We start from the raw sequence: 67558 nt of genomic DNA, 5'->3' as shown, positions 1-67558 counted from the left end.
AGCAAGGATGGAGCTTGTATTCAGGGCTCTGCAATTTGGTGCCAGGGCTCTGAAGCTGCTCTCTGCAAATATTGATTGTAACAATTTTAGACACAGGGACCAAAAGTGGGAAAAGTGCAAAATCAAGACAATTCTCATAGTTTCTTTCTCAGAATTACAGCATACTGTATGTGTACTGTGAGCTATTCAGAAAAATTCTAAATCATTTACAAAGCACATAGATATCAATGTAGACATCACATGATCCTGGTATGGGCATTCATGTAAACACCTTCTATTTGCCCACTATTCATTTGGCGCAAATTAATTTGTTGGAGGCACGAGGAATCCAGTAACTGATGAATGTTACTCCGATATAATGGGCTTAATCACTATACTGAAAGCTAAATCCTTGCTGCAACCCAAACCTGATTGGATATTATGGTTTAGTGTGTTGGTGCAAAAAAGCCCTTGTGAGTTTGAACGGCTCAGTGTTAAAAGAACAGTACACAAAACAGCTATGATGATAGGTAAGGCTTACTTCCCTTTGGATTTTTTTAAATTTTCAGTTTGAATTTGATTGACTTGCAAAGTGCCCCATAGAAGAAAGGCAAAAGGCAACAGCTGCTTGAATTCCTCAGTGTGCTGAACCAGAAGTCAGCTTTGCACCGATGACCTAAAGCACCTAAGCTTCCAATGGTAAGCAAGCCTTATCTATTATTACAGCTGTTTTAAGGGGAATTATTTTAAAAAATGGGGGTCAATGTTCCTTTAAGCTGCAAAGAAGTTCCATCTGGACTTTATCACCTAGCAGTGTGGAACCTCCTACTCATGCGTTTCAGGGGTACTTAATAACATTATAATGCCTCCGACAAGTTCAAATTCATACATATTTATATATACAGTGCAAAATGTACATGTTATCTCAAAGCAAGAATGGTGAACTAATAGCATACACCATAGTGTGCGTTTCAGATGTGATGTACTATACTCACTTTATTTGTATAAGACCTTTTTTTAAACAGGGAAGATATAACAATAAAAATCATCACATGATATGTACCAAACACCATCATAAGCAATTCCATTGGTTATGATTGATAGCAAACACTGGATAAACACACGCCAGCTGGCCATCACCATATGGTATAATGTACCATGCACACATGTTATTACATATAAGGAAAGCAGACTGTTCCTGATGTTGGTGGCAAAAGTTCATGCTCAGCAGAATGTAGTGAAACATAAAGTTAATTTCTGCATCATTTCAAAAAAGCCTGATATTTTTATTTTAAAATGCCTGGAATTTTCTTTGGCTAGCCTTTTAAGGACAGCATGATATGTATTATCTTAGGCCAGTGGCACAGGTTGCACCTTACCCGCAAATGTCCTGTGTGGGTGTCTCTTACTGTGCAGTGGCAGGCTCATCTCATTCATTCCTGTAACTGCACACAAAGGGCAGGATTGGCTTCTTCTTAATGGGCAAAAAACATGATGTGTGCCTCAGGCCTATGGTCCATTAAATTCAGTAGATTTTAAAGGGGCAAGATACATGTCCCTTAGTGATTATATAAACAAGAACTTGTGCCCAGAGCCTGGCCTGACTCTGCTCCTACTAGCAGGGCTCTGTTGTTGCCTGCACCCCCCAGCACACCCTAATCTGAACGATGCACAAATGAAGTGACGTTTAGGAGCAACGTCTATGTAGGATGTTGTGCTGTATTCATAGGGCACAAGGAGGTCTCTGCACTTCAAAAAGGTCAGTGCAGGGCTAAAGTATGAAAAACATGGTGGTTTGTGCCCTCTTTTTGCACTCTGCAACCAGACCTGTGCTCTGTACATGATTTCTTTGGTGTGGCTTTGTTTAGACAACAGATAAATGATGGAGGAACACAGCAGAACTATTAACAAATATACTGTAATAATACCAATGTTACTTCTTCAAAGAAGCCATTTTTGTGTGTACAGATAAGATGTTAATAGTATTTACTTTCTTATCCATTTCACAAGGCTAACGTGCCTGTATTTCTAGCCTGACCTTTTAATACAAAGATACACAGTTTCCCATAAATATGAAGTAATTAGGAAAAATGTTACAAACCCAGGCCATTTGCTAAAACAGCATAATATCCTGTTTTCATATAGGACGTTATTATATATTGTAATATATGCAAAATAAAAAATGTTTTCATATAGTTAGTCTGGCAAAAATGCATTTTAAAAAAGTTGGAGTGAGTGGATCACTACGAAGGGCATTCTCTTCTGTATGGATTTATCTTTCTGTTTGTTGATGCTGTCAAGGTCATATGGCAAAGTGGCTTTTGCACAACTGTCAACCAACAGGGTGCCATTTCAAAACTTTGTTATTATGAAATTTGTCATTATGAAATAATAATTATAGCCTTGAAAATCACATTGTAAATCTTTAACTTCACTAACTAATCAGGGGTTAATCTATTGATTGGCCCACAGAAAGTGAAAAACTGTGATCTCATCATCCACAGATGGTGCCTCCAGCCACAGGTACATTCTTGAGATACTTCTTAACTCTGTTCCAGGCAAAACTACAGAAATATTCCATAAATAAATCTTGATGTTACTTAGTTTTAAAATTATGAAAATAGCCAAGCAATAAGGAATGCAAAAGCACATATAAATAGTTTAGTATCAGAAAGGCGTGACTGTCAAACATTTTAGTTAAAGTCCAACTTTTTGACCAGAATCTGCCTTGAAGGTCCAACCTTTGGTCAGGGCTCCCCTTACCTCATGAAATAAGTACAGATAAAGGTAATTATCATTGTCATTTAAGGTGGCCATACATGTAGCAATAACGATCTTTCGTGTGACCATTGGTCGAACAAAAGATCGACCCTACCTTCCACTGATGTTCAGGGCTGAATCATCAGATATGGAGGCAGAAACAATAGAAATTCTACCACCACCTGCTGATTTAGCCCTGAATGTAGATTTTGCTCAGATGACTTTAATGGCGCACGATCAAAATCTTTTAACCTGGCCAATTGACAAGATGACAGATATCCGCAGCCTTTTGCGATATCGGTTGCCTCTGCACCTTTTTTTTGAGCCTGTGTATGGGCACTAACGACGGGCGGATTGGGGACTGCATCGGCTCGTTGGTCCCCGAACCGATGGACGCCTGTACCCGTCATTCTAATTCGATCGTTTGGCCCCAGGGCTGAATTAGCCCAATATCACCCACCCGTAGGCAGGGATATCGGGAGAAGATCCGCTCGCTTGGCGACCTCGTCAAGTGAGTGGACCTTAGCGTGTATGGCCACCTTTAGTGATTATATAAACGAGAACTTGTGCCTGGTGCCTGGCCTGACTCTGCTCCTAGTTGCAGAGCTCTGTTGTTGTCAGAGCACCAGCCAGCACACCCTAATCTGAACGATGCACAAATGAAGTGACGTTTAGGAGCAACGCCTATGGAGGATGTTGTGCTGTATTCATACCAATGGTCACACGAAAGATCGTTATTGCTACATGTATGGCCACCTTAAATGACAATCGTCAAGATGACAGATAACCGCAGCCTTTTGCAATATCGGTTGGCAAATGGACACCCTCTTCTTAATGAGGGTAACAAAAAGGGACACATGAGCAAATATCTATATATATATTTGAAGGGGAATTAAGTTGCTCTTGTTCACATTGATTAGTCATCCAAAGTTTGCGAAGTGCTTTGATTAAGATATTGTCCAGGTAAGGAATCACCCAGCGATAGTGGGAAGAACTATCACCAGAGAAAGGATTATGGTCAACACCTGCCGTGGTCAGCCCAAATGGGAGTGCTCTGAACTGAGATGGTTTGTATTTCACTGCTAACCTCAGGTATTTCTGGTGGTCCTGGTGTATAGGGATATATATAGGCCTCCTGGAGATTTGCTAGTTCTAAAAAGTTCTAAAACTGTAATCGACATGGTTAATCAGAAAGGAATGCAGTCTTACTATGTTCCTGATCAGCAGTGCATTACTGCTTGGTGATAAGAGTGCCCATTAAATTGCCTTTTATTTTCTGCTGAGGCAGTGAAGTTAAGAGCCAGGTCGCACTACTCGCCAGACTTGGATCCATGCTTATAAGTCTCCTGTAAGTGCTAAAGTGCGCAGTAAAGTAGAGGGCTCCTGCCAAACCAAAAGTTCCTCCTGCCCCTGGAAACAGGTCTGAGTCACTAGACTAGAATGCAAGGAAGAGCGCCTAATATTTAAGCTCCAATTTTAAGGTGCCAAAATGGCGTTGTAAACCAGCTCCTGCAGTACGGTTATGCAGGGTCTCCTCCCTGACCACCAGTTGGTCAAACCCCTCCATTCCATAAAATCAACCTGCTTTAAGAGTTATGATCAAAATCCGTCCTCAAATACGGTATTGCTTTATGGTTACAACTGTTAGTGTTTGGATTATATTTCAATAAATTGTTTCATAAGTACAAAAGTTTCATACACTGTCTGATTTTTTGGGTTTACTCCAAGCATAGTAGACCAGGTTTATAATATTAATATATTACCTATAAGATACTTTCATTGGTAAATTAAAATTCCTGAGCTAGATGAAATAAATTCCATATGTTCACAGCATATATAAGGTTCCCAAACCCATCAAGGCACGGCAGGTCTAATGAACATTAGTGGCGTAACCTTTTTTACGCTACTAATGAACGTTTTATAGCGTTTGCGACTCTCTATAAGCTAAATGATGTTTTTTGTGTGACCTAAGCTTAAATATTTGCTGTGCTATAACTAACATGTAATCTTTATTTACCTAGTGCAGGCATTTTATGACGAAATTAAAATGTTTTTTGGACCTTTCCTCCCCTTGTAAAGTTTGCTTTACATGTCCTAAAATACCCCCTCCACGATTTATTGTTCTAGGGCCCCCATTAGCACCTGGGGCACCATGAGTCTGGTGTATTACTGAACTCTACCCCCCACACCAGATTAAAAATTGGGTACAGGGTGCAAAGTGCAGACTTCATATGTCATTAGAGTCCTCCAGACTTGCCTTTGGTATATGCTGCAAACTAGAAATATCTCTTTGAATACAACTTGTTCCCTCAATCTTCTTTGAGGCTAGGGCACAGTGAGCAGTTACATCTGCATCCAAAGGTTCCCTTGTAGATAAAAATAATAAGCAAATACTGTACAGGAGGATAACAGTTGATACTTGGTTGCCACCCTCCAGTTGTTGCGGAGCTACAACTTCTAATAAGTATGGTGGCAGTTTGGTCATCACTTATTTATGTAATGTATTCCCCATCAGATGGAGTCCCAGCATGCCTGCATTGCCTGGACCCCCCTCTTCACAAACTTTGGCCCTATTATGCAATATAATGCATAAATATAATCACAATTGAGAATACTGGGAGAATATTGGGAATGAATGGTATTTCTTGTGAGGGAGTCTAATCAGGAAGCCTGAACCACACACACCCTGTTTTATTTCCGTTTTTTAAATATACTCTCTAACTTTGCAGTCACTCTCATTATTATGCAGCTGTTTATTGCTAAATGTAATTAGTGGATAGGGACAGCTCTCTACCTGTTCTTAAACGTTTTTGAAGGGAAGAACAGAGCACTATAGGGCCCCAGTCAAAAAAATAGGTTGGCCCCATATCTGGCAGAAGGTAAATGGCAAATTAATACATATTCCCATATTTAGAGAAATATTCCCTCTTTTGCCACGCCTTTTCCCTTTGGCAGAAAAGAGCACCAACTGCGATATTTAATTCTAGTCCATTCAGCTTCAGTTTTCCTTGGCTGATTAACTGACCTACCACACGTTAATGGGACAATTTATAACAAAATAATTGTTTTATACAAATAATACCGCCTCTATGTAGAAATATCATAGGAGTTTACCTAAAATAAATTGATCCCTGAGGTGGTGCTAATAGTAACACTAACCTGCTGCAATAGATAAGCTAGTGCACTCTATGCCATCATTTTATAAAGTCTGACAGCTTATCCACACACACCCACTAACTTACACACAACCACATGTAGTCCAAAGAAGGTCTACCTACCATCCTGCAGAATATCCACACCTCACCCTGCAGAAGATCTGCAAATTTCCCTGCAGACGATCCACACATTACCCTGCAGCAGAACCTTGCCTTGGGCACCACAGAGTGTTAGTTACCAGGGGTGGAAAAAAGCCACCTCTGGTAACATTAAGAGCCGAATTTCTGTTTTTTTTAAATGGAGATTTGGCTCTTCTAGTGCAGAGAGCGCAATAGCCTATTTAATGTACATTTCATGTTTGAATTATGAAAAATCTATACTGAGGCTATTCCATGTTTGGTCATTGTCAGGTGTATAATTAGATTCCTGGTGCAAGATAATCTCCCTGCATAATGTTTTTTTTACTAACAAAACAGTCACAACAAAGGAGGAAGGGAGGGGGTGTATACTGGTTGGTTAATTATCTACCTAACAAGGACCTAGCACTTAGAAGGTTTAGTGTCCCTGTATGCCTTGTTAAGCTCAAGAATCCACAAAAATGATAGATTTTTCGTAATTAAAACACTAGGCAATAAGAATGTTCAGCACAAGCCCTATTCTTTGTACTCATGTTGAACAATGGGTATAAATTAAATAGCATAAATTGTATGGTCAGACAATAGGAATCATGCCATGCTAATCACTAAAGAGGACAGTCTCAGTCACTCTGGGCTAGCATCAGTAATTGTGGGGCCCCATTCTATGAAGTTAGAAAGGCCCCAGTTATTTGCCCACTTGTCACCCGGGTTCCCTGGTTAGTGGGCTCTGCAACAAATAAAATGGGGCCCCCAAGAATAAAATACCTTGTACATTCATGGTCACACATCTGATCTGCACTGTCATGCCCATTGTTACTTTTTATAAATTATTATTCTATTCAGGTCCTCTTCTGTTCAAATTCCTGTCTCTCATTCAAACCACTACCTGGTTGCTAAGGTAATTTGGATCCTAGCAACCAGGTAAGTGCTGAAACTACTTCAAACTGGAAAATGGCTGAACAAACACTGATGCTGAATTTGTACTGCTGGCATAAACTGAACAGAGGAAGCCAAAGGGGAAGCTAAGCATATTGCAGTTTTGTGAATTATTACTGAAGGCCCTGCTGCTGTGCCCAGGTTTAATAAAATGTTCCCTCCAGTCTATATAGGGCACACCCCTACCTCTTCCTACCCCAGCACACCACACCTTTAAATGCTATTGCATTTTTCATTAAATACAGTAATTGTTTAATTAAAAAATATGTTTTGACTGGGAAGGAGATCTTAACCATACCTTCCCAGAAAAGGAATGGAAAACTGCTTCGCTTTAACACATACAATGGTAACAGCCTGCAAAGTGTAGGAAATGAACTACAAAATTCTTTCTAGATGTATAAATGCCTGGCCACCTTATGTACCATGTTTCCAAATGTGACAGACAAGTGCTGGTGATGTAACACTCAAAGGGGCGATATGAAACACATATGGTGGGAGTGCCCCAACTTACAACCATTCTGGTCTATGGTATTTCAAACCATCTCCAAAGTGCTATGCCTTGATCTCCAACCTGACCCAGCCCTAGCACTACTTTCTATACCCCCAGCCAACATGCAAATCTCTATTAAGCAAAAGGGGCTCCTAGCCTTCTCACTAATGGCAGCCAGAACAGTCATACCCAGACTCTGGAAAAACACTAGGCCCCCAACAATTGGAGACTGGGCGATTGAGCTCAACTAAATAATGCGAATGGAAGAAATGCTGGCACATACCACTAAATCACTTGAAAATTTTACCAAAGTATGGACAACGTGGATTCTGTATAAAGAATCCCCAGAATACAGTCAATTATTAGCAACCAGCAGCCCAATTCAGACTCAGGCCTGATCTCCTGAAAAGATAATGTAAACACAAAACAGTCCATATTTTGATATGTCATAATACAATATATTGTATGCACTTTTGCCAGAATATAATGTTGAACTAAACTTATAGGAACCAACCATCACTGATCTGCTCTGTTCTACCGAACTTCCTTATCCTTTCCCCTTTTATGTGTATAAGTATAACATTCAATATATTATTACTTATTAGTGTACATGGTCTTAACTGCAGTAAATCAGCAAAATAATGTGCAATGTTGTAACTATATCAACCGTGATAACTGTAACAGACCATTAATATCCCTGTCCCTCTTTCCCCTTATGTGTACTATCCTGTTTATGTGTTACTATTTGAAAATCAAAAATAAAGAATATATAAAAAAAATATATATATGTTTTGTACAGTCTCATTGATTAGCAGAGATAACTCTGAGATTCCCTCCAAGAGCAACAACAATTTTGAGAGAAAACACATCATTTTTCACTTGGACCAAACTCACAGACATTGCACACAAAAGATTATTTTTGCACTCTTGACCAAAAAGAAACTAGAGGGATATAATTAGGCAGTGATAATTAATGGGGGAAGGGAAAGTAGAAGTATAGAGGAAGGAAGTGCAGGGATGGGTTGAGAGAGGAAATGGAGAGCAAGCGGAGGGGGCTGGCCAGTAATAATATATGGCTAGTAGGGCTAGTAATTGTCATGAAAAGCTGCTGACCTGAGCCCGTGGAATTTGCGGATATCAGAGCCTGTGGGCGTTTCACTTTTGCAATTATTATTATCCAAATATGAGGTAGAAGAGATAGGCAGAAACATAGAGAAACAGTATACTAATAAAATGTGGGGGTCTTACAACTGAGTCACAGAAACCCGTTTCGCCCACACCCTGTACTTGTGAATTAGTGCCCTCAGCAATGAATGGGCTCCTCCTTAGAATTGTTTCCCTACACCCCCCACACCCAGTCACCCCGTACTAGCCAATTAGCTGGCAAAAAGCAACTTGAAGTCGTGGAGGGGTTTCCCTAAAGTAAAAACTACAAGTGACCCGGACCGCCCTCCGTCTTTTCTATTGGCACTGCCTCTAGCCCAGAGCAAGCAGCACCCTGCCCACTGCCCATACAGCACCCTGCCCATACAGCCCTCACAGCACCCTGCCCACTGCCCATACAGCCCTCACAGCACCCTGCCCACTGCCCACACAGCCCTCACAGCACCCTGCCCACTGCCCATACAGCACCCTGCCCATACAGCCCTCACAGCACCCTGCCCACTGCCCATACAGCCCTCACAGCACCCTTCCCACTGCCCACACAGCCCTCACACCACCCTGCCCACTGCCCATACAGCACCCTGCCCATACAGCCCTCACACCACCCTGCCCACTGCCCATACAGCACCCTGCCCATACAGCCCTCACAGCACCCTGCCCATACAGCCCTCACAGCACCCTGCCCACTGCCCATACAGCACCCTGCTCATACAGCCCTCACAGCACCCTGCCCACTGCCCATACAGCACCCTGCCCATACAGCCCTCACAGCACCCTGCCCACTGCCCATACAGCACCCTGCTCATACAGCCCTCACAGCACCCTGCCCACTGCCCACACAGCCCTCACCAACTGTACAGACACTGATAAGAGCTCTCTCTCAGGCAGCCACTGCTCTACTCCGAATGTGGCACCGACATACGCAGCTCCATTGCCTTATCTACTTGTACAGACACAGCAGAAAGTAAAAGACCCCCTCCCCTTTTACATATACAAACAGTACTGTGTGAAGTGGCAGACAATGTAAAACTCCCTTTGCACTTTGTCACCGCGATATCCTGTGAGATACAGCCGGGTATGAGGCAAAGTCCCTCAGAGACACATCGCTATAGAGATGAGACTCACCGTAGGCTGAGCGGGGCGGCGCCGGTACCACAAGATTGGGAGAATGGAATGTGTCCCCTGTGTGAGGAATGTGCGCTTTAGAGCCCTGCAGAAAGCCTTGCTCTGCCTCTGCTTCATCACCTTCCTCCTATTGTTCGTTATTAACAGGGAGCAGATCTTACAGAGGGTCGCTCACAGCTTCCCCGCAATCAACCCCAGGTAAGGCTTTACTATTGAGCAACAGGGCAGTGCCACTGAGCCCAGTACCCAGCCAGAGCATAACACTTATTCTTTTCTAAAAAGAACAGAAAAAGTTCTGGTAAGTTATAGTATAATTCGTTTTATCAGTAAAATTCATGTGTCCCTACTCTCTTGGGGAGGAGAAATAGATAATGCAGTGAAATGGTCTGGTATATTCCTGATAAACTAACTCTCCTTGAGTTAAGACATTACACTTAGGTATTCTATTTATATTCCATCAAGTGTATTACCTTTAATTCAACACAACCTTCCAATATACATTACAGGAAAAGGAAATAGTTGATTATGGGGGTGTTCATTTGCTTGTGCCCCCTCCCCCAGTGATTATAATTGCTAACCTATAGCTGCCCATACACCCGCCAATATGCATTTCTTAGGGTTTCTTTGGTTTTCAGATTGCGCTTGGTCTCAGAATTACCACCATAATAAATTTCATACCATGGCGATCGGTCGTTTAGTCAATCGGGCAGGTTAGAAAACTTCTGGCGGATAACAATAAAATCTGCGCGTGTATTGTGTATCTTACCATATACTTGGGGGACCCACAATGCATTTCCAGCAAGTCGCATTTGTACGATTGGTGTCTGCCAACTATTTCGTTTCAGTCTGAATGTTAGTTTGTAAATGTACAATCAATATCCCAACAATCGTATGAAAATCGCCAGGTTCAAAAACATTGCCTATGCAATGACCATATCAGCAGCGCAGCAATAGAATAGTGCAATTATAATCACTGATGGGTGCCAAAGAAACTGGCACATACCAGTAATTAACCCTTTACACATGCTTTAATTAAACATTTTTATGATTTTACAATTATTTGTAAATGTAAAAGCTGCTGAGAGCAATATCGGGTTTTTGTTCTGAGCCCCACAAGTTCAGTGGAAAACTGAAACAATATAGCAGAATCCAGACGGTAAGCCAAAATGTGAGAAAAAAAACTTCCGTGTCAGTGTAAATTGCAAGCAGTAATCATGTCAGTGCCAGATAATGCAGAAAAAGGCAACATATACGGCTTACACGATTCAGATGTTTTCCTGGATGTGACTTGCATTGACACCAATTCATTTCTGATGTTTTGTCGCCTGTGCTTGATCAACTCCAGCGTCAGCACAAAACATTATTAGATACCTTTAGAGAGCTATCATTGTAAATTGCCACCAATACAATATTTGAATTGTACAGGTTCCATCTAAATAATCAGAAAAGATTTCTTACAGTGAGAGCTGGGAAGTTGTGGAATTCCCTCCCTGAATCAGTCGTACTGGCTGATACATTAGATAGTTTCAAGAAGGCGTTGGATGGCTTTTTAGCAAGTGAGGGAATACAGGGTTATGGGTGTTAGCTCCTAGTACAAGTTGATCCAGGGACTGGTCCGAGTGCCCTCTGCGGCAAATTAGAGGGGCTTCAGATGGGTTTTTTGCTTTCTCTGGATAAACTAGCAGTTAGGCAAGTTATATATAGGCACTAAGGTTGAACTTGATGGATGTGTGTCTTTTTTCAACATAACTTACTATGTTACTATATTACAAGCACTGACAAAATGTACTATGAACCATTGCTGCCATAAAGGGAACTTTATTGCCTGGTGAGAAATCACCTCTCCCATGGGAATGAAACACCTGACAATACCTGCCCACTTACTTCCAATAGAATCTCCAAATGTTAAACACATGTTGTGACAGGATCGGACTGGGTGGTGCAGGGCCCATCAGGGCTTCGGCCTCAGGGGCTCCTGCACCCCCCAATGGCCCCTGCTTCGGCCTTCACACGCCTCCCCGAGGGTCCCCCCACCCGTCCGATCCCCTCCCCTGAGCACACGTAATTGAAACTTACCTGCAGCGCATTGGGGAGGGAGATTGGAGAATCGGTAGCGTACCCTGCAGGGATTAGGTCTGGGCCACTGGGGCCCACCAGAGCCGGGGCCCACCTAGTTTTTTCCCGGTGCCCCTGCAGCCCAGTTTGACCCAGTGTGGTAATCCCTGGTAACTGCCAAAATGCAGAAGGAGTCATTTTTGAGTCATTACCCAGGGCCACTGCATGTAATGTGTTTTACATGCAGTGATTTAAACACAAGTGAAGGGGCAGGCATTGACAGGCGCTTCATCACCTGCAGAAATGGAGATTTCTCACCGAGCAATGAAGCGCCGCGTCTGACATCGCTGTGGAGCCCTGGAGGAGAACTGATTTCTGCTACTTTGTTTAACAATCAGACCAAGTACAAACATGATTTAACAAATACTGCTTTCTGGTTGAGTTATAACTATTATAAAGCCTGTTGACATTTTTTAGTTAATATATAACAGAATGTTTTTTTCCTTGTGCAAAAAAAATAAATTTATGACTGTAGATTGTAAGTGTCTCATTGGGCCCCCTATACCGCCTGGGATTCCTTTTCCTAGCATTTTCCCAGGAACTGGAATTTTATCAGCACTTTCCTGACTAACTGGAATATTTTTTAGCAGAACGTTTTCCTGGTCAAATCAGACAGACTCCATTGTTTTCTATGAACAGAAATCTATAAAGGAACCTCTTTGTAAAGTCACTAAATTGATGGGGCAAATTGGTAAAATATTTTCCATATTATTTGGAACTGTCTTTATTTAATTATTTTTCCAGTTATTAAAGCATCTGAGTTTATTAGGCTCATTGAAAATTAAGAATTTTCAAAGAGGCTAGCAAAACACACCGGACAGCCAGGAAGTCCCGTAAAACTTAGTCTTTATTCATGTTAATAAAACCTTTTCGCCTGACGCGTTTCGTGCATGCGCATTTAATCATAGGCTATGATTAAGTGCACATGCACGAAACGCGTCAGGCAAAAAGGTTTTAAGAACATGAATAAAGACTAAGTTTTTGCTAGCCTCTTTGAAAATTCTTGATTGATCTCCTCAGGCTACGGGTTCGGGGCACTGAGCACCCGGACCACACAGTGACAGCGGTGAGTTATACTTCACTGTTTGACCATTCATTAGAAGCTGCAGCTAGATGCACTCAGCGATAGACCCGGGGTATTTACACCCGGGTCGATATAACTTCTAGGTATTGCATTGTGGCTAATACATTAATTAATTAATTATGTGTTTAACCATTTGATTAGTATCTAGGTGCAGTGTATGTACACTCTAGCTTGATATGCTTGTTTGTTTATCTACTTATTTATTTACTTTTTTATTCATTCGTTATGATTTAGTTTGTTTTGGTATTTATCATTGAAAATTAAACAAAACAATGTTATTCTCACCAGCGAGCAAATTTGTAGAAAAGTTGCACGAGTTATGTTGCAATTTTTTTTACATCTGAATTTTTTTTCACAAACTCGAATTTTGATAAATCTGCCCCCTATGTCACCTGCGATAGATCTCTACTACTGTGGGCTAATATCTTTGAAATGTCTTTCCACTGGCAACAAAGAGAATCGCCGGCGGAAAGGCCTATGCTTCGGTTTTCTGGAGCCGAATGAAGTTTCCTCCTGCAGGCAACTTTGGAAAGCCAAAGCAATGAGTAAGCCTTTTCACTGGTGATTCCCTTTGTTGCCGGTGGAAAGACATTTCGGAGAGATTAGTCACCTGCATTAGCAGAGATAAAAAGTAACAAAAACAACAGAATTGTAACTTCACAAAGCTATTTAAAAGCTGGAAATAGTCAGACGAGGAAAGCAAATGATTTTAAAACAATAAAAAAGTAAAACGTGAAGACCATTTGAAAAGTTCATGAGTTCAGGACATACTATAACATACTAAAACATACTAACATACTTAAGTACCTTTTTAAAGTGCAATAAGAAGGTACAATATGGAGATTTACTGACCAGTGTATAATTTTGTTGCCATAATTGTGCTATATTTTGTTTGACATAAGTTTATAACAATGTGTCTGATTAAGGGACCATTTTTTAAACTGAACTATTGTCTGGCAATTACAGTAAAGCTTGCACATAAGATCTATTAATTATCTATTAATCTATAAATTTGATTGCTTTCTATGATGAGGTTAGTAAGAAGATGGACAGTGGGGGTGCAGTAGATGTGATCTATTTGGATTTTGCCAAAGTATTTGATACTGTGCCCCACAAACTACTGCTTTCTTAACTAACGTTTGCACATGGATAGGGAACTGGCTACAGGATCAGGTACAGGGGGTGGTTGTTAATGGTACATTCTCTACTTGGAATAAGGTTCTCAGTGGGGTCCCTCAGGGTTCTGTACTGGCTCCACTTTTGTTTAATTTGTTCATTAATGACTTAGGGTTGGGGAATGTATTGTATCAGTGTTTGCAGATGACACAAAACTCTGCAGCCCAGTCAATTCCATCCAGGATGTGGCATCCTTGCAGCAGGATCTTGGCAAACTGGCAATCTGGGCGGCTAAGTGGCACATGAGATTTAAGTTTTATGTTTAATTTGAAAAAACTTTTATTATGCAGATTTTTATCTTAGAGATCTTAGGATTTGGTAAAGTGTAGGTCTAACTTACTTTTGTTGATATATATATATATATATATACTGTATATACTCGAGTATAAGCCTAGTTTTTCAGCACCCAAAATGTGCTGAAAAAGTCACCCTCGGCTTATACTCGAGTCGGGTGCCATGGGTCCCTCTAGAATAGCACCCTCTCTCCTTTGTGTGCAAATTAGGCCCCCCGCAACAAGACCCTCCAGTACCCTGGCCTAGGCTCCCACTAGCAATACTTATTTCCCCTTACATTCCTCCGGGACTGGGTCTGCTGCCAGTTTGCCAATGTGCAATGAGTGTGGGGTAGTACTCATATTGTTTTTGTTGACCCTCTTCTGCGCTTTATTGTTTTAAAGGCGTTTATTGTTTTAAAACATGAAGAAATAAACTTTGGATTTTAGCAGTCTTCACGTGTCCGGAGTGCTTTACGTTCCATATGCTAACTTTGGAGATTTTCCCCTTCAGCTGCGGGTTCGGGGCCTTGAGCACCCGGACCACTATCGGCATGTGGTGAGCTATTTTCTGATTCCTCAGTTTTTACACTGTTTGAGCGATGCATATTGTGTGATTCTCTGAACCACAGTGTCAGGCTCGGGGTTTTAAACACCCGGGCCCAACCCGATATTGGGTATATTATATATTTGCTTATTATACATAAATTTATGTCTGGGAATCCTTTTGGGGTTTGTTTTGCTTTACATTCCTCTCTTTTTTAACCTCTTCTGCGCTTACAGAGCTAGTTTACTGTTTTTCTTTGAAATAAATATTGAAAAACATATACCCCACTGATGCCTCAATTAATGTAATTTTATTGGTATTTATTTTTATTATTAAAACTTAGCAGTAGCTGCTGCATTTCCCACCCTAGGCTTATACTCGAGTCAATAAGTTTTTCCAGATTTCTTAGGTAAAATTAGGTACCTCGGCTTATATTCGGATCGGCTTATACTCGAGTATATACGGTATACAGATTTGTCCAGAAAGGTCAAATCCTAGGGTTTTCTGGATAAAGGGTCTTACCATAAGTTGGCCCACCATGCCTTAAGTCTACTACATTAAATAAACCAAATCAGATTGTTTTGCATGCAGCAGGATTATTTATATCTTAGTTGGGACAAGTACAAGGCACATTATTACAGAAATAAAGGAAATCATTTTGAAAATATGATTTGATTATAATTGAGTTTGGGTAATGGGTTTCCAGATAACAGTTCCTATATATATATATAAAATCACTTTTATTGTCACATCATATTACTGGTACACTGGTACAGTACATGTGAGTGAAATTCTTGTGTGCAAGCTTCACAAGCAGCGGAGTACAATATATAGAATAAATATGCACATGAGTAGGCATGTATAATGTATGTACAAAATATAAGAATGAGTGCACATGAATAGTGTCGTAGTGTTGCTCAAGTGTCTATGAAGTGTCTATCAAGTGTTAGTGGTCAGTGTTCAGCAGTCTGATGGCCTGATGGAAAAAGCTGTCCTTCAGCCTGCTGGTTCGGGACCGGATGCTACTATATCTCCTGCCTGACGGAAGTAGTTGGAACAGTCCAGGGCTAGGGTGACTGGATCTTTGATGATCCTCTCCGCTTTCCTCAGGCACCGCTTCCTATAGATGTCCTGAAGGGAGGGAAGCTCACCTCCAATTAACCTTTCGGAACACCAAACCACTCTCTGCAGAGCTTTGCGGTTGTAGGCAGTGCTGTTGCCGTACCAGGTAGTGATGCATCCAGTGAGGACGCTCTCAATGGCACAGCGGTAGAAGGTCCTGAGGATGCAGGGGCTCATGCCGAATCTCTTCAACCTCCTAAAAAAGAAGAGGCGCTGCTGCGCTTTCTTCACTGTTATGTCCGTGTGAACTGACCATGTGAGATCCTCCGCTAAATGCACACCCAGGAAACGGAAGCTACTCACTCTCTCCACAGCAGCTCCACTGATGGTGATGGGGGTATGTACTCCTCCACATCTCCGGAAGTCCACTATCATCTCTTTGGTCTTTGTAACACTGAGGGTGAGATGGTTCTCCTGGCACCAATGTGACAGGGCACTGACCTCCTCCCTATATGCCATCTCATCACCATTGGTGATAAGACCCACCTCTTTTGTGACATCCGCAAACTTCACAATGATGTTGGAGTTGTTAGTGGCCGTGCAGTCGTAGGTGTAGAGTGAGTACAGGAGAGGGCTCAGTACACACCCCTAAATATGTATTGATAAAGGGAATTCTCTTAAATACACTTCATATTGAGCAGTAGGAATAAGAAAAGAACAAATTGCTGGTCACTTTGGTTTACTATAACAATGCATGGTTCCCCCTAAGGTTATAAATGAGAACAAGTATCCCTTAAGGGCCGATAGAAGCTGCAGATATAGAAGCTGCCATGTATGGGCAGAAACGAGCGGCCTGGCCGACCGATATCTGGCCTGAAATTGGCCAGATATCGATCGGCCAGGTTAGAAAATCTAGTCGGATCAGGGACTGCATCGGCTCGTTGATGCGGTCCCCGAACCGACTGCCCCATGGCCGCAAATGTAATCCGATCGTTTGGCCCCAGGGCCAAACGATTGGATTATTTTTTTTTAAAGCAACTTGCTACCCGATATCGCCCACCTGTAGGTGGGGATATCGGGTAAAGATCCGCTCGCTTAGCGACATCGCCAAGCGAGCAGATCTTATAGTGTATGGGGACCTTTAGGCTACTTTGGAGGGGTTCAGTCGCCTTCCACCAGCAACAATAGGAGTCGCCGCTGGAAAGGCCATTGCATCACTTCGTTATTCCAAAGTTGCACAAAGTTTCCTCCTGCAGGCAACGAAGTGATGCAATGGCCTTTCCAGCGGCGACTCTTATTGTTTCCAGTGGAAACAAGGCCATTGCATACGGTTCAAAGGTAGATAGTTCTGAGCAAATTGCCCTCTTTATAAAGGAAGTGGGGGATGGGTCAGTGAAAATAGCCCAGATTTCAGACAAATACTTTATAATGCCAAAAATATGAACGTTTAAGATTTTTCTGATTTTTTTTTTATTAAAATAGGCAGACTGTAATTTTAAAGGAGTGATTCATCCTCAGGTTAACTGTTAATATGTTATAGAATGGCCTATTCTTATCAACTTTTTAATTGGTCTTCATTTTTTATTTATAATAGTTATAAGTTATTTGCCTTCCCCTTCTGATTCTTTTCGGCTTTCAAATGGAGGTCACTGACCCTGGCAGCCAAAAACTCTTTCTCTGCGAGGCTATAATTTTTATTGTTATTCAGTGGCGTAGCGAGGGGGGTGCCGAGGGGTACATGGCCCCGGGCGGCGTATCAGAAGGGGCGGCGGCGGCGGCTCCTTCTCTCTTACAGGCAACAGGCGCTTTTATAAGGTTGCGCCCGTGCGTATGACGTCACACGTCAGCGACGAGGCGCAACCTTATAGAAGCGCCTGTTGCCTGTAAGAGAGAAGGAGCCGCCGCCGATGGTCTGTTGGGGGTATGTACTATGGGGGAAATTGGGGGCACTGTGTGGGGGCTACTGTCTATGGGGAAATTGGGGCACTTTCCATGGGGGGGGCCAGGTCTTTGTGGGGTATTGTGTATGGGGGCACTTCCTATTGGGGGCACTGTGTATGGGGCAATTGGGGCTTTGTGTATGAGGTCACTTTCTATTGGGGGGCAAGGTCTTTGGGGGGTATTGTCTATGGGGACACTGTGTATGGGGCAATTGGGGCACTGTGTATGGGGGCACTTCCTATTGGGGGCAATTGGGGGCACTGTGTATGGGGGAACTTTCTATTGGGGGAACTGTGAATGGGGCAATTGGGGCACTGTGTATGGGGGCACTTCCTATTGGGGGCACTGTCTAAGGGCAATTGGGGGCACTGTGTGGAGGGGGCTGTCTATGGGGACACTGTGTATGGGGCAATTGGAGGCACTGTCTATGGGGAAATTGGGGCACTTTCTATGGGCAATTGGAGGCAATGTGTGTGGGGGGCACTGTGTATGGGGAAATTGGGGGCACTGTGTATGGGGGTACTGTCTATGGGGCAGTTGTATGGGGGGACCGTGGCCAGAATAGCGTTAGGGGGGCCTGGCCAGCATAGTGTTAGGGGGCCACTGTGGTAGGGTGACCTTAATACTTTTTATGTCTGTGTGTCCTGTACTGATGGGAGGGGCCCCGTGATTTCTGATGGCGGCCCTGCCACCATGGGCAGCCACGGACGCACAGCTGAATCCACTTTTGACAATTATGACATGCGCACCGCATTTCAAATTCAATCAAAAAAATAATAAATTTAATGCTGCTTTTTTTATTTTGTCTATTTTTTTTAAGAATAACTAAATAGAGGGGCGGCAAATTTCCGGTCGGCCCCAGGCGACGAAAGCCCACGCTACGCCACTGTTGTTATTGTTACTTTTTATTACTTATCTTTCTATTTAGGGCATCTTCTATAGTCTCTCTTTTAAACCAATGCCTGGTTGCTAGGTTAAATTGAACCCTAGCAACCAGATAGCTGCTGAAATTCCAGACAGTGTAAGTGCTGAACAAAAAACAAAATAATTTTTACCTACCAGACCATTAGAATTAAACTATATTCAAATTGTGTGCACTGCTTTCACATATCTCATACACATTATGGGGTATATTTATCATGCTGTGTAAAAAGTGGAGTAAAACATCACTGGTGATGTTGTTTATAGCAGCCAATCAGATGCTTTGCTTTGATTTTCTAACTGTTGAAATCTAATTGCTTTTTGGTTGCCCTGGGCAACCACTGGTAATGCTTCACTCCACTTTTTACACAGCATGATAAATATACCCCATATGTGTTTGGGATGCCCTTATTATGTGAGCAAACACAGAGCTTTTGAGGAGAAGGTGAATATTCATGACATGTGTCTACACAATTATCATTCTTCTTTGTTTTAACAGTTATTATGAGCTGACTGTGGTATTAGGAAATCTGGAAGATACCAGAAGACATACATTTGCACCTAATAAAAGCTTGAAAGTGGCAACACAAGAATCAGAGATACCTATTAAATCAAACAAAGAGACTAAAGTGCTACCAGTTTTGACAAACAAGAGAACTGAGCAATTAGAGTCAGCAAAGCATTCAAAAACTAACACCAAGCCCCCAACTGTCACCGCAAAGGCTTCCAGAATCACCTCAAATCATTCCAGAATTATCAAGTCTCCAAACGTACCCAGAAATTCTTCCGGAATTATTGAGTCTTCTCGTGTGACCAAAGAGAATTCAGAAAAAGCCAGAGAAATATCAACTACTTTTTCTTACCTTGGGGATGCCTATGGATGGGACAACACTTACCTGAACTCGGTAGGTATTATGGGTCTCTGGATTTCTTATTGTAAATACAATGTTCAGGTTGATTTTTGGAAAATGGATAGAAATGGACATCATTCACACAGTCCATTTGTGGCAGTTTTCTGTCTCTTCTTTACAGGCCTTTATTTGCTTCCCTGGTTTTAAGATCTTTGTACAACCTATTAGCTTCCTCCAAAATACAATGACTTTCTATAATATCTCCATTATCCATTAACATGTTTTTTTTTACTTTTTTGTGCACAACTAATTTGTTCTTTGGTGTTTTCCATTACTTAATATACCCCATTTTCATAGATGTAAAACTTCAGCTTTAACACTACAACTTAGCAGTCAAGGGTTGAAACAATTCTGTAACCACAGGCTTGAAAGTTAGACCCATAAATGTGTCATATCTCTTTATTATAGCAATAGCCAGAGTCCCAGTCATAAAGCATCTCAGAACTGCTTCATTTCTGTAAAAATAAAACTTCTGTAATATATAAAGGTGCAGAGTGGGGGGGGGGGGGGAGAAGGGAGGGGCAGAGAGGAGCAAACTGAGTAGCCTTGTGCCATGCTATGAAGGATTTTGTTGAGAGCAGGAAGTCTGGCACAGAAGATGTTTGTGGCTGTTTCTAATAAAGCTTAGTTTTTACCTTTCTTTCTCCTTTAATGCTCACAAGGTGGTTTTACAATGTAATCTTATAAAATTATTCTTCAAATAACTAGTTTCGCAGACTGACCCTGCAGCTGATTGCAGAGAAGTTAAAAACTTATGCAGGAGGCTTCTTCAGTCTGAATATTCCATGCATCAGTTGCTATCATGGACAAATCACAAACGTAGAGAGAAGGCAGGCACTCTGGTATTTTTCAGTGAACAAAAGCAGTTGTTCACAAGAAGGTGAAGTAAAATCACAAAGTTTTTATTAAGCTAACACATAATACAATAAGCCTAACGCGTTTCGTACCTTGCGGTACTTAATCATAGGGCTATGATTAAGTACCGCAACAGCCTTGTTAAGGTAAGGGAGTAAACAGATTTTTTAATATTTAATTTTGAAATTTCACATGGGGCTAGACATAATCTTCATTTCCCAGGTTGCCAAAATCATGTGACTTTGATAAACTTCAGTCACACTTTACTGGAGTGATATCACCCCCTCCCAGCCGAGGGCCGATCAGCAGAACAATGGGAAGGGAGCAAGATAGCAGGTCCCAGTAGGTATTAGAATAGCACTCAATAGTAAGAAATCCAAGTCTGGCTTGGGACTCCTCCAGTTACATGGGAGTCGGGGAAACAATAGGTTACCTGAAAGCAGCTCTAATGTGTAGTGCTGGCTCCTTCTGAAAACTCAGACTCAGGCACAATGCACTGAGATGGCGCCTACACACCAATATTACAGCTAAAAAAAAAAACATTTGTTGGTTTAAGAACAAAATTTTAAATGATTTATTTGCTGTATAAACAGTGTAATTTAGAAATAAAAAGTACACCATAAAAAACATGACAATCCCTTTAATCTGACAGTTATCATTTTGCCATTAAAAGAATGTCTTCAAGTTGGGCAATAGTAATGTGTAAAAACTAAAATCTACGGCACTGCTTTTGTCTCTAAGGGTGATGGCACACAAAGAGACTTGTTGCCTGCAGTTAAAGGAGAAGGAAAGGCATTTTGGCATTTTATTGCCAATAGATTAGCCACAATAGTGCAAGCTAGAACACTATATTTATTCTCTAGAAAGCTTTACCATATCTGGGTTAAATGCCCTATAAGCTCCTGCTGTTTGTTTACGCTAACAGCTGCCAATTTAGCTTGGTCTCAGTAAGTTCCTTGTTGCAGCTCTGCCTGCTGGTAGCTAATATTACAGCAGAAAGGGCAAAACAAATGGACTCCTGACCTTTAAGTCTGGAATGGCCTGCATTTGTGATGCAATGCCTGGGTATTCCCCCAGAACTTTACAACAGATATTACAATTGTTAATACTTGCTTAATAACTGTATTTCCCTCTTCTCATACTAGAGCTGCCCAAATCGCACTAGAGAAAAGCTCAGAAGTGATACATTCAATGGGACATTTGTGAAGGACATCCCAATCTTGCAGTGGAAAAAACATGCAATTCTGTCTGAGTACCAGCGACTTAAGAGATATTTGGGGACCTACGGATGGAAGGGTGTAACCTGGCAAGGTAAGTTTACCATTCACCATTGGTCAATTAACTGTAAAAATGTCACTTTGTTCCAGCCAATACATGAAATCCATCAGCTTTTGCTTCACTACATTTCTCATTATTTTCACTTGCAGAATATAATGGAAAGTGTAGCTTGGTTTTTAGAAAAAGGTAGAGGGCTGGTGGGTTGGTAATCCTGTTCCTATGAGGCTAACGTCTATCCTCATACTAATACACCAATTCACACCACTCATAATTATATATAAAAATATATAAAATATATACAAAAAATATATGTCTATATATATCCTAGATAAATGAAAAACTTCATACACCTTTATTAGGCGTTATGTCTTTTTGTTTTCCCTTTATTAGTGGTAATCACAAATGGGCCCTGCAACCTACATTTGTGTTGTAGGGTTACTAGATCACTTGAAAGTTCAAGGACATATTTCGAAAATCCAGCCAGAAGGGCCACGCTGATTGATTAACTTTGATGCAATCAGTGCAGCCATGCAGCATGCATTTAATAGAGGTGTCTGTGAATTTTCAAGTAACATTGGTGCTATTACTATGCAAATTGTGATCTGCAAAATATCCAAAATCACCCCAAATGGCATTGTCCAAAATCACTGTTTGTTGCTTTTTACCAGAAGAGACTTTCTTTCTAACATCAGGCCACTCAGCTCTACTATTGCTTTTCTCCCACTAGTTCTCAATGAGACTTTAAATTTGCTGAACTCTTCACACAGTGGATACCTATTTGATACCTGGAAGGGGCATTCACCTTGCGTGCGCTGTGCTGTTGTGGGTAATGGAGGAATCTTGAATAATTCTGGAATGGGCGCTGAGATTGACGGACATGATTATGTGTTTAGGTAACTTACGATAGAAAAGAGAAAAGTCCATAGTTTATGGTTAACATAAATGTACAGAATTAAATATGTCCACGACAAAATCGAAATTGCATTACATTAAGGAAATTACTGTACATTTTTTTACTTGATTGTACCACGGTGGATATCATCCAAAAAACACGAGAGTTCACATTTCAGGCCAATATCCACTGCATGTGCCTGCACCTGGGCGGAGACAACTCTTCTGGGTTCAGGCAAGGTTGCAGGCTGGTGCCAGCATGGGGGCTGATTCTCAGCCAAGAATTAGCCCTGTGTGGCATTAGCCTTATTCCATCATCTCCATCATCATCTTTTGTCTGTTCTTTGGTCATTCCATCTGTCTTCTGCACTATTCATCATCTCTTTTTATTTCATCAGCACTTTTTCATTCCATTGCCTGATGCTCATTCCAGTATTTTCAATTCTGGTGTCTCTTCTTTTCTGTTCCATCATCTTTAGTCACCTTTCTTCTCCTTGTACCATAATCTTTCTTTATTCCACTGCCTCCGATCTTCATCTCATACTTTAGGTTCATCCTACTGTGCTTTTCTATTTTCTCTTCATCTTCTGTCTTTCTATTATTTATTTTTCTCCTCTGCTGAATCTTTTCTCCTTTCATTTCGTTCTGTCTTCTCTGTTTATTCATTCCTCATTTCCCTTTATTCCACTTTATTCTACAAGTTCACCATGCATTCTTTGCTCTTACATACCTTTATTCAACCCTCTCATCTTAATATTTCATCCTTTACTCTTTTTTTCTGTTTTCTTACCTACCCTCCAAATTTCCCCCATTTAATCCTTCTTTGGGGTCCACCTGTCTTCTCCATTATCACTTGCTTAATCCATGCATCTTACTTTGGGCCCTTTTGATATCTTAGCATGTTAGCCAAGGTCTTTATCATGATACAAAGTGGGCCAAATTTTTATAAAAGGAAGTTCCCCTCTCGAGTTCATTATAAACAAACTATGAACTTGGTCGATCAGTATAATGTACAGTCTATATTGCCTGTTCTTAAAAGTTTTTTTTTTAAATATTCTAACTGTACTGTTAGTGTTGGATATTTCTAGTTTATTCACTGTAAACATCAGTAGCATAGCACAAAATATTAAAAAAAACCTTCTATATTCAGTTCTTACTTATTTAGAAATGAAAATGTACAGAGAAGGAAGTCCTGGGCACATTGTAAGAAGGTTCATATTGACCTGTGTGTTGCTGACTGAGAGTGAGAATGCTTTGCACTAATGTTCTTCATTTAAAGGGATTTAAAGAGCTAAGATACATGATATGCATTTGCTCAACTTCTTTCTTCAGAGTTAATGGTGCCATCACAGAAGGTCATGAAAATGATGTTGGAAAAAGAACTTCATTCTTCTTCTTCTCCACAAACACTCTGTTTAATTCACTTTATGCTTATAAAAAGTATGGATTCCACAAGATTCCACATTCACAGGTAATAAATCACTAGAGAACAACCCTAGGCATTCCGTTATATTAAGTACAGTTCCTGTGATAATTTTGAGCAATAAAATTGCACCTTGTTTTCTCTGCAGGAAACTCGCTTTCTGCTTTTGCCAGACCATGACAGAGATTATCTGTTAGTGCGAGCTGCCCTTACTAACAGTGTCATTGACAGAGGTAGAGACAAGGGGAAAAGGTGAGACTTCAGTTGCCTTTACGATTGATAGTAATAATATTCTGATTCCCTTTTCACTCCGAGTGATTCTTTTTAAAGAGACACTATTACTTTTTAATACCCTATGCTGGTGCTCCTGTTAGCAGAAAACTGTACCGGCCTTGAGTTCATGTGACTGAGCGTTCCTCTGCCTATAATAGGAGTCCTGGGGCCGGCTTGTGTGCAGTAGAGTGAGAAAGCGGCTTTCTTGTTTGAGTTCAGCGTTTCACTGTACTGCGAATGGGCAAGCGGCACGGGACAGAAGAATGAAGAGGATCGCTTGGTTACGGGTACCCAGGGCTGGTGCAGTTTTCTGCTAACAGAAGCACCTGCCTGGGGTAACAGGTAAGTGATTACAATTACTGGGGGGGTGCCTAACTTTTTAGAGCCCCCCAGTAATTAGATTTTCCTTCTTCTTTAATGCATTTGTCTCAGTCAAGCTTTCAGTTTTGTTTGGGAGCTTTGTGGTATTATTTACTTTAATCACTGTGTCTCATCTCTCTATTCTATGGATAGACCATCAAATTATTTTGGTTCCAATCTCACCACGGAGCATTTCAAAATTCTTCACCCGGACTTCATGCGATATCTGCGGAACAGGTAAGGTTCCTTGGAATACATTGATATTTCCTTTTATGGACCTCAGTTACAAAAGAGGAAACATACAGCTTGTTTTTTCTTTAAATTCCATTATATTTGCACCTGTTGCTGAACGAAGGCAATGTCCTATTATAGGGTTATAAGTGTAAATCTTAGGCAGTCTTAGGAAGTTGCACTCTTGCTATTGAAGGAGTAGCTCTGGGTGGCAGGGCTCTTTACCCAGTGGGCTAATACATGGGTCCCCCATATTGCATTGTTTTAAGCCACAGGTTCATTTGGCACAGACCCTGTTTGGCTGTATGGCAGCTCCAGCAGAGTTCCAATAGCAATGAATGCTAGGGCCAGAAGACCTGCCAAATTGCTCTGTTGGTGGTTAATATTTGGCCGGGGCTTGCAGGGATAGGGCAAAGTTCAGGCAGATTTTGGGGGCTGCAGGTTGAGAAGATGAGGGTGTGTTCTTGGTAAATTGCTGGTGTGACCTTGTATGCAGGGAAAATGTTCTTTCATGGGGGAATCATGGTACTGGTGGGCAGGCCTCTCCACCCAGGTCCAAGGAGACCAGTGGGCTAGTGCCTGTGTCCCCCCTGTTTTAAGAAACAGGGTAAATTTTCCTTTCATTTTGCACAGACAGTGTTTGGTTGTTTGGCAGCTCCAGCTGTTCCAACAGCAATAAATGCTCCAGCTGTTCCAACAGCAATAAATGCAGTGCGGCAGGAGCATAAAGAAAGTTTAATTTGTAAAATGGTACATTTATTTAAGCTCAGGTTTAAAAAAAATAAATACGAAAGGGCTCATTTACAACCTATAAAATATGCTGTTGTGTTTACCCATATAAATAGGTACATTATCAAATGATTGCAACCCTACAAATAGTATTTTGTAAACTCACAGGTTCACAAAATACCTTTTGTAGGGTTGCAATCATAGATAGATATGTCAGAAAAATATCATTGCTTTTTACAATAGGTAAGGAGGAAGTTGGACAGTGGGTTGCAATAGTTTTGACCTACTTGGATATTGCTAAAACATTTGATACAGTGCCACATAAATGTTTGCTTTCTAATCTATTTAGTTAAGCTCAGGTTTTAAAAAAATAAATACAAAAGGGCTCATTTACAACCTATAAAATATGCTGTTGGGTTTACCCATATAAATAGGTACATTTTCAAATGATTGCAACCCTACAAATGGTATTTTGTAAACACACAGGTTCACAAAATACCTTTTGTAGGGTTGCAATCATAGATAGATATGTCAGAAAAATATCATTGCTTTTTACAATAGGTAAATAGCAAGTTGGACAGTGGGTTGCAGTAGTATTGACCTACTTGGATGTTGCTAAAACATTTGATACAGTGCCACATAAATGTTTGCTTTCTAATCTAAGTTCTGTTGGTCTTGGTGGTGCTATTTGCACATTGATAGGGAACTGGCTAAACGATTGTGCTCAGATAGCAACTGTCAGTGCTTCATTCTGTAAATAGACCTGTAAGTGGTGTCTTAGGACTAACAAATAGTTATAAAACCATTTACAATGTTATTTAATAAATATTGGAAAGTAACAAAGTGGGTGAAGGCAGGTTAATGGGGGAGGCCTGTCCAACTAATATTTGGAGATCCCCATGGGTCATTTGTAGCAATAGGACCAGTTCAATTTAGATTTATATAATTCTGTAGATTAATGATGCCCACCACCTACAAGACAAAATTCACCAGACAATTCTGCCTCTTATCAATACAGTCGGTCATATGCCTGTCTATATTGGGATTGTTTAAATTGGGATAGCTTAAAATTGTGCCTTACTTGCTTTTTACTTATTAGCCACAAGCTTTGTCAAAGGCCACAAGACATTACAAGGGTTGAAACCCTGATGGATAAGCCCAGGCCTCTAAATTCAAAAGTACTAATTATGTTAAAATAGTGTAAAAACATCAATGACCCTTCAATGGGAAAAGATTTCCAGTAGTAGTATGTGTGTATTCTTCTGCAGATTTTTGCCATAGTGACATAGTATGCAGAAGTCCTACTATTATGTGTCATGGATGTTTGTCGTCCAATCTGATAATATGAAAGTGACAGGAAAGCCAAAAAAGGTTAAACTGAGAAACCGGTTAATCAGCATAAAAAGTAAATAGATAAGTCTTCACATGGTTACACACAGGCCTGGACTGGCATTTTGCCCGTTCGGGCAAATGCCCATCGGGCTGCACTATTTTAGCTTAAAGTGGGCTGCTCGATTGTGTCTTTAACCCTTTAAGTGCCGCAGATCGTAGAATCTACGATCTGTGGATAAAGGGACTGAAGTGCCACAGATCATAGATTCTATGATCTCCAGCACATCTGGGTTGGGGAGTGGAGAAGCACCTTTTAAAGTTGCTTCTTCATTCCCCAGCACTTACACAATGAGCAGAGTGGGGGAATAAGTGCCCCCCTAGGGCATAAACAGCAGCAGGGGCCCCATAGGCAGCAGCAGACACATGAAAACTATGTGTCTTCTGCTGCCTACAACTTCCCCCTCCCCCCAGCGATGCCCCCTGACCCAGATGGCTGCTTTCTTCAGTGCTTCCAGTATGTCTAAGGATGGAGCTGTAGCCTGCATACCCCATGCCCACATGCATACAACACTTTCAGTTCTGCATAGGTGTTGTTTGCTTGTTTCTATTTGTACAAGTTATTTGGCCAAGCCAAAATATTCAAACTGTGATTCTGACTGCTGATTACTCTAGGCAAAAAAATATAATTGATTTTAATGGTTTTATTGAATTTTTATCGTCTTTATTGCATTTAGCATTGTTCTTTGATATTTGTTTTTTCCCATGGAAATGTATATATCCATTTGGGTGCCTCTGTACTCAACATAGTTTGGCAAATCTGTGCATATTGGGCATATGATAGATGCAAAGCCGCGGGCTGGGTCGGGTGCAGGTGGAGAAGGGACGGGTCAGTGTTGGGTGCTGGTCAACAACTAGTCAACCCCTGCATCACTACAGTAGACCCCTAGTATTCATATTTAGGGTGTTTTATGTTGGTGCTTTACAAAATGTTCTGCTGCACACACACAGTACAGTACCGCGAGGGCAGTACAGTTATCATATCACCTTAAGCGCCTCTTCTCCAGTGTAAACAACCCTAACCTGGCCGTTTTTCTTCATAACTGAGACTTTCAATCCCCTTTACCAGCTTAGTTGCCCTTCTCTGGACCCTCTCAAATTCAATAATGTCCCGTTTGAGCACTGGAGACCAAAACTGAACAGCATATTCTAGATGGGGCCTTACCAGCGCTCTGTAAAGTGGAAGAATAACCCCCTCCTCCCGTGAATCTATGGGACCTACTGGTAAATAAAGCATTGGAGAGATCATTATATGATCCCCTTATATATTTATATTTATACATAGTTATTGTTCTGCCATCATAGCCGTTCTGGCAGAATACAATGATTCATGGATGTATTGTCACCTAGTGGCCACTTTTAAGTATGCAAGCAGGATGTGTTGCCTCATTTTGGATGTCATCTCCTTGTGTGCCTAGGTGTTTCTTCCTCAGTCCTGAGACATCAATTGTCTGTAAATTTGTTATTGCACCAAGACACCTATATGTAGAAGCATGTTTATACCTGTTCTCTATTTATACAGCATATTGATTTGTTGTTGTTTGTATTGCATTTCATTTTCACAAAAATAACAAGCCAGTAATAAAAAATAAGAATTAAGAACGTTAGAATCCACCAATAAATATTACAAGAAAGGAACTTCTGTTTACTTCCGAATTAAGCCACATAGGGTGGTTCTTAACACTTCTATATTCACTTCTTAAGGGAATAAAATGAGAACAGTAATGATTTAATATCATTTTTAATGACACCCATTTCTTCTCTGTGTTTTTAGCAGAAAACCTAATGTCCCAATCTATGCTCTGAAGCGCTGTCCTTAAGGAGTTAAAATTTGCTTTTCTAAAATTCATTTTGCCCCAATGTATGTTTGTTGATTGCACTGAACATCAAATTAAATAACATTATAGTCACTATTACCCAGGGGTTCAACCACTTGCACATTTATTATCATAATATCAATAGTGCCTGTGGTACATTTGGATTGAAGGGGTAAAAGACATTTGTCAGGGTAAGATCCACAAATAAGGGACAACTCAAGTTTCAGTTTGCAGTAACTTTGTATGATCAATTATTTAAAAGGTGTACATGATCACGCTGGCATTTTTCTGGCGTACATGGTGGAGGGCCAATAGTGAAAGCTAGTTTTGACCACTCCCTTTTTTTTTTAAATCACACCCACTTAAGCAACACCCACCCAAGAGCTTTTAGAACCCACATGGTAGCACAGTAAAAAATGGGGATGTCAAACAAATTATATATACATGTAAATACATTATAAATGTACTCATAATTATACTTTCATGAAGCCAACTGGGGGCTAAGTAATTCAGCAAAAATATTCACTGGCTCTTTCTAAATAGGAGGGCATTGTCTAGGTCACCCCCTCTAATACCTAAAGATATAGAGCCCAACGTCCCCCCCAAAAAAAAATAGATATAGAGGTTGGCCCACAAGTCCGTCAGGGAAATACTACTTCCATGATGATTTTTCCAAGAAATGTCTACTGACCAGTTGCAATTTTTTTCATATTGGAACTTAACCCATTATCTATAGTGGCCATGGGTTCTAGAATGTCTAATTTAAAGGCTCTGTATGTTTTGCCAACATTAATCAAATTACAGGGCTGTTATATCCCTATTTCACAAGGCAGTCGCTCAGGGTAGGGGCTCTGCAACAGCATGTTTGGAGATATGAGCTCAAAAATGCTGTTACAGTTGAGTTTGCATGTAACATCGGCCAGTACTTTTTTAATCATCATCGCATTGATCCACTTATGGATAACAGTCTTATCCTATTTAATCAATATCACGCTCTGCACTGGAATGTTAATATATCTGAGCAATTCCTCCTAGATCTCAAAATCTCTCCAACCAAGATACACTTTTGAGTAGATATAGGATGGCTATGAAAATGTAGTAGAGAATTAGTAGCGGTAGATTTTCAATTTACCAACAGAAGACAGAGTTCTGGTGATATCCAGATAATCTTATTAGTTAGCGAATTAAATATTACACGCTCACCTATTAAACTATGCACTAAATAGTGTATAACTGATCTGACTTATGGTCTGAGTCAACTTTATGTTCAAATTATTAACATTGAGGTTTTAAAATACTAACACTAAAAAACTACTCCTCACATAAACAGTTAGCAAATAAGATCATGACCTATAGGTGATAGGGCTGCTTTTGTAAGTAATTGTTACTTGAAGTCAGGGCCGGAACTAGGGGTAGGCAGAAGAGGCAGCTGCCTAGGGCGCAACGATTGGGGGGCGCCAGGCAGCCTCTCCTGCCTACCCCTAGTCCGCGCTCTTTAGTCATTGCCCCCGCCACTTGTCCTTACGCGGTGGGGGCAATGATGAATCGCAACGCAAACCCCGCCCCCCGCATTCAACTGCGCATGCGCGCCAAAGGGGGGGGGGGCGAATGAGGAAGGTGCAGGGGCGAGGTGGCCGACCGGGTTGCCTAGGGCGCCTGGTCGGCTTGGCCCACCCCTGCTCTAAGTTTTTAAATATGATTGTTTTGCCAACCTGTCAGTTAGAATTTCTAATGCTAATGGACTAGTGGAGCACAAACAAGGCAGCCCCCTCATAGAGGAACATGGGCATTGTTGAATGTAAAAAAGCATTAACTCTATACTTAAGATACCATACCACTAAATGTTTGTTATATTTTATCATGTGGACACTGAATACCCAATTAGCTTTCCTCCAACCCATGAACAGGTTTGCATATGTGGAAGCAAAACAAACCCATTGCCACAGCCCTTGTCTGTAGGTAGATATTATCATTTAAAATAAAAATAATATATGGTTGAGACAGAACTGTGTATGTTCTACCAAAAAGTCAATATACTGTCCACTCCAATTACTTTGTTTCCATTAATCATTTGATGACTGTAAAGCCATTCTTATGAGATAGACATGTACAGTAATTCTACATCACAGCACACTAATAGATCTCCTGTATCACTGATAAAAGATGGTACATTTTGAACAAAATCTCTTTCCTATAGATCCGTATGCAAGGAAGCAGAGAGTAATAATGAACCTAGAGAAAGCAAAGTATGCCCTCTATTTTCTGCACTCATAGTTTATGTTAAAATATATTTTTTATTCCTCTTTAGGTATCTGTGGGACCCAATCATAAACACTAAAAACCGGGACATTTACCGCCCAACTACTGGCGCCTCCATGCTGCTTTTGGCTGTGCACACGTGTGACCAGGTATTTAGCCCAGCTCCCATTATGCCATTGTGTGCAAACCTTTAAACACTTGAAGTTACACTTTATGCTGAAAGTCTGATTATTACTTACAGATTTAGCAGTATGTTGGCTTCAACACCAGGCACCTATACCTTAATCTCATTATAAACCATGATACTCATTACAGAAGGTGATTGCGGCACTAGATATTGCCAAAGCCTTTGAAACTGATGATTGGCCTTACCTGTGGTAGACCCTTAATCTCTTTAGCTTAAACCTAATATTTCTGTAGATGATCCAGCTTTTATGTCTCCCCTTCAGTCTCGCCCAGGGTAAACTCCATATCAACCCTCTCATTGGCACTCTCCAAGGGAACAAGGTAGGGTTTCCCCTGTCCCCTTTGATCTTTGCCCTAGCTATAGAACCCTTTGCTTAATCTGTGCATCAAACCCGTTCAATATCAGACTGGGCCGCCGGGACACTCGTGGGCCCCCGGCGGCCCAGACCCGACCCTTGCTGGCGCTCCCCCTGCCCCCCCGCTCCCGACGCATTAAATGTATGTGCAGTTATATGGGTAAATCCAGCCAGACTGAGAGGCATATTTATCAATATCCGAATCTGTGAGGTTTGTAAACTCACATTTAAAACTGGAATTAATAAAATTGTGGGGAAAAAATGAATACCATGGATTTGTGAGTTTACAAACTCAAATGAAATAGTTTAGATTTTGCCTAGGACAGCTGCAATTGACTTCTACACAACCTGCGAAGCTGCAGAAGTTACAATTTGCATTTTTGAGTAACAAAAACTTACATGGTTAACAGGGTTAAAATAAAATATAAGCATTGAAAAATCATCCCCTAAACCTTTGTACACAACAGTGTATAATACAACAATTACAGCTAAAACTCAATCTTTACTTTGGGCTTTATTTTGACACATGTTCATGTATCCAGTTCTACCCTATTGTTGTGCAGAGTGCAAGCTCATAGTAAGGCAAGAGAGTACAAAATCATGTATTACTCAAAGTGTGTAGTAAGGTATGAAAGTGCAGTGATGGAATTATTACTAGATATGGTATGCACTTTCACTTGTGCATAATAATAATTTCTGCAGTTTTTAAAAAAATAGTAAGGGTAGAATTGTTTACATGACCATGTGTATACATAAGGCTCAAAGATTGGGTTTTAGGTGCAATTTTTATATTGTTTTACATGTTTTATGTATTTTTGCACCATCATACACTGTTGCATGTATGTGGACAAATTGTTATATCAGCAAAATGGTTAAGGAAAGGTAGAAAGGTGGCAGTATCTGGCCTTGACTCATGTATTCCTTATATCTTAGCCCTGTGAGATGTGATTTTCCTACTTGTTGGATATAAAAGGGTAAACACTCTGGGATACCACAATGCCTCTGATAAAGCGTCTAATGATGCAAACACTTTAGAGGGGAGATGCTCGGGAACCATGGAGCACTGAGGTATCTCTGGGTATGGTTAGGTTTTTGAAGTTTGGATATATGATAGTTTTGTGCACCAAATAAACTTTTTATGTGTGAGACTTGCATTACTATAATGCCTGGGAAAAGGACCTGACAGTCAGATACACAGTGAAGAGAGGCACTTGAAACCCCAGCACAAAGATTCCTTCAGTTATAGATGTAGGCTAGAGCAGCTGCTTATGAACTACAGGGCCTACTACACTAGGGGGCTGATTTACTAATCCACGAATCCGAATGAGAAAAATTCGGATTGGAAAACGAACATTTTGCGACTTTTTCGTATTCTTTGCGATTTTTTCGTCGCCGTTACGACTTTTCCGGAAATTGTTGCGACTTTTTCGTAACCATTACGACTTGCGCGAATTGTCGCGACTTTTTCATTGCCATTATGTCTTTCGTGAATTGTTGCGATTTTTTCATTGCCATTATGTCTTTCGTGAATTGTCGCGATTTTTTCATTGCCATTATGACTTTTGTGAATTGTCGCGACTTTTTCATAGCCATTACGACTTTCGCAAATTGTTGCAACTTTCGTATTGAGAGCTCGAAAAAGTCGCGACAATTCGCGAAAACGTCGCAAAGTAACGATCATTACGAAAAAAACCGCATTCGGACGCTTTTCGGACGTTCGTGGATTAGTAAATAAGCCCCCAAGCATACACTGAACAAAATGTTTCCTAAAGTCTCTCCCAGTTATCCTCTTATGGGGATACAGCGGGTACACTAATGCACACCCTATGGCAGTGTCTGAAGCTATGTAGCTACTGCACTAGAGTTGAACTTATCTAAGGTCATTGAAACCTCTCTGTGTCCACAGCAATGTGCTTGCTCAATACTGGGGTCAAATACTCAGTCCCAGTTCTGTATATATATAGTATATATAGTTGGTGGTATATAAGTGGTACAGGGCAGTTTCAGATGCAACACTAAAAAAAGAGCCCTTATCAAAAGTGGATAACTACACAAAACATGGGGAGACTGGCAGTAATGGTTGGAGAACTGGCCTTAGATGAGAACCCCTGAACTCCCCTTGTTTATACCCCTGTATGTTTTTGTAACCTCTGTACAGCTATATTGGCACTGGTTTTCACATCATTTTAGCACAATGGTTTCAGTTGACCATACGGTTTAGAAAAGTAACAATTACCATGTGCTATATCACTTATTGTGCTTTATAATATGTATGTATACTGACTACCTGTGATAAAACCCCTCTTGAGAAAACATACCTAATGTTTATTAACAATTTCAGCATTTTATCACTAGGAGAAATGGTTAAAATCCTTGTATAATGGCAAACATTTTAACATCATTATAATCAGCTCACTCAGTAGTCTTGTTATACCAACCAACAGAAACTGAAATAAGTTATATCAGATTTTAATATGATTCTTAAAGCAACTCTGACATGACTTTGGAATGGGAATGCTTGTGTTCTGCATACTAATCTCTGTCCTTTTACTGTCCTCAGGTCAGTGCCTATGGATTCATCACCCCTAACTATAAGACATTTTCAGATCACTACTATGATAAGGCCTTCAAAAAGATTATATTCTACGCCAACCACAGTTTTCTAAGGGAGATGCGACTGTGGCAAAAACTTCATAACGCTGGGGTAATAAAGCTCTACATGAGAGACTGAGTTACTATGAAGAGGCAGTTTGAATCTCATGTGTGAGAGGGTCTCAGAGAATTCCCAGCATCCAGGGCCTTGGGTAGACCTGGCATCAATGCCCTCTGTCTTGTCCTGCCGTCTAGGCAACTGACAGCATTCACTACTTTGTCTGTTTCCGCATCGGATTCCACAGGCAAAAGTACATTGGTGAATTTTAATGAATTGTGTCAACAACCAGCAAGTACATATACCCTTTGTGAAACCCCCCTAATTCAATTTCACTGACTTGGGCATTCCTTGATTTCTATATTAATGGAAGGAAATTTTTTAAGCAGGACACATTGGGGTTGTATTTGATCTAAATCTGAATCACTAACTTACTTAAAGCTCAGGTGTACTCTTCTCAAGGATAATCATTTGGAGTGGTTACTGTTAAAAGCACTTTACACTATTGCATAGACTATTGATTTCAGATACAGAAATGTGGTGGGTTTTTTTGTTGTTTTTTGGGGAATGTATCACTTTGTAATACCTCAAGGCTTTTACCAAATGTTCATATAAAACTATGTCCCAGATTCAGGAAGAAGGAGAAGAATTGGAAGACTACAGCACAAACCACCATGATAGTAATTACACAACACCGTAAGAGAGTATTGAGAAGGGGCATAAAATAATCAGCCTTTCACTTCCCAATTACCCTGGTGTTAGTCTAGAGCAATGCTGTCCCATTTACGGCCTGCACAACCCCTTTGTGTGACCCCCAACCTGTCTGGCTGCTGTGACTGCTTACCTTTGTGTTCATTTAAATGGTATCAGTACTGAGATTAACTGGCCCCTCAGATTCAGGCTGTAATCCCCTGTATTGTTTATACATATAATCCTCAGTATTGTTCGCACCTTCTAGTCCCTGCATTGTTCACACCTCAGACTCAGGCTGTAAGTCTCTACATTGTTCTCCTGTTCACAGGTCAGACAAACTGTTGGAGCAGTGCCAGCATTGTGTCACTGTATGTACTACCTGCCCTATGTTGCCTGGGTGCAGGCATCATAGGACAGGCAGAATATGGCACACAGGCAGCATAGGGCAGGCAGACTATGGCGCACACAGGCAGCATAGAGCAGGCAGAGTATGGCACACACAGGCAGCATAGGGCAGGTAGAATATGGCACACACAGGCAGCATAGGGCAGGCAGAGTATGGCACACACAGGTAGGGTAGAGCAGGAAGAGTATGGCACACAGGCAGTAGTGTGCCATACTCTGCCTCCCCTATGCTGCCTGTGTGTGCCATATATTTATGGGATATTATGCAGACGTTTACCACAACACTGTGATTGGACAACTGGTTAGCAGCCTTGTTGGTTCCAATATCACAGGGTTGTAATGTAGTAGATAGAGATGTCCCATCCATGGTGCCACTTTCTTGTGGTGAATCCATTGGTGATTGATATTTTGAGTTCATACAATAACAAGTAGAGGTTAATGAATAAACAATTTGACACAGGTAGTTATTTTGAAGCAGTAACCCACAGCAAACAAACATGTATCTTTAATTTTAGTATATTTCATTAAGAATAATGAAAGCAAACATTTGATTGGCTGCTGACTGGATCAGAGCAAACCTTGCCCGACAGGGTGTAATGTAGTAACAAAGCCTAAGATGTCATATGCAGGGATGTTAAACAATGTATGGGATCTATTATCTGGGAACCCACCATCCAAAAAGCTCCAAAATATGGGAATATCATTTCCTATATCCTCCTTTCAATCAAATATTTTTTTAAATTCTATTTTTATAGAAAATATTCTGAATATAAAAATGTATAAAACATTGTTAAGACAATAAAGGTTCACTTGTTGGCCATTTCGAGTGTGTCTCTTTCTTCATGCAGCTGATTACATTGTAAGGCTGATGCCACACGTGGCGTTTTTACACTGCATTTTTTCTCAGCCTAAAAACGCTGCACAAGCCACACATCCCCTGACTAGCAAATCCCGTTTCCATGGTGCTAATGTGCAAAATAGTAAAAAACGCTGCGTATTTCCGCTAGGTCTGGCAGCTGCCTTTGTGTATACATAGGAATAGCTTGCTGTGCAAATACTGGCGTATTTCAGCCAACGCTTGAAAAATCCGTGCTAAGGCGTTTTCTAGCGTATTTCCGCATTGTGTGGTTTGCTTCGAGTCTTTTCAAGTTATTTCTATGGATGATGATATCGGGCGTTTTTCAGCCGCCGAGAGAATTAGAAAAAACACAGCGTAAAAACGCCACGTGTGGCATCAGCCTAAGAAAACATTAAATCCTTATACTAGGTAAAGCTTTATATCAATATCTGGGGACAAACATTTTTGTTTTCCAGACTTCTATGGGTTAATGCTGTAATACAATCAAACATTTCTTCATTTTTGACTGATTTCCTTTTTGTCTGTAATAATAAAACTGTACTTTGTACCCGAGGGTAACCAAGCTGCTAAAATTGATATGAATGCCCAAAGAAATCAGTTCATTTTTAATGTTTAAACATTTATGCAGCCGCAGGACATTGTATACCAGAAAGTCCAGGAACCAAAAAAAATGGAATGCATCAATCTTGGTAAATATAGGGTATCTACATTTTTTTTTGAAGCAAGTAATAATTTTGTAAATGTCCCCCAAGTGCATTTGATAGTTCAAGGTTTATAACAGAAGCAATGTTCCTTTCAGATCTACTATCCTTTAGCAACCAGGTTGCCTTTGACTTTCAACAGATGACCGAGAAGCTGCTAACTGCTGCAGGTTACTAGATCTAGAAGAAAAATTGCACCTCTTGTTACATTTCCCTGACCAACTATTCTAGAATTATGTTTCATTCTTAAAGGAGAAGGAAAGGTAAAAACTAAGTAAGCTTTATCAGAAGAAACAGGATTTGTTGTCTCTTTATTTTCCTGTGCCAGAGACACGCAGCTCTCTCCCCTCTCCTGCTCCCCCCTCCCTCAAGAATGCTAAGAACTCCACCCCCCCCTTAGGAATGTGTGATCTGAGCCAATCAGCAGGAAGCTTTCTCGTAGTCTAACTAACTGAGCATGTACACCGGTACACAAGTCTTGGTCTCAATGCAGGAGTGAGGCATTATGGGAACTTTCTTTACACAGCTTAGCGTTTTTTTCTTCCTGTTTGGCTTTTGATCATTTGAACGGGAGAAATATGGGGAGACTTAAGGGCACTATTGAGAGAACTGAAGATATGCCTGCAGCTTGCGATTAACTCTTTATTAGCCTTTCCTTCTCCTTTAACCACTGTCAAAGGACAAGGAACGGCTGAATATGATAAGGATTCAGGGGAAGGTTTATCTTATTACATGCTGTCAGTGGTGTAATTTCTCTGAAGTGTGGCCCAGTTTATAAGATCCTTACCCGTTGATTTGCCGAAAGCTGGAACATTAGAATGAGCGTTACCCAGAAATCACCGCTCACGTTGCAGGTCCAAGACTGATCCACATGCACAATAAATAGTATTTAGTTTAGGCGTATGCGCACACCTTTCTATTGTGAGCGCATTTTTGTTCCCTTAACCCGGCCTTTTCACAGGTATGCCCTCCCTTCTTAAAATTGTCACCAATGGGTTTTCTTGTCCTTCAAGAAGATCTCTTATATAAGGATCTAAGGAGCCACACACACAACTTTTTATGCAGTCGGGGAGCTTACCCCATTTATTGTGTCCACAGGTGCATCATTGATTGATTGTGAGACAGTGCGGCAATAATTGAATTTAAGAAGATCTTTGGTACCACTGGGCTGGGCCTGTTTTTGTACAGATATGGGATGCCTTATCCGGATACAATTGGAAGAAGAAAACCTGCTATGTGTATATATATATATATGTAGGCATAAATACAAAGCAAAAACCATGAAGATATGATGTGCTGGTCTCATATGCAGAAAGATATGGTCGGCCAGTACTGCTGTTGTTGACCCAGCTGGCCATCATAGTTTTGTTCTTGATTAAAACAGATATCTAGTATAATTAAATCTAAAGCAACTGGACTTGTTAAGTAATCATTGAAGACTTTCACTACTCATCCGAGCAGCTTCTTCAGTTCAACTGACTGGTACGGGAAGTTCTCAGTATACACTGTATAAACTCTTCCACTAATCCAATCACAGTAGCACTTTGTAACGCTCCAGAAAGGTGACTGAAACTCACAGAGGTGTGAATGCTGTGGGGTTACTTTGAAAGGATTACCAAAGTATCATGCAACTCTAACAAGTAACACCTGTTTTGAAGAGTTGCATGAATGGTAGTGAAACGTCTTCAATGATTACCAAACAAGTCCATGTGCTTTAGATTTATTTATACTAGATATACCATGCCCTGGATGAATGAAAATCTTCATAGTCATATTGTTAAAACACATATTAACCAGCTAGATCTGATCAGACAGGGTAGCTCAGTAGTGAATATTTCAAATATGAATGATTTCTTTTTGCACATGTGAGAGGTCACTGGTTGGAAGAAAACAGCAAGACTTGCATCGCTATCCTGCATCTTAATCTGTCACTGCCTAGTTATAGCAATGCACTATAGTCATTTATCACCATACATCTTTAAATGAGATGGTACATGATGTGATCATTTTATAGAACAAATAAATGGCTGATACATCTTGTTTTTGTCTAGGTTTGCTCAATGGATAAAATGATAATGGTTAAAAGTTATTAAATAAACTTAATTATAGTTGCCATCCTTTTTTGCTTTTCATTTATCAGATTGTATCCTTTCTACTTCACTATTTAATTTTTTTATTTTTCCAATAGCCTAATACAGCTTGTGATTGTGTAGTGCTGCGCCAAGGTTGTTTGCTTTTCATTTATGTCTGTAATAACTTAGAGCCCTGGATTACGAATTCAGTGAATGGCGCGGCAGCTACAGGCCAATATGGGTCCTTCAGATCTGAGGCCAGAGAAGTTGAAAGTCCCTGGCACTTTCATGTTTTCCCATGATAGTATTCCTTTAAGTTAAGTTTTAGTAGAATGTCCTATTCCTAGCAATTTTTGTTTATAGTTTTTTAATTATTTGCATTGCTCTTCTGCATCTTTCTTTCTTTAAATGGGGGTCTCTGACCCCAGCAGCCAAAAAACTATTGCTCTGTGAGGCTACAATTGTATTATTATTGTTACTTTTATTTCCTTATCTCTCTAGTCAGTACCTCTCCTGTTCATGTTCCCATCCTTCTTTCAAACCACTGACTGGTTCCGAAGGTAAACAAGACCATAGCAACCAGATTGCTGCTAAAATTCTTATAAACTATAGAGCTGCTGAATCAAAAAGCAAAAAAAGAACAAAAAAACAAAAACTAAAAAATGAAAACCAGTTGCAAATTGTATCAAAATATCAGTGTCTATGTCATACAAAAAGTTAATATAAAGATAAACAACCCCTATAAAAATACAGAGGACCACATCCAGCTCCTTTTTTCACAACATTTTGGGTCAGCAGGATCCTTTCTCTAGTGTACTGAGAAAACATTGTGGTGACCCAAGACTGTACCTAAAGGCCCCCATACACGGGCTGATAGTAGCTGCAGATATTGGTCCCTTGGACTGATTCGGCAGCTTATCGGCCCTTGTAGGGGCAGAAACGAGGGGCCTGCCTGACCGATATCTGGCCTAAAATTGGGCAGATATCGATCACCCAGGTTGACTGCCCCATTGCCGCCAATATAATTCGATCGTTTGGCCCCAGGGCCAAACGATCAAATAATTAGTTTTTACCTACACGCTCCCCAATATCGCCCACCCGTAGGTGGGGATATCGGGTGAAGATCCGCTTGCTTGCTGATCTCGCCAAGCGAGCAAATCTCAACATGTATGGGGACCTTAAGTCTGGTTAAGGACAAGGGCAGTTCTTATTTCATGTATAATACCACCAAAAAAAATGGGTAGGGTGGCTGCAGTTACACTGAAAACATATGTCATTAAAATAGTGAGCCAGATGTATTTATTGCACAGTTGAGCTTTAACTCCTCCTTAACCTGCCTGCCTACCTAAAGGTATTTATTTTGGCTTGGTGTCATTCTCATATAGCTTTGTAACCTGATGTTTCTTCATTAAAATCTGCATATACAGACAGAGCCCATAGAACTGTGAACTGATACAGATAAAGGTGCTTCTACAAGCTAGATTTCTACTTAGCTTAGTGCAGCACAGGGAATCCAGCCCCAGGCAAACACACACTCAGCTGGAGTTTATCCTACTTTAGAACATGCAGACCCCCTAACTATATTTTCAATCCTGTTTGAAGTACTAGTGTAAAATATAATCTACACAATAGACAACAACATTGTCGACAACAACGGGTGGACTGGCACAGGCACAGGATTTGGAGAATGGGACTGTTACCACCGAAGATTTTGCATTTCAAAAAGCAAAAGAATATCCTGCTTTATCTCTGCTTGGTCACTTTCCTGGTCATTCACAAGGACTGGATTTTACAGAGGGCCATTCAGAGCCTGCCCAGGTAAGGTTTTACTATAAAGCAATGAGTTTGCTGGGTGTCTCTGAGCATCAGGGGCTATGTCCCTCTCAGGAGACCCACTCTGACAAAGTCTGCCTTGCTAGGGCTGCTTCTACAACTGCTTATCCCACAAAGAGAAAAACAGATTACTTACTGGGAAGCTAACATTTTTAAACCTTTTTAATAACAGAAACAAATGCAGTACATATCTGTAACAATACCTGGTGGTCTTAGTTTTGAGTGCGTCTCTCTGGTTTCCCCTTCTCCTTCCTCCTGTTGCCGGTTGGTTCCCTTGCCTGCTCAGAACTCTCACCTTGGGTCTCTCACTATAAGTCCTGGCGGCATCCGAGTAGCGAAGGGCTGCTCCCAACGTGAAAGGCACCAGTTATAGTCAGAGGCGCGAGCCGCGACCGGACCCTTGGCGCCTGTTGTGAGTTCTGGGATGCCAATCGTGACAATATCATGAGCGAATCTGTCCCCTTTCACTTTGCTGAAAAATTCGCAAATCTTTCAAAAGATTCGCGAAACAGTGAAAATGTTCTGCCTCAGAGAAAAAATTCTCCTTGACTCCAAAAGACAAGTCTCTGGATCAACACTGTATTGATACCTTGTTTGAGTCTGTGATAGAAAGCTACAGTATATCAGTACACAGTATATCCCTGGCAGAGGGCCCTGCCATTATAAAGTCGTGTAATACCATCGTAAAGGGGCTACATACATGTATAAGAAAAAACTTTTCTTTAAGAAATAAACATTTACTAAACTAATGCAATGTGAAAATGTAGGACTCATATAGACAACAACAAGAGATCCTCTGCACTCACCCATTATCAATATATATAGGACATTAAGACATTCTGTGCATTAAGCTACTAAGAAATGCCCTCCCCTTTTTGTTGTCTATATGTATTTTGTGGTCACAATCTCATTGCACCCCCGCCTAATGGTTTAAAATTTAGTGGTTGAGCACAACTTTCCCCTTTTTGCTAAAATGTAGGACTCAATTTACCATATTGAATCTACAATCCAGCATTTTTTACAGAATTACAGCATAATAGCAGGCACTTGGAAAGCAATTTACCACTGAAGACAAAAATTAGCATGTTTACTTTGGTAGATCATGTGCAAGCTAAGGCATGTTTTTCTTAGTGGGAATGGCTCACTGATGAATGTGATGTCAGTTAAAGCAACAGTAAGCCTAAAAACGTAGTCAAAAATCCATTCTCCGCCCCCCCCACCAATAACACTTCTATCCAGGACATGGTTAATTATGCTTTATACTTATACTTATACTTTATACTTTATAAGACTATGAGGAAGCTTCCTGCTGATTGGCTCAGATCCACATTCCTAAGGGGGGGTTAGTTCTTAGCATTCTTGAGGGAGGGGGGAGCAGGAGAGGGGAAATGGGAGAGGGGAGAGAGCTGCATGTCTCTGGCACAGGAAAACAAAGAGACAACAAATCCTGTTTCTTTTGATAGAGGACTCAGTGCAGCGTTTCTGTGAGTGCTTATGGCTGTATTTACATAGACCTTTCTGATAAAGCTTACTTAGTTTTTACCTTTCCTTTTCCTTTAAAATAAGCAATGTGACAGTTAAATGCGCGCTCCAATCTTCTGCAGCTGCCTTTTTTTTAAAACCCGAAGTAAATTTCTCTTCACAGAGGTGACTAACACTCCATCTATTCAGTTATCACACTCTTGTGTTTTAGCAGTTATTTGGTTCAGACAAAGGTGCCTAAAATCCTAGAAGAGACCAAAAGTCATCCATCTGTGACTGATAACACATACATATCCCATGTAACCAATACGTCTTCTAAAATAACCCCAAAGTCAGCAAGGATGACCGAAAAGGATTCAAGAATCACCACAACTTTCAAAACTGAGTCTCCAAGTACGACCAAAACCCATTCAAGTATTGTCACCAGACTCACAAAAAACAGAGAAATATTGACTACGTCTCACCATGACGATGTGTATGAATTGGATGATGCTTACCAGAACTCTGTAGGTATTAAAGGTTTTTGGATTGAAAATGTATTTCTGTATACATACTGTAGAGTACATACTAAAGTTTAGAAAATGTTTTCTTCAGCAAGTTCATTTATATCTGCCACTGTTTAGAGTGCCACGGGCCAATGAAATTGAGTGGCTCATGACCAAGAAGGCATGGTATTGAGAGCACTGGCCAATGGGAGGCTTTGATGGGAAAAATTGAAGCCAAAGCTTCAGGTACAGGTAAAGGTCATTTTGTACCGGAGCAGCATTAGAATTGCCACCCCTCACAACTCCTATTTGGCTTTATTTCAGTTTTTGGAACTCTATTTTGATGTTTTTATTCACTTAGCAGTGAGTTTCACACAGGAATTTGTGCTACACAACAATTCTACAAAGTATTTCTGTGTCTGACATCAGTGGCGGTAAAGTTTTTAGAAGAGGTAATAAGGGATAGGGTACTTGAATACATTGCAGTTCACAATACTATTAGTTTGTGCCAGCATGGCTTTATGCGTAACAGATCTTGCCAGACTAATTTAGTCGCCTTTTATGAGGAGGTGAGCAGGAACCTTGATGCTGGAATGGCAGTTGATGTCATCTACTTGGACTTTGCTAAAGCGTTTGATACAGTACCGCACAGAAGGTTAATGATACAATTGAGGAATATTGGCCTGGAATATAATATTGGTACTTGGATAGAGAACTGGCTGAAGGATAGAGTGCTTGACTTGAGTGCTGTTAGCTTAGGTGGGGCATGGGTGCATTTTTAGCAATACAGGTGTCAAGGAGCTGATTAGCTGCTGGGGTGGGAGGGGGGTGATATCACTCCAACTCCTCTGCTGATGACTGGCACTGTTTGCTACATTTATGTTTATTATAAACATGTACCCCAAGGTCTTTCTTCAGTATTTGTCTAATGTAGTCTCATTAAGAGAATCAGTGACTTGCATATGAGGGGACTACCCATAACTGGAAGATCCCCAATAAGGAAAAAGGGACTGGCACTAGCAGAGTCCCATAAGCCATTGAGGGGGACTCATTTCCCAATAACACTTTCCCCCTATGTCTCTGCCGTGTCCAACATATAGTGCATAAGCTTATTCCAAAGCTTCCAATGCCCCAGTAATATGGAATAAAACTAGCAGAGTGCCATGTTGAGAGAGACCTCTCTCCTAATAACACTTTCCGGCTATATCTACATCATGTCCAGCATACAGTACATGAGCTCTTCCCGAGCTGTCTCACTAAAGCCTCATTAGGTTTCCTTTTAAGGGTTGGTGCCACCTACTGGCTAAACTGAATTTTCCGTAACTATTTACATTTGAAATAAAATATATATTTTACCTCATTACATGAATATTTTTACATTACAAATTCATAGCCTTACATTTATAAACTGAATGTCATCAACAGGACAATGCTAGTAATCAATATGTACTACAGTGCTTCTGTGTCTAAGCCCCTAATGTTTCACTTTGCAATATACTTATTACATTTTTACCATTTGCCTTATCCTAGAGCTGCCCAAATTACACTACAGCTAAGCTTAGAAGTGAACAGTTCAGTAAGATGTTTGTGGAGAACATTCCAGTTTTTCAGTGGAAAAAACATGCAACTTTGTCTGAGTACCAGCGACTAAAGAGATATGCAAAGGCACAAGGATGGAAGGATGTAACATGGCAAAGTGAGTTTCCCCAGTCACAATATGTCATTAATTGCCAGCTGGCACTAACTCTCTTCCATTTATACTTATTGGACAGGTAGTACTTAAACAGTGGGTCTAATGCCTGTTGGCAAAGGTGTTGATAAACAAATTAAAATTTAATAATAATCCTAGCATATATACATATAAGGCAGCACTGTGCAATAAAAGGGCAATAAAGAGGGTGCTTTTCATTAGGGCTTAAAATATAGACCAATTGGGCAACTCAACAACACAAGAAAAACAGTCTTCTTTTATGCAGGGTCAACCATTTGATCACAGATAAAGACCCCATGTGGCAACCAAATGCCCATGATATATACATCCCAAAATACATATACATTTTGCATGTGTTTGCAGGACACATTGGTACTTCAGAAATAAACCAGTGAAAGGTTACTAGAACTACACATACATTAAAGTTAGGTGTCTATATGCCTAACATGACCTACAGATAACAATAAACAGAGGCAGTGGCAAACTGCACCTCGATTGCCAGACATCCCAGTCTATAACATTTAGCTTCTCACAAGAGACCATACATAGGAGACAGAAGAGGCACTGGGGCTCATTTATCAACACCGGGCAAATTTGCACGTGGGCAGTAACCCATAGCAACCAATCAGCAAGTTGCTTTTTTCAGTAAGCTGCAGGTAGAACAATGAATGCAACACTTTGATTGATTGCCAAGGGATACTGCCCATGGGCAATGTTGCCCATTATTGATAAATGACCCCCACTGAGTGATGTTCTCCAAAAAACAGTCCTACTATTAAGTGACCATTAGCTTTCTTGCTTGGCTGGGGGTGTAACTTCAAATGAAGAGGTCCAATCAGCTAATTCGACAAGAGAAGTTCAAACTGGTTATGGGAGATCCTTGAACTACTGCTAAAAGGGACTAAATGACAGAGAAGCACTGCTGACGAAAACATTCCTATTACATGTGAAGTGGGTGCAGGATCAGTCGGAAGGATGATTTCCTTTTCTGACCTTCTCGATTCTGTGATGTACAGTGACATCATATTATGTGCATTGGTGTTGACAGTTGGGAACAATCGGCTTCTAACATAGGGCGTCACTTACGACCATGCATAAGTGTCAGTGGTTTACATGGCAGCAGACAGAACCCTCCATAGAGAGATTTTGTAAATGTGCGTGCATGTGTAAAAGCTAAATAATAATAATAATTAGAAATAATACCAGGATAACAGTAATAATTGGTTGCTACATAGGGTATAACAGAAAAGATATTGTTTTGTAATATTGCTTTTCTCCCACTAGTTTTGAATGAGACTTTGAACTTACTGAATTCTTCAAGCAATGGGTATCTCTTTGACACGTGGAAGAGTCGTTTGCCTTGTGTGAGCTGCGCTGTTGTGGGTAATGGAGGCATCTTGAATGGATCTGGAATGGGATCTGAGATTGACGGACATGATTATGTGTTTTTCAATAGAAAAGAGAAATTATAATTAAAATTTTCCAAAAACATATGACTTACTTGGGTGAGCGTACTGGTTTTGAACCTTCACCTCACATAAAGTGCTGTAAAAGTGACGCAGTAGCTGAAATGATAGAAAGGATAAGGTCGTTTGGGGTATAATTATCTAGGGGCCCCTTCAATCCAAACACTTAGGTAAGCCTAAGTATGCCAAAGTTATGGGTATCTCCCAATTTAGCAAAGCTTTGCGGCGGACATGGGTAGCCTTCCTGGAATCGGGGGCATGTGCGCTTTCCAAAAACACATGGCTTTATGGGGTACACTTTTCTTTGTTTGATTTTTACGCAACATTCAGTGCTCCAAATGTGTTGATTTTTACCTTAGATTAAAAGACAGAAATGATGGATGGTTTGGGGTATGTTCGTCTTGGGGCCTTTTCATGCCAAACATTTAGTCAAACTATGCACATCGGGCATCAAACTGTTCAGCGGACCCCTACCTTTCACATTTAGGCAGTTTCATTTCAGTATATAAGGTTTCGTGGTGGGTAAGATGCTGCAAAACAAAAGCTTGGAGGTGATTTTTTCCAAAATCATCAAAATCGCCAAATTTAGCAAAGCTGTGCGGCTGGGTATTTCATGCTATATAGATAGGTGTAGCCTTCCTGGAATCGGGGGCATGTGCGCTTTCCAAAAACACGTGGCTTTGTGGGGTACACTTTTCTTTGTTTGTTTTTTACGTCACATTCAATGCTACAAATGTGTTGATTTCTACCTTAGATTAAACGACAGAAATGATGGATGGTTTGGGGTATGTTCGTCTTGGGGCCTTTTCATGCCAAACATTTAGTCAAACTATGCACATCGGGCATCAAACTGTTCAGCGGACCCCTACCTTTCACATTTAGGCAGTTTCATTCTAGTATATAAGGTTACGTTGGGGGTTCGATGCTGCAAAATGGAAGCTTGGAGGTGATTTTTGCCAGTGTGCAGCCTTCCTGGATTCAGGGGTGCTTTTTGGGGTGCACGTACTTATGTTTGGCTTTACCCTACAGATAATGCTTAAAATTTGTTGATTTTGCCCTAGCTGAAATGACAGAAATGTCAGATAATATGAGGGTACCTCTCTCTTGGGGTCTCTGCATGCTAAATACTTAGGTCAACCTATGCACATTGGACATGAAACTGTTCCATGGGCTCCAGGCATTCATGTTTTACCCTGGTATATAATACTGTGTGAGAGATGAGATTCTAGAAAGCGGAAGCCTTGAGGCGGTTTTCAGGTTCTTCATCAAAAGCACTAAATTTGGGAAAGCTTTGCGACTCAGTAGTTTGGATTAGATATTCACGTTTATTTCGTTATTCGCCCAGTGTGATCACAGGCCCATTCAGTTATTATTAGAATGTTCTCTACTTGTTTTAAATAAATAGGTTTTTTTTTATTTGCACCGCTGCCTTCTATTTGGTGATGTCACTGGCGTGCGCCAAGCCATAGTTTCCTATGGGAGAAAGAAAGATTCATTACGGACAATACCTGGATCATCCCATAATGTGTTTTTTAAAGCAAGAGGTTTTCTCCACAGAGCCCCCCAGCAGCCCAATAAATAGGGGCTGTCTGTGGAAACTTACAGCAGCCCTTGTGGAGCAGCCAGTCTGCAGTAAGCATTGTAATTTAGAGCTTCCCCCGTTCCATAAGATTTGAGTGGGGACAGCGCGTAATTGTGTTTCAATGGGGACAGTACAGCGCCATCTGTTGGTTGTCGGTGAGGTGCGCACCCCCCCTTCCTCCCTCCATAGCACTAGCAATGTGATGCAGGAGATGCTGGGGTGGGATTGCTAATAGGGCCTTAGAGCGGCCCCCCGTTTGCAGGCCAATAAATGTGGAGTGTCTGTGGCGTGTTAGAGCAGCAAGGCCTGTGTGATTTGAAAGAATCCCCACATTGATGCTTCTCCTCATTCCCCGGGATGTCCCACAAGAGTTGCTAGGTGCCACAGCAGTCAGACAGGAAGCTGGGAGAGCCAGCAAGCCTTGGCACAGGCATGTGATTTGCATGTCAGTTGTGTTGCTTGATGTTGCTAGAAAGAGGGCAAGAAGCTGATTTGTGCTTTGCCTGGGAAAGCGGAGGAAGTGGCTGGGCTAGTGTTTAGGACATGCACAAGTGCATGCAGCTGACTTTGACTTGAAACCTAACTTAACTATTGATATTCCCGTCTCTTGTTTAAACCACTACCTGGTTGCTAGGGTAAAATGCCCTAGCAACCAGATTGCTGCTGAAATACCAGATGGAGAGCTGCTGAACAAAAAGCTAAATAACTGAAAAACCATTAAAAATAAAAGAGGACCAATTGCAAATTGCCTCAGAATATCAATGTCTTCAATATAATGAAGAAATTGATATTCTGAGACAATTTGCAATTGGTCCTCTTATTTTCAATGGTTTTTCAGTTATTTAGCTTTTTGTTCAGCAGCTCTCCATCTGGTATTTCAGCAGCAATCTGGTTGCTAGGGCATTTTACCCTAGCAACCAGGTAGTGGTTTAAACAAGAGATAGATGGGAATATCAATAGTTAAGGGGCCTGCATGGAAAAATAAGTAATAAAAAATGACAATAATAATGAAATTGTAGCCTCGCAGAGCAATACTTAACTACTGATATTCCCGTCTCTTGTTTAAACCACTACCTGGTTGCTAGGGTAAAATGCCCTAGCAACCAGATTGCTGCTGAAATACCAAATGGAGAGCTGCTGAACAAAAAGCTAAATAACTGAAAAAGCATTGAAAATAAAAGAGGACCAATTGCAAATTGCCTGAGAATATGAATGTGTTGAATATAATGTAGAAGAGTGCTGGTAGAGGGGGGCCACATGTACAAAGGAGGGGTGGGTAAAAAGAAAAGCTGTAAGGGGCCCATCGCTCGCTATGTGTCATTATGATGCCATGCCTATGGATTGCCCTATTGTAAGCCATTTCGTGGGTGTACCAGCCGTCCACCACACCGCCTGGCTGTATGTCAAGGCAGAGTAGCATGATCCACCCCGCCTGACCCCCCTATAGACTGTCCCTATGAATGGAAGGCAAGGCACGATATTGACACGCATGAGCGGTGAACCCCTCAGCTGAAACAAGTGGCACGAGCCACTGGTATTTATACCCCACCAATTGCAGAGAATGGCAAGTTGGGGAGACTTGTGCTTTCAAGTCAAAGTCAGCTGCATGCACTTGTGCATGTCCTAAACACTAGCCCAGCCACTTCCTCCGCTTTCCCAGGCAAAGCACAAATCACCTTCTTGCCCTCTTTCTAGCAACATCAAGCAACACAACTGACATGCAAATCACATGCCTGTGCCAAGGCTTGCTGGCTCTCCCAGCTTCCTGTCTGACTGCTGTGGCACCTAGCAACTCTTGTGGGACATCCCGGGGAATGAGGAGAAGCATCAATGTGGGGATTCTTTCAAATCACACAGGCCTTGCTGCTCTAACACGCCACAGACACTCCACATTTATTGGCCTGCAAACGGGGGGCCGCTCTAAGGCCCTATTAGCAATCCCACCCCAGCATCTCCTGCATCACATTGCTAGTGCTATGGAGGGAGGAAGGGGGGGTGCGCACCTCACCGACAACCAACAGATGGCGCTGTACTGTCCCCATTGAAACACAATTACGCGCTGTCCCCACTCAAATCTTATGGAACGGGGGAAGCTCTAAATTACAATGCTTACTGCAGACTGGCAATTGGGGGTTCTTTCAAATTCCACAAGGGCTGCTGTAAGTTTCCACAGACAGCCCCTATTTATTGGGCTGCTGGGGGGCTCTGTGGAGAAAACCTCTTGCTTTAAAAAACACATTATGGGATGATCCAGGTATTGTCCGTAATGAATCTTTCTTTCTCCCATAGGAAACTATGGCTTGGCGCACGCCAGTCACATCACCAAATAGAAGGCAGCGGTGCAAATAAAAAAAACCTATTTATTTAAAACAAGTAGAGAACATTCTAATAATAACTGAATGGGCCTGTGATCACACTGGGCGAATACGAAATAAGCGTGAATATCTAATCCAAACTACTGAGTCGCAAAGCTTTCCCAAATTTAGTGCTTTTGATGAAGAACCTGAAAACCGCCTCAAGGCTTCCGCTTTCTAGAATCTCATCTCTCACACAGTATTATATACCAGGGTAAAACATGAATGCCTGGAGCCCATGGAACAGTTTCATGTCCAATGTGCATAGGTTGACCTAAGTATTTAGCATGCAGAGACCCCAAGAGAGAGGTACCCTCATATTATCTGACATTTCTGTCATTTCAGCTAGGGCAAAATCAACAAATTTTAAGCATTATCTGTAGGGTAAAGCCAAACATAAGTACGTGCACCCCAAAAAGCACCCCTGAATCCAGGAAGGCTGCACACTGGCAAAAATCACCTCCAAGCTTCCATTTTGCAGCATCGAACCCCCAACGTAACCTTATATACTAGAATGAAACTGCCTAAATGTGAAAGGTAGGGGTCCGCTGAACAGTTTGATGCCCGATGTGCATAGTTTGACTAAATGTTTGGCATGAAAAGGCCCCAAGACGAACATACCCCAAACCATCCATCATTTCTGTCATTTAATCTAAGGTAAAAATCAACACATTTGGAGCACTGAATGTGGCGTAAAAAACAAACAAAGAAAAGTGTACCCCACAAAGCCACGTGTTTTTGGAATTCGCACATGCCCCCGATTCCAGGAAGGCTACACCTATCTATATAGCATGAAATACCCAGCGGCACAGCTTTGCTAAATTTGGCGATTTTGATGATTTTGGAAAAAATCACCTCCAAGCTTTTGTTTTGCAGCATCTTACCCACCACGAAACCTTATATACTGAAATGAAACTGCCTAAATGTGAAAGGTAGGGGTCCGCTGAACAGTTTGATGCCCGATGTGCATAGTTTGACTAAATGTTTGGCATGAAAAGGCCCCAAGACGAACATACCCCAAACCATCCATCATTTCTGTCGTTTAATCTAAGGTAAAAATCAACACATTTGGAGCATTCAATGTGGCGTAAAAAACAAACAAAAAAAAGTGTACCCCATAAAGCCACGTGTTTTTGGAAAGCGCACATGCCCCCGATTCCAGGAAGGCTACACCTATCTATATAGCATGAAATACCCAGCCGCACAGCTTTGCTAAATTTGGCGATTTTGATGATTTTGGAAAAAATCACCTCCAAGCTTTTGTTTTGCAGCATCTTACCCACCACGAAACCTTATATACTGAAATGAAACTGCCTAAATGCAAAAGGTAGGGGTCCGCTGAACAGTTTGATGCCCGATGTGCATAGTTTGACTAAATGTTTGGCATGAAAAGGCCCCAAGACGAACATACCCCAAACCATCCATCATTTCTGTCTTTTGGCTTTTCCAAAAGGTAGCGTTTTGTTCATGAAATACCTTAAAATCCCCTCAAAGCTTCCACTTTCTCCTACATATCAATAGGCAGCAACATTCTATACATAGATGCCAGGGGTCCCCCAAACAGTTTCATGCCCATTGTGCATAGGATCACCAAAGTATCTGACGTGTAGAGGCCCCAACTCACTTCAAGTACTAAATAGCCCACTTTGCTGTCAGAGTGCTTTGCATCTCTCATCGCTACGCCAGCGGCGTAGAAGTACGTTTCCCCTGCATGCAAGGTAATGCCAATGACCCACACCTTCACCTTCCAAAAATGCCGCCCCCTTGAAATCGGCCCAAACCTTGACCTCTCCCTGCAAGCCCCAGCTATTTACTACCCGCACTATGGCAGCTTTTTCGGCCTTGTATTTATTGATATATGGGAACTGTGCTGGAGCTGCCATAGCACCAAGCACAGTCTTTGAAACCTGGAAAACTAACCTTTTGCCCTAAACAATACATTTTGGGGGGCACAGGTATTAGCCCACGAGTCACCTGGGAGCCCTGGGTGGAGAGGCCTGCAGACCAAGTACCATGATTCCCCAATAAAAGAATATTTTCCCTGCTGGCAATGTCACGCCAATGATTCATCAAGGGGTAGTTCACCTTTAAATTAACTTTGAATATATTGAAGACGTTGATATTCTGAGACAATTTGCAATTGGTCCTCTTTTATTTTCAATGGTTTTTCAGTTATTTAGCTTTTTGTTCAGCAGCTCTCCATCTGGTATTTCAGCAGCAATCTGGTTGCTAGGGCATTTTACCCTAGCAACCAATTGCAAATTGCCTCAGAATATCAATGTCTTCAATATAATGAAGAAATTGATATTCTGAGACAATTTGCAGTTGGTCCTCTTTTATTTTCAATGGTTTTTCAGTTATTTAGCTTTTTGTTCAGCAGCTCTCCATTTGGTATTTCAGCAGCAATCTGGTTGCTAGGGCATTTCACCCTAGCAACCAGGTAGTGGTTTAAACAGGAGACGGGAATATCAATAGTTAAGGGGCCTGCATGGAAAAGTAAGTAATACAAAATGACAAAAATAATGAAATTGTAGCCTCGCAGAGCAATACTTAACTATTGATATTCCCGTCTCTTGTTTAAACCACTACCTGGTTGCTAGGGTAAAATGCCCTAGCAACCAGATTGCTGCTGAAATACCAGATGGAGAGCTGCTGAACAAAAAGCTAAATAACTGAAAAACCATTAAAAATAAAAGAGGACCAATTGCAAATTGCCTCAGAATATCAATGTCTTCAATATAATGAAGAAATTGATATTCTGAGACAATTTGCAATTGGTCCTCTTTTATTTTCAATGGTTTTTCAGTTATTTAGCTTTTTGTTCAGCAGCTCTCCATCTGGTATTTCAGCAGCAATCTGGTTGCTAGGGCATTTTACCCTAGCAACCAATTGCAAATTGCCTCAGAATATCAATGTCTTCAATATAATGAAGAAATTGATATTCTGAGACAATTTGCAATTGGTCCTCTTTTATTTTCAATGGTTTTTCAGTTATTTAGCTTTTTGTTCAGCAGCTCTCCATTTGGTATTTCAGCAGCAATCTGGTTGCTAGGGCATTTTACCCTAGCAACCAGGTAGTGGTTTAAACAAGAGATAGATGGGAATATCAATAGTTAAGGGGCCTGCATGGAAAAATAAGTAATAAAAAATGACAATAATAATGAAATTGTAGCCTCGCAGAGCAATACTTAACTACTGATATTCCCGTCTCTTGTTTAAACCACTACCTGGTTGCTAGGGTAAAATGCCCTAGCAACCAGATTGCTGCTGAAATACCAAATGGAGAGCTGCTGAACAAAAAGCTAAATAACTGAAAAAGCATTGAAAATAAAAGAGGACCAATTGCAAATTGCCTGAGAATATGAATGTGTTGAATATAATGTAGAAGAGTGCTGGTAGAGGGGGGCCACATGTACAAAGGAGGGGTGGGTAAAAAGAAAAGCTGTAAGGGGCCCATCGCTCGCTATGTGTCATTATGATGCCATGCCTATGGATTGCCCTATTGTAAGCCATTTCGTGGGTGTACCAGCCGTCCACCACACCGCCTGGCTGTATGTCAAGGCAGAGTAGCATGATCCACCCCGCCTGACCCCCCTATAGACTGTCCCTATGAATGGAAGGCAAGGCACGATATTGACACGCATGAGCGGTGAACCCCTCAGCTGAAACAAGTGGCACGAGCCACTGGTATTTATACCCCACCAATTGCAGAGAATGGCAAGTTGGGGAGACTTGTGCTTTCAAGTCAAAGTCAGCTGCATGCACTTGTGCATGTCCTAAACACTAGCCCAGCCGCTTCCTCCGCTTTCCCAGGCAAAGCACAAATCACCTTCTTGCCCTCTTTCTAGCAACATCAAGCAACACAACTGACATGCAAATCACATGCCTGTGCCAAGGCTTGCTGGCTCTCCCAGCTTCCTGTCTGACTGCTGTGGCACCCAGCAACTCTTGTGGGACATCCCGGGGAATGAGGAGAAGCATCAATGTGGGGATTCTTTCAAATCACACAGGCCTTGCTGCTCTAACACGCCACAGACACTCCACATTTATTGGCCTGCAAACGGGGGGCCGCTCTAAGGCCCTATTAGCAATCCCACCCCAGCATCTCCTGCATCACATTGCTAGTGCTATGGAGGGAGGAAGGGGGGGTGCGCACCTCACCGACAACCAACAGATGGCGCTGTACTGTCCCCATTGAAACACAATTACGCGCTGTCCCCACTCAAATCTTATGGAACGGGGGAAGCTCTAAATTACAATGCTTACTGCAGACTGGCAATTGGGGGTTCTTTCAAATTCCACAAGGGCTGCTGTAAGTTTCCACAGACAGCCCCTATTTATTGGGCTGCTGGGGGGCTCTGTGGAGAAAACCTCTTGCTTTAAAAAACACATTATGGGATGATCCAGGTATTGTCCGTAATGAATCTTTCTTTCTCCCATAGGAAACTATGGCTTGGCGCACGCCAGTCACATCACCAAATAGAAGGCAGCGGTGCAAATAAAAAAAACCTATTTATTTAAAACAAGTAGAGAACATTCTAATAATAACTGAATGGGCCTGTGATCACACTGGGCGAATACGAAATAAGCGTGAATATCTAATCCAAACTACTGAGTCGCAAAGCTTTCCCAAATTTAGTGCTTTTGATGAAGAACCTGAAAACCGCCTCAAGGCTTCCGCTTTCTAGAATCTCATCTCTCACACAGTATTATATACCAGGGTAAAACATGAATGCCTGGAGCCCATGGAACAGTTTCATGTCCAATGTGCATAGGTTGACCTAAGTATTTAGCATGCAGAGACCCCAAGAGAGAGGTACCCTCATATTATCTGACATTTCTGTCATTTCAGCTAGGGCAAAATCAACAAATTTTAAGCATTATCTGTAGGGTAAAGCCAAACATAAGTACGTGCACCCCAAAAAGCACCCCTGAATCCAGGAAGGCTGCACACTGGCAAAAATCACCTCCAAGCTTCCATTTTGCAGCATCGAACCCCCAACGTAACCTTATATACTAGAATGAAACTGCCTAAATGTGAAAGGTAGGGGTCCGCTGAACAGTTTGATGCCCGATGTGCATAGTTTGACTAAATGTTTGGCATGAAAAGGCCCCAAGACGAACATACCCCAAACCATCCATCATTTCTGTCATTTAATCTAAGGTAAAAATCAACACATTTGGAGCACTGAATGTGGCGTAAAAAACAAACAAAGAAAAGTGTACCCCACAAAGCCACGTGTTTTTGGAATTCGCACATGCCCCCGATTCCAGGAAGGCTACACCTATCTATATAGCATGAAATACCCAGCGGCACAGCTTTGCTAAATTTGGCGATTTTGATGATTTTGGAAAAAATCACCTCCAAGCTTTTGTTTTGCAGCATCTTACCCACCACGAAACCTTATATACTGAAATGAAACTGCCTAAATGTGAAAGGTAGGGGTCCGCTGAACAGTTTGATGCCCGATGTGCATAGTTTGACTAAATGTTTGGCATGAAAAGGCCCCAAGACGAACATACCCCAAACCATCCATCATTTCTGTCGTTTAATCTAAGGTAAAAATCAACACATTTGGAGCATTCAATGTGGCGTAAAAAACAAACAAAAAAAAGTGTACCCCATAAAGCCACGTGTTTTTGGAAAGCGCACATGCCCCCGATTCCAGGAAGGCTACACCTATCTATATAGCATGAAATACCCAGCCGCACAGCTTTGCTAAATTTGGCGATTTTGATGATTTTGGAAAAAATCACCTCCAAGCTTTTGTTTTGCAGCATCTTACCCACCACGAAACCTTATATACTGAAATGAAACTGCCTAAATGCAAAAGGTAGGGGTCCGCTGAACAGTTTGATGCCCGATGTGCATAGTTTGACTAAATGTTTGGCATGAAAAGGCCCCAAGACGAACATACCCCAAACCATCCATCATTTCTGTCTTTTGGCTTTTCCAAAAGGTAGCGTTTTGTTCATGAAATACCTTAAAATCCCCTCAAAGCTTCCACTTTCTCCTACATATCAATAGGCAGCAACATTCTATACATAGATGCCAGGGGTCCCCCAAACAGTTTCATGCCCATTGTGCATAGGATCACCAAAGTATCTGACGTGTAGAGGCCCCAACTCACTTCAAGTACTAAATAGCCCACTTTGCTGTCAGAGTGCTTTGCATCTCTCATCGCTACGCCAGCGGCGTAGAAGTACGTTTCCCCTGCATGCAAGGTAATGCCAATGACCCACACCTTCACCTTCCAAAAATGCCGCCCCCTTGAAATCGGCCCAAACCTTGACCTCTCCCTGCAAGCCCCAGCTATTTACTACCCGCACTATGGCAGCTTTTTCGGCCTTGTATTTATTGATATATGGGAACTGTGCTGGAGCTGCCATAGCACCAAGCACAGTCTTTGAAACCTGGAAAACTAACCTTTTGCCCTAAACAATACATTTTGGGGGGCACAGGTATTAGCCCACGAGTCACCTGGGAGCCCTGGGTGGAGAGGCCTGCAGACCAAGTACCATGATTCCGCCAATAAAAGAATATTTTCCCTGCTGGCAATGTCACGCCAATGATTCCATCCAAGGGTAGTTCACCTTTAAATTACTTTGAATATATTGAAGACGTTGATATTTCTGAGACAATTTGGCAATTGGCTCTCTTTTATTTTTCAATGGTTTTTCAGTTTATTTAGCTTTTTTGTTCAGCAGCTCTCCATCTGGTATTTCAGCAGCAATCTGGTTGCTAGGGCATTTTTACCCTAGCAACCAATTGCAAATTGCCTCAGAATATCATGTCTTCAATATAATGAAGAATTGATATTCTGAGACAATTTGCAGTTGGTCCTCTTTTATTTTCAATGGTTTTTTCAGTTATTTAGCTTTTTGGTTCAGCAGCTCTCCATTTGGTATTTCAGCAGCAATCTGGTTGCTAGGGCCATTTTACCCTAGCAACTAATTGCAAATTGCCTCAGAATATCAATGTCTTCATATAATGAAGACATTGATATTCTGAGACAATTTGCAATTGGTCCTCTTTTATTTTCAATGGTTTTTCAGTTATTTAGCTTTTTGTTCAGCAGCTCTCCATCTGGTATTTCAGCAGCAATCTGGTTTGCTAGGGCATTTTACCCTAGCAACCAATTGCAAATTGCCTCAGAATATCAATGTCTTCAATATAATGAAGAAATTGATATTCTGAGACAATTTGCAATTGGTCCTCTTTTATTTTCAATGGTTTTTCAGTTATTTAGCTTTTTGTTCAGCAGCTTCTCCATTTGGTATTTCAGCAGCAATCTGGTTGCTAGGTCATTTCACCCTAGCAACCAGGTAGTGGTTTAAACAGGAGACGGGAATATCAATAGTTAAGGGGCCTGCATGGAAAAGTAAGTAATACAAAATGACAAAAATAATGAAATTGTAGCCTCGCAGAGCAATACTTAACTATTGATATTCCCGTCTCTTGTTTAAACCACTACCTGGTTGCTAGGGTAAAATGCCCTAGCAACCAGATTGCTGCTGAAATACCAGATGGAGAGCTGCTGAACAAAAAGCTAAATAACTGAAAAACCATTAAAAATAAAAGAGGACCAATTGCAAATTGCCTCAGAATATCAATGTCTTCAATATAATGAAGAAATTGATATTCTGAGACAATTTGCAATTGGTCCTCTTTTATTTTCAATGGTTTTTCAGTTATTTAGCTTTTTGTTCAGCAGCTCTCCATCTGGTATTTCAGCAGCAATCTGGTTGCTAGGGCATTTTACCCTAGCAACCAATTGCAAATTGCCTCAGAATATCAATGTCTTCAATATAATGAAGAAATTGATATTCTGAGACAATTTGCAATTGGTCCTCTTTTATTTTCAATGGTTTTTCAGTTATTTAGCTTTTTGTTCAGCAGCTCTCCATTTGGTATTTCAGCAGCAATCTGGTTGCTAGGGCATTTTACCCTAGCAACCAGGTAGTGGTTTAAACAAGAGATAGATGGGAATATCAATAGTTAAGGGGCCTGCATGGAAAAATAAGTAATAAAAAATGACAATAATAATGAAATTGTAGCCTCGCAGAGCAATACTTAACTACTGATATTCCCGTCTATCTCTTGTTTAAACCACTACCTGGTTGCTAGGGTAAAATGCCCTAGCAACCAATTGCAAATTGCCTCAGAATATCAATGTCTTCAATATAATGAAGAAATTGATATTCTGAGACAATTTGCAATTGGTCCTCTTTTATTTTCAATGGTTTTTCAGTTATTTAGCTTTTTGTTCAGCAGCTCTCCATCTGGTATTTCAGCAGCAATCTGGTTGCTAGGGCATTTTACCCTAGCAACCAATTGCAAATTGCCTCAGAATATCAATGTCTTCAATATAATGAAGAAATTGATATTCTGAGACAATTTGCAATTGGTCCTCTTTTATTTTCAATGGTTTTTCAGTTATTTAGCTTTTTGTTCAGCAGCTCTCCATTTGGTATTTCAGCAGCAATCTGGTTGCTAGGGCATTTCACCCTAGCAACCAGGTAGTGGTTTAAACAGGAGACGGGAATATCAATAGTTAAGGGGCCTGCATGGAAAAGTAAGTAATACAAAATGACAAAAATAATGAAATTGTAGCCTCGCAGAGCAATACTTAACTATTGATATTCCCGTCTCTTGTTTAAACCACTACCTGGTTGCTAGGGTAAAATGCCCTAGCAACCAGATTGCTGCTGAAATACCAGATGGAGAGCTGCTGAACAAAAAGCTAAATAACTGAAAAACCATTAAAAATAAAAGAGGACCAATTGCAAATTGCCTCAGAATATCAATGTCTTCAATATAATGAAGAAATTGATATTCTGAGACAATTTGCAATTGGTCCTCTTTTATTTTCAATGGTTTTTCAGTTATTTAGCTTTTTGTTCAGCAGCTCTCCATCTGGTATTTCAGCAGCAATCTGGTTGCTAGGGCATTTTACCCTAGCAACCAATTGCAAATTGCCTCAGAATATCAATGTCTTCAATATAATGAAGAAATTGATATTCTGAGACAATTTGCAATTGGTCCTCTTTTATTTTCAATGGTTTTTCAGTTATTTAGCTTTTTGTTCAGCAGCTCTCCATTTGGTATTTCAGCAGCAATCTGGTTGCTAGGGCATTTTACCCTAGCAACCAGGTAGTGGTTTAAACAAGAGATAGATGGGAATATCAATAGTTAAGGGGCCTGCATGGAAAAATAAGTAATAAAAAATGACAATAATAATGAAATTGTAGCCTCGCAGAGCAATACTTAACTACTGATATTCCCGTCTATCTCTTGTTTAAACCACTACCTGGTTGCTAGGGTAAAATGCCCTAGCAACCAGATTGCTGCTGAAATACCAAATGGAGAGCTGCTGAACAAAAAGCTAAATAACTGAAAAAGCATTGAAAATAAAAGAGGACCAATTGCAAATTGCCTGAGAATATGAATGTGTTGAATATAATGTAGAAGAGTGCTGGTAGAGGGGGGCCACATGTACAAAGGAGGGGTGGGTAAAAAGAAAAGCTGTAAGGGGCCCATCGCTCGCTATGTGTCATTATGATGCCATGCCTATGGATTGCCCTATTGTAAGCCATTTCGTGGGTGTACCAGCCGTCCACCACACCGCCTGGCTGTATGTCAAGGCAGAGTAGCATGATCCACCCCGCCTGACCCCCCTATAGACTGTCCCTATGAATGGAAGGCAAGGCACGATATTGACACGCATGAGCGGTGAACCCCTCAGCTGAAACAAGTGGCACGAGCCACTGGTATTTATACCCCACCAATTGCAGAGAATGGCAAGTTGGGGAGACTTGTGCTTTCAAGTCAAAGTCAGCTGCATGCACTTGTGCATGTCCTAAACACTAGCCCAGCCGCTTCCTCCGCTTTCCCAGGCAAAGCACAAATCACCTTCTTGCCCTCTTTCTAGCAACATCAAGCAACACAACTGACATGCAAATCACATGCCTGTGCCAAGGCTTGCTGGCTCTCCCAGCTTCCTGTCTGACTGCTGTGGCACCCAGCAACTCTTGTGGGACATCCCGGGGAATGAGGAGAAGCATCAATGTGGGGATTCTTTCAAATCACACAGGCCTTGCTGCTCTAACACGCCACAGACACTCCACATTTATTGGCCTGCAAACGGGGGGCCGCTCTAAGGCCCTATTAGCAATCCCACCCCAGCATCTCCTGCATCACATTGCTAGTGCTATGGAGGGAGGAAGGGGGGGTGCGCACCTCACCGACAACCAACAGATGGCGCTGTACTGTCCCCATTGAAACACAATTACGCGCTGTCCCCACTCAAATCTTATGGAACGGGGGAAGCTCTAAATTACAATGCTTACTGCAGACTGGCAATTGGGGGTTCTTTCAAATTCCACAAGGGCTGCTGTAAGTTTCCACAGACAGCCCCTATTTATTGGGCTGCTGGGGGGCTCTGTGGAGAAAACCTCTTGCTTTAAAAAACACATTATGGGATGATCCAGGTATTGTCCGTAATGAATCTTTCTTTCTCCCATAGGAAACTATGGCTTGGCGCACGCCAGTCACATCACCAAATAGAAGGCAGCGGTGCAAATAAAAAAAACCTATTTATTTAAAACAAGTAGAGAACATTCTAATAATAACTGAATGGGCCTGTGATCACACTGGGCGAATACGAAATAAGCGTGAATATCTAATCCAAACTACTGAGTCGCAAAGCTTTCCCAAATTTAGTGCTTTTGATGAAGAACCTGAAAACCGCCTCAAGGCTTCCGCTTTCTAGAATCTCATCTCTCACACAGTATTATATACCAGGGTAAAACATGAATGCCTGGAGCCCATGGAACAGTTTCATGTCCAATGTGCATAGGTTGACCTAAGTATTTAGCATGCAGAGACCCCAAGAGAGAGGTACCCTCATATTATCTGACATTTCTGTCATTTCAGCTAGGGCAAAATCAACAAATTTTAAGCATTATCTGTAGGGTAAAGCCAAACATAAGTACGTGCACCCCAAAAAGCACCCCTGAATCCAGGAAGGCTGCACACTGGCAAAAATCACCTCCAAGCTTCCATTTTGCAGCATCGAACCCCCAACGTAACCTTATATACTAGAATGAAACTGCCTAAATGTGAAAGGTAGGGGTCCGCTGAACAGTTTGATGCCCGATGTGCATAGTTTGACTAAATGTTTGGCATGAAAAGGCCCCAAGACGAACATACCCCAAACCATCCATCATTTCTGTCATTTAATCTAAGGTAAAAATCAACACATTTGGAGCACTGAATGTGGCGTAAAAAACAAACAAAGAAAAGTGTACCCCACAAAGCCACGTGTTTTTGGAATTCGCACATGCCCCCGATTCCAGGAAGGCTACACCTATCTATATAGCATGAAATACCCAGCGGCACAGCTTTGCTAAATTTGGCGATTTTGATGATTTTGGAAAAAATCACCTCCAAGCTTTTGTTTTGCAGCATCTTACCCACCACGAAACCTTATATACTGAAATGAAACTGCCTAAATGTGAAAGGTAGGGGTCCGCTGAACAGTTTGATGCCCGATGTGCATAGTTTGACTAAATGTTTGGCATGAAAAGGCCCCAAGACGAACATACCCCAAACCATCCATCATTTCTGTCGTTTAATCTAAGGTAAAAATCAACACATTTGGAGCATTCAATGTGGCGTAAAAAACAAACAAAAAAAAGTGTACCCCATAAAGCCACGTGTTTTTGGAAAGCGCACATGCCCCCGATTCCAGGAAGGCTACACCTATCTATATAGCATGAAATACCCAGCCGCACAGCTTTGCTAAATTTGGCGATTTTGATGATTTTGGAAAAAATCACCTCCAAGCTTTTGTTTTGCAGCATCTTACCCACCACGAAACCTTATATACTGAAATGAAACTGCCTAAATGCAAAAGGTAGGGGTCCGCTGAACAGTTTGATGCCCGATGTGCATAGTTTGACTAAATGTTTGGCATGAAAAGGCCCCAAGACGAACATACCCCAAACCATCCATCATTTCTGTCTTTTGGCTTTTCCAAAAGGTAGCGTTTTGTTCATGAAATACCTTAAAATCCCCTCAAAGCTTCCACTTTCTCCTACATATCAATAGGCAGCAACATTCTATACATAGATGCCAGGGGTCCCCCAAACAGTTTCATGCCCATTGTGCATAGGATCACCAAAGTATCTGACGTGTAGAGGCCCCAACTCACTTCAAGTACTAAATAGCCCACTTTGCTGTCAGAGTGCTTTGCATCTCTCATCGCTACGCCAGCGGCGTAGAAGTACGTTTCCCCTGCATGCAAGGTAATGCCAATGACCCACACCTTCACCTTCCAAAAATGCCGCCCCCTTGAAATCGGCCCAAACCTTGACCTCTCCCTGCAAGCCCCAGCTATTTACTACCCGCACTATGGCAGCTTTTTCGGCCTTGTATTTATTGATATATGGGAACTGTGCTGGAGCTGCCATAGCACCAAGCACAGTCTTTGAAACCTGGAAAACTAACCTTTTGCCCTAAACAATACATTTTGGGGGGCACAGGTATTAGCCCACGAGTCACCTGGGAGCCCTGGGTGGAGAGGCCTGCAGACCAAGTACCATGATTCCCCAATAAAAGAATATTTTCCCTGCTGGCAATGTCACGCCAATGATTCATCAAGGGGTAGTTCACCTTTAAATTAACTTTGAATATATTGAAGACGTTGATATTCTGAGACAATTTGCAATTGGTCCTCTTTTATTTTCAATGGTTTTTCAGTTATTTAGCTTTTTGTTCAGCAGCTCTCCATCTGGTATTTCAGCAGCAATCTGGTTGCTAGGGCATTTTACCCTAGCAACCAATTGCAAATTGCCTCAGAATATCAATGTCTTCAATATAATGAAGAAATTGATATTCTGAGACAATTTGCAGTTGGTCCTCTTTTATTTTCAATGGTTTTTCAGTTATTTAGCTTTTTGTTCAGCAGCTCTCCATTTGGTATTTCAGCAGCAATCTGGTTGCTAGGGCATTTCACCCTAGCAACCAGGTAGTGGTTTAAACAGGAGACGGGAATATCAATAGTTAAGGGGCCTGCATGGAAAAGTAAGTAATACAAAATGACAAAAATAATGAAATTGTAGCCTCGCAGAGCAATACTTAACTATTGATATTCCCGTCTCTTGTTTAAACCACTACCTGGTTGCTAGGGTAAAATGCCCTAGCAACCAATTGCAAATTGCCTCAGAATATCAATGTCTTCAATATAATGAAGACATTGATATTCTGAGACAATTTGCAATTGGTCCTCTTTTATTTTCAATGGTTTTTCAGTTATTTAGCTTTTTGTTCAGCAGCTCTCCATCTGGTATTTCAGCAGCAATCTGGTTGCTAGGGCATTTTACCCTAGCAACCAATTGCAAATTGCCTCAGAATATCAATGTCTTCAATATAATGAAGAAATTGATATTCTGAGACAATTTGCAGTTGGTCCTCTTTTATTTTCAATGGTTTTTCAGTTATTTAGCTTTTTGTTCAGCAGCTCTCCATTTGGTATTTCAGCAGCAATCTGGTTGCTAGGGCATTTTACCCTAGCAACTAATTGCAAATTGCCTCAGAATATCAATGTCTTCAATATAATGAAGACATTGATATTCTGAGACAATTTGCAATTGGTCCTCTTTTATTTTCAATGGTTTTTCAGTTATTTAGCTTTTTGTTCAGCAGCTCTCCATCTGGTATTTCAGCAGCAATCTGGTTGCTAGGGCATTTTACCCTAGCAACCAATTGCAAATTGCCTCAGAATATCAATGTCTTCAATATAATGAAGAAATTGATATTCTGAGACAATTTGCAATTGGTCCTCTTTTATTTTCAATGGTTTTTCAGTTATTTAGCTTTTTGTTCAGCAGCTCTCCATTTGGTATTTCAGCAGCAATCTGGTTGCTAGGGCATTTCACCCTAGCAACCAGGTAGTGGTTTAAACAGGAGACGGGAATATCAATAGTTAAGGGGCCTGCATGGAAAAGTAAGTAATACAAAATGACAAAAATAATGAAATTGTAGCCTCGCAGAGCAATACTTAACTATTGATATTCCCGTCTCTTGTTTAAACCACTACCTGGTTGCTAGGGTAAAATGCCCTAGCAACCAGATTGCTGCTGAAATACCAGATGGAGAGCTGCTGAACAAAAAGCTAAATAACTGAAAAACCATTAAAAATAAAAGAGGACCAATTGCAAATTGCCTCAGAATATCAATGTCTTCAATATAATGAAGAAATTGATATTCTGAGACAATTTGCAATTGGTCCTCTTTTATTTTCAATGGTTTTTCAGTTATTTAGCTTTTTGTTCAGCAGCTCTCCATCTGGTATTTCAGCAGCAATCTGGTTGCTAGGGCATTTTACCCTAGCAACCAATTGCAAATTGCCTCAGAATATCAATGTCTTCAATATAATGAAGAAATTGATATTCTGAGACAATTTGCAATTGGTCCTCTTTTATTTTCAATGGTTTTTCAGTTATTTAGCTTTTTGTTCAGCAGCTCTCCATTTGGTATTTCAGCAGCAATCTGGTTGCTAGGGCATTTTACCCTAGCAACCAGGTAGTGGTTTAAACAAGAGATAGATGGGAATATCAATAGTTAAGGGGCCTGCATGGAAAAATAAGTAATAAAAAATGACAATAATAATGAAATTGTAGCCTCGCAGAGCAATACTTAACTACTGATATTCCCGTCTATCTCTTGTTTAAACCACTACCTGGTTGCTAGGGTAAAATGCCCTAGCAACCAGATTGCTGCTGAAATACCAAATGGAGAGCTGCTGAACAAAAAGCTAAATAACTGAAAAAGCATTGAAAATAAAAGAGGACCAATTGCAAATTGCCTGAGAATATGAATGTGTTGAATATAATGTAGAAGAGTGCTGGTAGAGGGGGGCCACATGTACAAAGGAGGGGTGGGTAAAAAGAAAAGCTGTAAGGGGCCCATCGCTCGCTATGTGTCATTATGATGCCATGCCTATGGATTGCCCTATTGTAAGCCATTTCGTGGGTGTACCAGCCGTCCACCACACCGCCTGGCTGTATGTCAAGGCAGAGTAGCATGATCCACCCCGCCTGACCCCCCTATAGACTGTCCCTATGAATGGAAGGCAAGGCACGATATTGACACGCATGAGCGGTGAACCCCTCAGCTGAAACAAGTGGCACGAGCCACTGGTATTTATACCCCACCAATTGCAGAGAATGGCAAGTTGGGGAGACTTGTGCTTTCAAGTCAAAGTCAGCTGCATGCACTTGTGCATGTCCTAAACACTAGCCCAGCCGCTTCCTCCGCTTTCCCAGGCAAAGCACAAATCACCTTCTTGCCCTCTTTCTAGCAACATCAAGCAACACAACTGACATGCAAATCACATGCCTGTGCCAAGGCTTGCTGGCTCTCCCAGCTTCCTGTCTGACTGCTGTGGCACCCAGCAACTCTTGTGGGACATCCCGGGGAATGAGGAGAAGCATCAATGTGGGGATTCTTTCAAATCACACAGGCCTTGCTGCTCTAACACGCCACAGACACTCCACATTTATTGGCCTGCAAACGGGGGGCCGCTCTAAGGCCCTATTAGCAATCCCACCCCAGCATCTCCTGCATCACATTGCTAGTGCTATGGAGGGAGGAAGGGGGGGTGCGCACCTCACCGACAACCAACAGATGGCGCTGTACTGTCCCCATTGAAACACAATTACGCGCTGTCCCCACTCAAATCTTATGGAACGGGGGAAGCTCTAAATTACAATGCTTACTGCAGACTGGCAATTGGGGGTTCTTTCAAATTCCACAAGGGCTGCTGTAAGTTTCCACAGACAGCCCCTATTTATTGGGCTGCTGGGGGGCTCTGTGGAGAAAACCTCTTGCTTTAAAAAACACATTATGGGATGATCCAGGTATTGTCCGTAATGAATCTTTCTTTCTCCCATAGGAAACTATGGCTTGGCGCACGCCAGTCACATCACCAAATAGAAGGCAGCGGTGCAAATAAAAAAAACCTATTTATTTAAAACAAGTAGAGAACATTCTAATAATAACTGAATGGGCCTGTGATCACACTGGGCGAATACGAAATAAGCGTGAATATCTAATCCAAACTACTGAGTCGCAAAGCTTTCCCAAATTTAGTGCTTTTGATGAAGAACCTGAAAACCGCCTCAAGGCTTCCGCTTTCTAGAATCTCATCTCTCACACAGTATTATATACCAGGGTAAAACATGAATGCCTGGAGCCCATGGAACAGTTTCATGTCCAATGTGCATAGGTTGACCTAAGTATTTAGCATGCAGAGACCCCAAGAGAGAGGTACCCTCATATTATCTGACATTTCTGTCATTTCAGCTAGGGCAAAATCAACAAATTTTAAGCATTATCTGTAGGGTAAAGCCAAACATAAGTACGTGCACCCCAAAAAGCACCCCTGAATCCAGGAAGGCTGCACACTGGCAAAAATCACCTCCAAGCTTCCATTTTGCAGCATCGAACCCCCAACGTAACCTTATATACTAGAATGAAACTGCCTAAATGTGAAAGGTAGGGGTCCGCTGAACAGTTTGATGCCCGATGTGCATAGTTTGACTAAATGTTTGGCATGAAAAGGCCCCAAGACGAACATACCCCAAACCATCCATCATTTCTGTCATTTAATCTAAGGTAAAAATCAACACATTTGGAGCATTCAATGTGCGTAAAAAACAAACAAAAAAAGTGTACCCCATAAAGCCACGTGTTTTGGAAAGCGCACATGCCCCCGATTCCAGGAAGGCTACACCTATCTAGTATAGCATGAAATACCAGCGGCACAGCTTTGCTAAATTTGGCGATTTTGATGATTTTGGAAAAAATCACCTCCAAGCTTTGTTTTGCAGCATCTTACCCACCACGAAACCTTATATACTGAAATGAAACTGCCTAAATGTGAAAGGTAGGGGTCCGCTGAACAGTTTGGATGCCCGATGTGCATAGTTTGACTAAATGTTTGGCATGAAAAGGCCCCAAGACGAACATACCCCAAACCTCCATCATTTCTGTCTTTTGGCTTTTCCAAAAGGTAGCGTTTTGTTCATGAAATACCTTAAAATCCCTCAAAGCTGTCCACTTTCTCCTACATATCAATAGGCAGCAACATTCTATACATAGATGCCAGGGGTCCCCCAAACAGTTTCATGCCCATTGTGCATAGGATCACCAAAGTATCTGACGTGTAGAGGCCCCAACTCACTTCAAGTACTAAATAGCCCACTTTGCTGTCAGAGTGCTTTGCATCTCTCATCGCTACGCCAGCGGCGTAGAAGTACGTTTCCCCTGCATGCAAGGTAATGCCAATGACCCACACCTTCACCTTCCAAAAATGCCGCCCCCTTGAAATCGGCCCAAACCTTGACCTCTCCCTGCAAGCCCCAGCTATTTACTTC

The 67558-nt window shown here is 41.3% G+C and overlaps 1 protein-coding gene across 2 annotated transcripts; it reads left to right on the top strand.

Moving 5' to 3' along the window:
• The first annotated feature begins 8922 nt into the window (after nucleotides 1–8922).
• On the top strand, nucleotides 8923–36394 carry abo2 (alpha-N-acetylgalactosaminide alpha-2,6-sialyltransferase 2-like [provisional]). Of its 2 annotated transcripts, none has more exons than XM_031894543.1 (9): nucleotides 8923–9945; nucleotides 19365–19770; nucleotides 21777–21942; nucleotides 22637–22802; nucleotides 24133–24271; nucleotides 24372–24475; nucleotides 25010–25093; nucleotides 31331–31430; nucleotides 31731–32054. In XM_031894543.1, exons 1-9 carry the CDS (start codon nucleotides 9791–9793, stop codon nucleotides 31743–31745), a joined length of 1335 nt encoding a protein of 444 aa, XP_031750403.1. In that variant the 5' UTR covers nucleotides 8923–9790; the 3' UTR covers nucleotides 31746–32054. The 2 variants fall into 2 exon arrangements, with proteins under 2 accessions (XP_031750403.1, XP_002940138.3); XM_002940092.5 differs by lacking the exon at nucleotides 31731–32054 and adding an exon at nucleotides 34384–36394 and having other exon boundaries at nucleotides 8924–9945.
• The last annotated feature ends 31164 nt before the right edge of the window (nucleotides 36395–67558 follow it).

Source organism: Xenopus tropicalis, chromosome 10, assembly GCF_000004195.4.
Source record: "Xenopus tropicalis strain Nigerian chromosome 10, UCB_Xtro_10.0, whole genome shotgun sequence".
Classification (NCBI taxonomy): Eukaryota; Metazoa; Chordata; class Amphibia; order Anura; family Pipidae; genus Xenopus; species Xenopus tropicalis.
This window is presented reverse-complemented; position numbering and strand designations above follow the sequence as displayed.

Coding starts and splice junctions, on each gene's coding strand:
- abo2 (XM_002940092.5), top strand. CDS start 9,791: ATGGAATGTGTCCCCTGTGTGAGGAATGTGCGCTTTAGAGCCCTGCAG. Junction 24,476..25,009: donor GGTAGAGACAAGGGGAAAAG/GTGAGACTTCAG, acceptor TTCTATGGATAG/ACCATCAAATTATTTTGGTT. Junction 25,094..31,330: donor ATGCGATATCTGCGGAACAG/GTAAGGTTCCTT, acceptor ATTCCTCTTTAG/GTATCTGTGGGACCCAATCA.